Below are 71,549 nucleotides of genomic sequence, written 5' to 3'. Positions count from 1 at the left end.
GGAGGTGTCGTGTGTTTTTTCAATGGTTGTGTCTCACACACCACAGAGCAGTCACCATGTTTTTCCTGATACCATTCAATCTAAGGTCCGGGGCAGGGACAAAGGCTGCCAGAGCTGCTGCATGGCCTCCACACGGCCCCACTGGGTCTCTGGTTACCAGCACTGCATGCCTTGGGATGATCCCTGCTATTGTGCCCAGGGCTGGTAGGAGCAGAGTGTGCTGATATGCAGTGGCCAGGGTTTGGGACCAGGCCGATGGCTGGTGAGTGCCAGTGGTTTCCTGTCGCTCCCCCAGAATAACCCTACAGCACTGCAAAGCAAAGCCCTCCATGGACCAGCCAGGAGCAGGCCCAGAGGGGCTCCAGTAGCCATGGTACCTCACAAATCCTGAGTGCTGAAGTGCCATGCTTGCGTACGTGGAAGCTCAAACATGCTTCGCATCATCCTGTGTTATCCCTTTCCAAATGCTGTGCTCCAAAACAGCTTGGCATGCTTGCTCTGTCCCTCCGGGCAGCATGAGCTGCTGGCTTCACTCGCATCCTTGCTGGCACTTGCTTCTGGGCGAGGCAGTGAGCACCCAGGGCCCAAAGGCCCCATTGGGCAGGCTGAGTGAGTCAGTGAGCCACCTCACAGCACAGCCAGGGCCTTCCCCAAGAAGAAGGGGCATCCCCTGCCCTGGTGCTGGTTCTGGGGCTGGCTCTGGGGCTCTGCCACCTCTCTTCTGCCAGCCCCGTGGCCTAGGGGAGGGGAGCAGCCTCAACACCTGCGAGGCGGCTGGGCCCGTCTCAGCGTGCGGACCCCGGCTAAGGCTTCTGTCAAAGTGAGTTGCAGATTAAGAAGGAGCCTGTGTGTGGGAAAGCTCTCCTGTGAGATCAGAGAGCTGGCCATGTCCATCAGCCCTGGGTGACTGGGCACAGGCACGGGCAGGAGAGGGGCCAACAGTGCATGGGACAAAGCCACAGGCCGGCAGTCAGGTACTTCATCCTCCACTGCCCCCCAAACCTCCCAGCCCAGACACACACTTCCCCAGTCAGTGTGGATGTTGATATTTGATTTATTACCTATTCAGAAGGAACTCTTAGACCTCCCTTCAGAGCTGGAGGCAGATCTGAGCAGCTGTGTTTGGCATGGCGAGGTCTTAGCAGTCAGAGCAGGAGACGAGACGGCAGGACTCCTGAGCTCATTACTGTAATGAAGCTCAGGGAATTGGTTGTTGGTTATAGAGCTTTCCTTTTAAGGAGGCCAGACTAGATGATGGTCCCTTCTGGCCTTAAAATATATGAAGCTACAAATAACTCAGCCAATAATTAGAAATCTGAGTCTCATTCCTGTGAATATTACAGCTTGTTGGACTAGAAGCTACAAAGGCTGCACCGAGTTTTCCTCATGTTTAAAGAGAAGTCATTTCCTGATAATGGGTCCCCTGTGCAAACCCTGAGACTCTGATGTCATCGGCATGGGTATGGGAGCACATGCAGGTAAACGACATCACTGTACACTTGTATGCGTCATTCATGTGTGACAAAGAAGGATAACAAAGAGGGAAAGAGCAGGCTTCTCATGATCACGTCTCTGTAGTTTGGACTGACGTTGGTGCTCCTATCCCAACCCCTCAGGGAGACAAGAGCATGGGCAGAGCCTCCTAAAATCAAAAATGTTTTTTGGTAAAGAAAGCTTGGAGAAGGAAGTGCTACATCTTTGCTATGCAATATTCACCATCTTCACCTGCTGTTCAAGGCATATCCCTGGGGGAGTCTTGTGTCCCTAATGCATCCTGATACTGTGGCTATGCTTCCCATCCTCTTCACTTTGTTACTAGCTGTCATTTGCTGATGTCAAGTCAGTGACATAGTGTTACGGTTGTGGACAGGCCTCCACGTGGGGTGCATGGGAGGAAGGCGTGAGGAGGATGGGGGATGCCTATTGTCCTGATGCCCTAGATGGAGCTCTGAGAAGAGGTTTGATAGCAAATTTTGGGAATATCCTTTATCACCAAACACACCCCCTGTCAGGGAGCATCCTGTTCTTTATTTAGCCCCACTCAGTGTAGCCTGTATCTTCTTCCTTTTTCTCTTCACTTTCCATGTATGTGACTTGGTTTCACACAAGACACTACAGATTTTCTGTTTTGCTTTTTAACCTCTATTCTTGCATTTATCACCATTTCTTCTTTCCCTCCCTAGCTGGAGCAATAGTCCCAGCACTGCCAGGAAGATACTGTGTTCCCAATGCTCAGACCTGCTGCTGCTTTCTCTGCATTACAGAGTGGATCTGGCTGATGGGGCAAACTCATATAAACCCATGTTCAACAGAGCTTGGCTGACCATAGCTTTCTAAAATATAGTGAAAGCCTGCAGTGAACTAGAGGACTGATTCCCCAGGGCATGCATATGCAGCCTCCAAATGGGAAACAACCATGGGAGAGCATATCCTTGGGGACCAGGGTAACACAGCCAATGAGAGAAAAATGCATAAAGAAAGGACAGAAAAGGGGGTGGTTGTGTTACCTAGGGGATTTACTCTGTAACAAACAAAATGGTGTGATGAAACTCCATGTTGCACATATGCAAACAGCAGCCAGAGGTATTTCCTTGCACACAACCTGAATGCTGGAGCAGAGAGCAAAACAGCTCAGCATTGCACAAGTGAAGGTTTGAAGTCTAGTCTGTTCTTGTTTTCCTAGTTAAATGCCATTTTTGAAATGTTTTATCCTTTGTGTTGTTTAATCTCTGCCATAAACTATACAGGACATGTCATGAGTTAGTGCTACAGCAGACTTGGGGAGTTTCCATTTCTTGAGTAAAACATTGGTTTCCCTTCTGTTTTCAGTTCCAGCACACACCCCTTTTAGATCTAGGGGTAAAAGCAGGGGTAAAAACAAGGGTCACAAAACCAATGGAGTATCTTTCATTTATATCTAAAAAGACCTGAAAAAAACCTTCCTATTTATGTCAAGCAATCTTCCTGAGAAATCCTTTCTGCATTGTTTTTTGCTGACATCTGTACTGCCCCAGGTATGATTAATTCTTCTGCTCACAATAAAATGCCTCTCTTTGCCTCTGGAGCAGCCTGCAATTTCATAATTAGCTGGTAAAACACACCACACATTCACCTTAAGAAGCAATGTGAACCTGAGCAGCTTTGCTCCTGACAGCATGAGGCAGATTTACCCTTAAGGGGAGCTTCTTGGCACTTGAAGCTTTCTGACGAAGGATGTTCCTGACAGAGTTCAGAGGTGTTGGAGAAAGTGGTTTAGGTTTCTCAAAGGGCTGATTGTTCTGCACTCCTCTTCCCAGGTCTGCATGGCTCAGGGCTGGGCATGGAAGGAGGGTGCATTTGGGAAATCACTGGGGGCTCTGAGTCAGTCCAAACTGATCTGACTGTGGTCACCTCACACCTCTCCGCTTGCTGTTTTGCAGTGTATTTCACATTCCTCCCACCTCATTGCCTCAATTATTGCAGCTGATCCTTTCATACTGGGGCCCCAAGGGCACAAGGTGACACCCACTGATCCTGGGCTCCTCCAGATGCCCAGGGCCCTGTGGAAGTGAAGGGACCTCTACCAGTGCTCCCACCCATGGCAGTGGCAGTGGCATAGGTGGCCTCTCGGCTCCCACTGCGTTACCAGCTTGCCGTGCAGTGGGTGCTGAGAGGGTCCCACGTGGGGTGAACCCTGGGCATGGAGGCTTCTGCAAGGGGAAGGAGCATGTTGTGAGGCTGGGTGCCTGCTGGGTGCAACAGTGCGCTCACCAGAGTGTGCAAGACCGACAGGAAAGCAGCAAGCAAGGCTGGTGACAAGCTTTAGCCCTGCGCTGGGCTGATGTGGACAAGCTGGGCTGAGGCTGGGTTCCCTGTGAGTCTGCAACAACCTGGGTCCACAAGAGGACTGTGATGTTTGTTCTGGGGTCACGCAGTGCCTTGTGACTGGAAAGCACCCCTGTAAATGCTGCTGCAGGGAACTCTCAGTCCTCATGAGGCTTCACTTGTACATACTGATATGAGACCCTTGTGTGGGGGGTCTTGGCAAATATGGGCCCTGTCACCCATGAGAGTGGAATGTTTGAGGCAAGTCAAGGTGGTCTGTCTGTGCAGCCTGGCTGTGGGGGGAGTTAATTGGGGTTAACGTCAGAAGGTTGCAGCGTGGGGCTGTGGCAGGGCGGGTGATTGCAGCTTGGCTGATAATATATTGCTTTTGTTAACTGTCGGGTGCAGGGCCTGATTACCAAGCAAGCGTGTGAAGCCAGTAGAAAGCTGTGAGAGATGGCTGACCAGCACGGAGTGTAAATCTCCTCTTATGGAGCCCAGTGCTCTTGTTAAAACTTCTCCTCAGCCGATGTAGCCGAGTGTGCTTCTGCTCACAGGTGTGGTGTAAGGGGATGTATCAGCAGCTGCACTCCTCTGCTGAGAGCACCTGGGATGGTGCCAGCCAGGCCCTGGCATCTGAGCCTCCCATGGGAGTGTAGCAGGAGGATACATAAATGTCCTGTGTGGCTACGACGCTGGGTACCCGAGTCTGCCTTTGGTCTAGATGTATGCCAACAGTGAGCCACTGAAGTAATGCTTTCCTGAACCTGTAGACAGCCTGAAATGGTTGTTTGGGGAGATGTGAGTCACTTCAGCAAGGCCCTGCTCATGTATCAATACAATACAATAGTAAATAAAAAATATAGTAAATAAATAAAATAGTAAATAAAAAAAATAGTAAATAAAAAATAAATATCAATACACTGCTCATGTATCTGTTGTGGCAGGAGGGCAGAGAGACACAGCTCGTGGGTACCTGCCTGATAACATACCCTGTCCACTGCTGTCCTCAGGAGGATGCCAGGAAGGGTGTCTCTGAGCACTGGAAACCACAGCCCAAAGCAGCAGGACAATTCTATACCACAGCTTCCTCAAATCAGGCGAGTTCTGCAGCTGGGCAGATGCCAAAACTTTAGCAGGGCTACTTCATGGGAAAGGTGATGGGTGCTTGGGCTGCTTTAGCTCAGGCACCAGCCACTGAAGAAGTTTTATAAAATTTTTAAAGCCAGTGCAAATGCAAAAGATGGTGAGCTTAGGCTGGACTTCCTGGCATGTAAGCCTGGAAGCAGGTCTAGGGAAGTAATTGTCCCCCTGTGCTCTGGTGAGGCCGTACTTCGAGTACTGTGTTCAGTTTTGGGCCCCTCCCTACAGGAAGGACATGGAGGTGCTTGAGCGAGTCCAGAGAAGGGCAACGAAGCTGGTGAGGGGTCTGGAGAACAAGTCCTACGAGGAGCGGCTGAGGGAGCTGGGATTGTTCAGCCTGGAGAAGAGGAGGCTCAGGGGCAACCTTATCACACTCTATAGGGACCTTAAAGGAGGCTGTAGTGAGGTGGGGGTTGGTCTATTCTCCCACGTGCCTGGTGACAGGATGAAAGGGAATGGGCTAAAGTTATGCCAGGGGTGTTTTAGGTTGGATATTAGGAAGAACTTCCGTACTGAGAGGGTTGTGAGGCATTGGAATGGGCTGCCCAGGAAGTGGTGAAGTCACCATCCCTGGAGGTCTTTAAAAGCCATTTAGATGTAGAGCTTAGTGATATGGTTTAGTGGAGGACTTGTTAGTGTTAGGTCAGAGGTTGGACTTGGTGATCTTGGAGGTCTCTTCCAACCTAGACAATCCTGTGATTCTGTGATTCTGTAAACTTCCTCCACAGACCCTCAGCTGTTCCCTTCCCACAGTTTACAGCCCCAAACCTGTGGCAGAGTCACCTTGCCACTGCGTCTATCTGAGTGAAATTGGATACTGTCTCTAAGGTGAATCTCCCTCGGTGCCATTGTAACCTGCCTTTCACATCAGTCAAGCCCATGGTGGCTTGTGGCTGCCTGTAAGATTGTGTGCCCTGGTCATGCGTACCTGCTGGCCACATTTGCCTGTCCAACTCCCAAACATATTTTCTCCAAAACAGTTTCTTCCCCCTGTAGATAATGCATGCAAGTTCATATTTCAGGAGTGAAGTTAAGCTCATGTGCCTGTATGAGCCTGGCAGTGCATCTGGGTACTGGGTGAAAAGCATGGGCCCACTAGGACATGGTCTAGACATGGGAATCAGAAAGAGCTGTAACACGACAAAGTGAAGACAGGTGATTATTTTGTCATACAATCTGGTGACAGCTTAAAAGACAATGGCATGGGCACAGAGGCAGATGGAAAACTTACAGTCCCTTGTGTTGAGAAACCTTGGGAGGCATCAGCCTGAGCCAGTGTCTAGGTATCACTTTTCTCGAGAGATCCCAGCTCACTGGAGAGGCCAAGGGAGAACCCGACCTGCAGAGCCACGAGAAGGGCTTGCTGGAGACAACCTGCAAAGGGAACAAAACACAGCCTTGGCTGTCATCCCGCCCTGCTCCTTTATCAGAGGAGCAGATGGTGTGAGAGCTGCTGTTCTACTCCACTCTCTCGTTCTATTTTTTTCCCCTGACTGGATGTTTGTGTTCACATTTTGGGCCTTGTTTAGGCTGGAAGACTTGATGGTGACAAGGGAAGTAAAACACTGACACTGCTGAGCAGATGGGGATGAAATCTAAGGTATTTGTAAGGAACTGGACTTTTCCAGACTGCTTTGTCTGAGGCTTCTGTAAACTCCAGTGAACAAATTAATATTTTGACTAAATGAAGCCTTAAAGGACAGATTCTGCCTTCTTGTCACAGAGCTGTGAAGACAAAACATGCAACATCCCCTTATTCCTCTGTAAAACCTTGAGTCAGCTAGGTGGTCCTACTTCCACCTTACCAACATTTCTGCAGGGAAAATTGAGCAAAATACTCTCCTCATGAAATACAAATTCCTTCCACTTTTTTTCTCAGTATCAGAAAGAAGGGGGAGGCATAAGCCCATGGCATAAATCCCTTGCAAGTCCCTTTTGGCATAAAGCCCCTTGCAAGGGACCTGGCCCACTTTTAATTAAATGTTGCTGAACTGCCTTCTGCATCAGTGCCCCCATGGCAGAGGCCAGTGCCTGGAGCAGCCAAGTGGAGATCCTCATGCAAGGACTTAAGGTGAATACGGCCTCTTTGTAATGTAGACCTCATCTTAATTTCCGGAGTTTTCTAAATTCTTGTGCTGTTGGGTAATAAAGGCAAGTGGACAAAATAAGGGTGAAAGGATGGCTTTTTTCCTCAACCTGCATGGGGTAGGGAGTTGTGGACATCCCTCTGTGTGCCTGTGATCTCCTAAATGGATCATTGCGATGCTGTTTGCTCCGCTGTTGCACCCCAGTTTCACACACATGTTGGAAATGGCCAGAAACCAGGTTGCACAGGGACTCACAAAGGCTGGGGCAATTGGGTACCTGGCTTTCACTCCTTGCCTTCGTTCCCCTGGGCAGGAAGGGGATCTGTGACACCCTGGGCAGCTCCAGCACAGCCCAGACCATGCAGCCACGATGTTTGCTTTGGCCAGCTGAGCCCTGTGCTTCTCACTGACCCATCCCTGGCATCGTGGAATAGCTTCCTTTGCCAATGGTGGGGGAGAAAAGAGGCCTGGGGGTGACAGTCATCTCAGCTGGATCATTGAGCCTGCTCCCTGGCGGGCTGCCTTGTCCTCTCTGTGCCCAACCCTGCAGCCGCCCTGGGCAGCTGCTTCCTCCCGGTGCTATTTGGGGTGTTACCATGGGAGGCTCAGCAGATTCCCCAGGGCTGTGGCTCTCCAGGAAGCCAGATACCAAATCCTCTCCCCTTCCCAGACCCTCCCAGAGCCAGCGCCTTGCCTCAGCATCTGTTTATAACTTCTGGAGCAGGCCAGGCTGTTTGGTTTGGGATAAAGCACAGTCTGGCAGGGCAACTCCCTGTCACCACAGTGGCAAGCAGCTCCCTTACTCCCTTATCTCCCAGGACAAACTCTTTCCAAGAGCCCTGGGAGCTGGGCTGCCCACACTGGCCCCAGAAGGCGTATGCCCAGGGATGGGTGTGGGAGGAAGACAGTAACACCAGCCGGGTTTAATCATCCAGGATGTGCCGAGGAGCTGGGTGGGACGAGCTGTGGTGGCAGGCAACAGTGCTGGAAGCAGGGAGATAGTCCCAGGCTGGAAGCGCTGTGGGAATGTGTGCAGAGAGCTCTGGGGAGGAGAGCAGATGCTGGGCATAGTGGTTGTAGGGAAGAACTGATATCAAATCCCAATCCCCTGTTGCCAAGAAATCTTTGCAACAGGACAAGTTTGGGAAGGGGCACCAAGTTTGCTCCCCACCAGCCCTCCAAGCTGTGCTGTGCCTTTGGAGAATCACAGACATTTTGGACCAAGCGAGGTATCACCACCGCTGCGCGGGTGCAGATGGGGACGTGTCTGTTCCCTGGTTCTGCTCTGTGGAGAGCATGAAAGGTGAAAGGGCTTTTCCCTGGGTGAGAGCAGCACTGTCAGGAGTGCTGTACCAGGACAATCCAGGCACCTGCAGGGGATGCCAAGGGGGGACAGTGGGGCAGATGAGCATGAATCCTGAAGAGTGAAACATGGCAGACATGGGCTCTGCGCAGACGGGAGTGTTACCTAGCCCTCAGGGCAGCACCTGGGAGGCAGAGCAGGCTCTCCTACCAGCACAGAGGATTTGAACTTCATGGCCTTTTTCTGCACAGTTGCACTACATGCCCTTTGCATGGGGCTAGAGCCAGTCTGTTCTCCCTGGCAAAGCACAAGATGCTTTGCTTTGTAGGTAATCTGGAAGATTACCTACAAGCCATGGAGAGCTGGTCGGCTCAGCTTTGTCCACAGGCACCGCTGGCACAGATACCCTTGTCCACTCCCAAATACAGCCACAGCAAGAGGGTAGTGACCTTACTGTCTGCACAGAGGATGATATTGAAGCTCCAGAGCCTGGGCAGCTCCAGCCTACCCCTGCACTCTGTACCCCTGGGCACTGCACTCACAGATCTGCAGCACGGGGCATGGTTCCGAGAACAGCCTCCCACAGGCAGGATGCTTTGTGGCTCTCTTTTCCCAGGCTGGCAAAGAGGCAGTCGCTGCCTCCTGCCACATTATCAGCACAGGGTGATAAAAGCAGCTTCCTGTCACTGAAGGGACTTGCCTTCATCTTTCACATGAGTTTATGGACAATATTAGCATGAAATGGCTTTTAACCCTAGAGTTTCTGTCTGCGAAACTCCAGCCCTCATCTGGGCATGAGGCAGTGGGCCAGTACCTGCAGGATGTAACATGCTTGCGGTGAAAACAGAGCCTGAGGTCAGCCTGGACCTTCTAGAGGAAGGCGAGAATCAACCAGCATTCACTTGCAGGCAAGCCACAAAACCTGCCTACACCTTTGCTGACTCAACAAAATTGAAAAGTTTTCATGGACAGGGTTCAGTTCTCTGCATTTCTGATGGGAAGCAGGCAGAAGGCCAAAGGAGACATGCCTGAACCCTTCCCGCTGCCCACCCTGCTGAGGGCTGCCTGCCAGCAGTGCTGCCTGGCTACATCATGGGGAACTTGGAGATTTCTGTGTCTGGGCCCAAATCACAGTGAAACCAATGTTGACATGTTCCAATGGCCCTGGGAGGGGGTCTGTTGCCTCTGTGCAGCTCTTCTCACCCCCACATGGCCTCTAACCAGCAGATGGGATGGCTCCTGTGGGGTAGAAGGTGAAGTGCCCATTCTTGCTAGGCTGGACAATGTTCTTGCTGTATTGCCGTGGCTGATTTAACTGTGCTTGTGGTAGCTTTGATCTGCAAAGCCCTGAAGGCCACTCTTGCTCTTCAAAGTCACTGCCCTACTTGAACCATGAGATTCTGTGCTTCCAAACAGCCCCCAGATTACATCTTGGTGGAATCCACGTCATGTTGGAAGCAGTGTAGATAAGTGCCTCTCATTGGGTTATGTTTCTTTGCAGACCTAAGAAACTCTTTTTTTCTCATATACCACATTTCTGAGCCCTCTGCAAGCTCTTGAGATGAGTCACTGGTCTTGTTTTGCAAATCCAAGATCTGAGTTTGCTAAGACATGCAGAGGCTAGGAGGTCTGCTTGTTGGACACTGAGATTCCTGCAAGACTTGACTGAAGACATCCTTACAGGAGCTGCTAGGAGATATTTGTCTTTCAAAATCTGTCAACATCTGAAATTACAGTATTCCCACCGGGTGAGCTACTTATGTATTACATGTATTTTTATTTATTTATTTATTTTGTGTGTGTAGATTAGGGGCAAAACTTTTCTTTCATGTAAAGCACAGCACATAGAGGCCAGCGACATGTTCCCACTGTCTGCACAGCTGCTGCCAGGGGCAGGCCAAAGTCATGAGCTGTAAGGAACAGCTGGGCTATAAGTCCTAAGGCAAACTGGGACAAGTGATGCCTGGACAGACAGGGCCTGAAGGGAAGAGGTATGAAAGGTGAAGGAGAGGTTTTCTGGGGCCAGTCTCTGTGGCCCCAAAAACCTTGAATGCTATCAGTGCGAGACTGGAGCTTGTTATGGAACAGGTCATACAGCCAAGGGACTGGAAAAAATGTGATGACTGGGAAACCGGGCAGGAGGGCAAGAGGCAAAGAGCCACACAGCAAATCCCATCTGGGCAAGCTGGGCAGAGGGGAGACAAGGATCAGCCTGCAAGAGGGGCAAAACCTTCTTCCAGACACCACACACAAAGATTGTATGGCACTCTTTATGTAAAATCCCTTGGCAGGGCATACTGTCCCCTGCCTTTCTTACTTTTTCTTCTATTCTACCAGCTTTCCATGTTCTTCGTTTTCTTTCTTGAACAGGAGATCAGGGAGAGACAGCTGATATACTATTGTTTTAATGCTTTCTAGAGGTTGGGGAAGGTAGTGAGAGAGGACAAGAGTGGAACCCCTCCAAACTGCCCCTTCTCTGAAGCTCAGCAGCAAAAAAGGGACAGAAAGTGGGAAAAATGACAACATATCACCACCACACCACCACCACTTTTTTTTTTTTTTTTTTTTTTTTTTTTAATAAAATGGTGATTTTAAATTACTCGGTCTGTTGAGAGGGGGTCCTTAAACAGCTCCCCCCCCCCCATCCCCCCCCGCTCTAGAGTGTCTCCACCTGTTTGGTATCTATATTCTACTGCCTTCAGTGGTGACTCATCTGCCCAAATGTAGATCTCTCCCATGGAGGTGTTTTCCTATAGTTCCTTGCATGACAAGGCCTTGGTCTGGATAGCCTCCAGATGAAGCCATCTTTCAGATGTCAAAAAGTAGTCCTGTTGCTGAATATAAACTCCACTACAACCCCAGAGGAAGACTGAATCATAGAACAATAGAATATATATGAATCAATATGATTCAGTTGCTGCCTACCTGATTAAGGCCATGTTAGCACACCCAGCATGAATCTGTCTGATTGTGCCAGGTTAGAGCAAAATTTTTGCCCAGGGAAGTGGTGGAGTCACCATCTCTGGAAGTCTTTAAAAGACGTTTAGATGTAGAGCTTAGGGATATGGTTTAGTGGGGACTGTTAGTATTAGGTCAGAGGTTGGACTCGATCTTAAGGTCTCTTCCAACCTAGAAATTCTGTGATTCTGTGAAAATAAGCCACAGCAGAAAGATACTAGACAAACAAGCACTGAGAGTTGGCTAGCATAGGAGTTGACATGATGTTGAGAGAGGTCTGAGCTGGGCACAGGGTGTTTCTGCAGGATAACCCTTTCCTTCTTTCCCCTTCCAGACCTTTCCCAAATAAATGGGAGCCTGGTAGGAAAAGTCCAATTTGGTCTGGCAGAGAAACAGGAGCTCAGGACGTTGTGTAGGATGGGGAGAAAAATCCATATGCAAAAAAAATAAATCCCTGATTCTTGAAGGACAAACTTATTTGGTGTGAATGAAGCTGTGTACAGCAGAAAAGTAGATGACTGCTACACGATTTGATCAGCCAAGACAACACCCAGGCTCCCTGTGTGTGGCACAAGGATGGGCCCAAACTCTCTAAGCGGACCAAATGGTGGAAAAATGGATTGAGGCCTCAGGCACCTGGAAGGTCTCTGGTTGTATCAGACACGTATCTCTGAGCAGGCTGGAAGCAGGGTCCTGTGGAGACAGCAAAAAGGTGCATCTGCTCTGGAGCAGGCAAAAGAGGAACCATTCTCAGGGAGGAGGGTGTCTGAATTCGTATTTCAGAGGTGAGAAGGAAGTGGGGCCATGACAATGCTGGAAGGCCAAGGAGCTCAGGGCAACTTGGTGGTGGAGAGAAAAAGAGAGAGACTCCTGAAACTTCACAAGACCATGTCCTGAGCCACCTGCACTCCTGGCCAGAGGACAAGAGGGATGAGCACCCTAAGATGAAAAATCAAATGTGAAGTTGAATAGCTCCATCCCCAGACTCTCAGCTGACTGCAGGATAAGGGTCCGGGTTCACAGGGCACAAGTACACTATGACAATACCAAGCAGCTATTGCATTGCTTTTGGCTGTCAGATTAAGGCATCTCCTATCTCTGGCTATAAACTGGTTAATCATGAGCCATGCTGTGCTGCAGTCCTGCTGGAACAACACCAGGGATGCATTTAGGCTCAGTGAAGAAGCAGAATGGGACTAGACAAGGCAGCCAAGGCCAGCTGTTCTGGGAGATGCACCTTCTGCCAGGGTTTTGCAGCTGTGTGGTGACCCCCTATTTTCCACTCACGTTGCACTGAGGACCCTTTCCTTCTCCCTGCATCTGCAGTTGAATGGCATGTTTATCATCTTCTGGCACCCGTGCACTCTGAGAAAATCAGCATCTCAGGAACACTGTGAAATACTCACAAGGTTTTTCTCAAAGGGACAGTCAGAAGTGCACCTGCCTTCAGACTGGGATCCCCAGTGGGCTCCTTTCAGCTGTGCCACGCATGCTCTACTGTCGTGCCATAGCAGGCTGGGATCCACAGAGTTCATGTACGAAAGGTCAGTGCTCTGTTTTGGGCCTTGACCAAGAGGTTCAGATGACACTCAAATGCTCTTTCTCATACATCTCTGTCCAGGCATGAATCAAGAGGTAGAAGATGAACGAGGGGTTGGGTTAATAAGTCTGATGAAGGTCTGGTAGTATTATTTCAACAGCCCCAAAAAGCACGAGGCCAGAAGTACCTTGTGGTGATGGGACCAGACCTCTGCTTTCAAGCCAGACCTTCTCCAGGTCTTCTAACTAATGCACAAGGTATTTTTAGGACAGAAATTGGAACAGGTAAGGAAGGAAAATGCAGAACATTAACTTGAGGAAAGATTAGAACTGAAAACCAGTCTACAGACCCATCTCTCCTTGCCTTTTCTGTACTTCCTGGCCAGTCTTTAGTGACTCGGTGGCTTTGTGGCAATTGTTCTCTGTGTCCCTAAGAGGTCTCATTCCATTGTCATTTCTGAGGCCAGGCTGCCAGGCTGCTCCATGATCCAGTTTCCCAGTCTCTTCTGGGCTACTGCCTCCTTTTCTGGAGATATAATTCTAATCATGTCTTTGTCTACCCTGCAACTCTCTTTCATTCCACTGAGCTTAGTGTCCCATGTGCTTCTATGGGAGGACCAATCTTTCCTCCCTTAGAGGGTCTTCTCTGCTCTTGCCCTTCTATTTTTTAAGGAACACGAGGACAAAGACGCAAGAGATCCCTTCCATCACAGACAGACACTTGCAAGTAAGCTCCAGCTGCTTTGGAGATGATTGAGGCTGGGACTGGAGAAGGGTGCCAGCAAAACTACCTGCCTTAGCTGAGTGCTTTATTTCAAGTCCATACCTTAAACTCCAGCACTGGCTGATACCAGCCTTTGTGACTGATGCTTTTGGGCTGGGCACATGATTCAAAGAGATGCAAGTGCAATAGGAGCCACCACCATCTAGAAGCGATGACCCCACAGCAGGCTGGGAGAAGATAGGGCTTAAAGCTTCCTTGAGTTTGGATGGGGATCTGCTGTCTGGTTTCAGACTGCTTGCAGATACATGACAGCTGGTGCAGGGCCCTGCGGGGAGCAAGCAGGTGATACCAGCAGCCAGGGTGTCCCCACTCTGTCTTTGTGAGTGGATGCTGGAGTGCCGTGGGAGACAGCTCTGACCATGAAGCTGTCCCCACACCTGCATGGAGCACAAGCCTCTGAGTACCCCTGTAGTGGAGTACACCCTATTGAAGTCTGGGGGAGCTGGCTGGAGAAGACAGCCCTGACCACCATGACTCCTTTTTCTTTCTTGGCTTTCTGCATCCTGAGCTTCCAGCATTCACACATTGGGGCATTAATTCAAACACAAACATTTCTGCCTTCTCCAGCTTTCTGCAGCCCGTTCAGCACCTTCCACCACTCCTATACCATGTGTTCATTCATCAACTTTCACCCCATTCCTCACCGCTGAGCTGAAGGGACATCAGGACACCAAGCTCTGCTAGAAGCCTTATGAACTTCCTACTTCATAAACCTCTCTGAGTCAGTCTGCTCCTGCCCGACACTTCCAGAGTGTTACCTTATTTCAGAGCTGTGATGGCAGCTGCAGTGAGCCTGCATGCATGGGCAGAGGTTCTGCTCATTGCCAGCAGATGCAAATCACTGCTGCTCCTTTTTTTTTTTTTTTTTTTTTTTTTTTTTTTTTTCCCTAGGGGGGCTTTTTCTAATTTTCAGTATTTATTTTGATACTGCTCACGGCAGTTTCATATTTAAAACATTTGGAGCTCTGCATTTGAAATACCTGCTGGGACTCTCAGGAGCTGCCAGTGCAGCACATGAGAGACTCAGGCTCACAAGCTTTTAACTCACCGTGGGACTATTTGTCCTTTTGAGCTCAGTGCTGGAATGCTTCAAGGTGTTTAGGCAAGGCCAAGGCCAGGGCATGGGAACACAGGGCTTTACCAGGCTGTGCCTGTAATTGCCTCCATGCCTGCACTCCTCTGTCCCCCACAAAGCAGAAAGGAGGGAGCTGTGCAGACAGCCAAGGAAAAAGGTGGCCTCAGCAGCACGTGAGCTATGAAGGAGAGGAACTAAGCTCTAGCCCTGGGAAAAGCTGGGCACAGGGTAGAGGGCTTGCAAACACTTGGTGTGTGATAAGATGCAGCATGGAGGCATGAAAGCAGTCCCTGGTTAACCTCACAAGCAAAACCCAGCAGAGAAGAGCTGGAAGAGGGGCTAGAAGAGCCCAGGGAGGCCCAGGGACTGCTTGACTGAGCTGCTGAGCACCAGTCAGTGGCACTCCGCTCTCCAGAGCTGCTGCCTCCCCAAGCTGAGGTCATTAAAGATGTCAAAGAGATGTTTTTAACAGGAGGGGGTGTTCAGCTTGATGCCTGGCTCCACTCCAAAGGGAATAAAATCACAAACTCCCTGCCTGCGCCACATGCAGCTGCAGTGCCCAGCCCTGGAGCCTGCAGGGCTGGTGCTGCCAGCAGAGGTGTTTTGGAGGTCCAGGGGCAGCCCCTGAATTCTGGCAGCCCCCACGGGATCTCAGTGGGGCCGGCGTGGCCTTGGGGGAGATGCCGCAGCACGGGAGGTGTTTGGAGGGCACCTGGGTTTGGAGCTAGGAGGGCAAGGGAGAGGCAGGGATGGATGTGGAGGTGGGTGTAAGGCAGTGCCTGCATGCGGTGTGGGGGTCCTGGGAGGGCTGAGAGAAGCGGGGAGGAGGCTTCTGGAGAAGGCAGAGTGGCAAAGACATGGGGAGGTGGCAGGAGGGGAGGAAAGCAGGGGGAGAGGCAAGGGGAGCAGGTGCCATGGGGACCTGCCCTGCAGATCTGGGCACCAGGATGCGGGCCAGCAGGATGGGTCGCTGGGCACCGTGGGGACACCTCCTTGGGGGGATGGCTGGTGTGGGGGGCAGCTGGGGGGAAAGGCACAGGGAAGGGACAGGGACAGGCCAGTGGGAGGGCGGCACTGCACCTGCAATAACAAGCTCTGGGCTCAGGGCCTGACAGCGGGACCAGGGCCGAACTGGAGTTACAGCCCTCGGGGGAGGCCCTGGTGGCTTGGTGCCTGGGAAACACCTCCAGGCTGACGCCCCTCCACCAAGGGCAACACGGGCTCTGCCAGCCCCATGCCTCCGCAGCCGGGAGCTTTGTCCCTGCCATGGCTGCCCCCATGCACTCGCTCTGCCATGCAGCCCATGCTGATCCCCTGGCCTACAGGACCCCCTCTCCTGCCCCCCTGCTGGATGCTGCTCCACAAACCCCTCTGCTCCCCCTGTGCCTGAGGCATATCTGCCTTTTGTCCCTGGACCCCCTCGTGCCCTACATATCCACCTAAATCACGTCCCCACAGGTGTTGTCCTCTGCACGCAGCCTTTCCCTGCCTGGCTGCCCCAAACCTTTCCCTACCAGCCCACCCCACCAGGAGCTTTGCTCCACTCCAGCATGCTTGCAGGGCTTAACCCCTCCTGCTGTTCTTCCAGCCTTGTATCCTAATGCTACTTGTGCCTATTCCAATTCAACAGAGCATTGCTTCCTCCATGGCCCTTCGAAGTCATCTAGTCCTGCCTCTTTCTCCCAACACCTCCTTATTCTCTGTGTCTGTCCATGATCCGCAGTTTATCTCGCCATAACTGGCACTGCCTGCCAAACCAGAGAAGAACCACAGCAATGCCCTTTGCTCCTTCCCATTCTTACAGACATTCTGATACCATGGAAGATATTGAGGTGTGCCGATGAGAGCATCTAACAGCAGGAAATCCTGTCTTGGGCACTTGTTCCCCTTAACAGGGCATGTTCCCAGTAGGGTCCAGAGCTGGTCCCCACCCCTGGGGCTTGGCAGTCACCCCACTCCTGCAGCAAGGGCTCCCTTTCTGTTACTCATTTCCCACTGATGGGCCATCACCAAGAATAGGGTTGGATGGGGATGCCCACTGTCCTAAACCCTCCCAGTTTCAGGAGTGGGAGGACCCTGGTGTGGGACCCTCAGGAAAGATGGGTCACCTGGCTACCTGCAAGCTCCCAAGCAGTTTTTTTTTTTTTTTTTTTTTTTTTTTTTTTTTTTTTTTTTTGTGGGAGGCTGTAGGAGCAGTGTGATAGTCTGAGGATTTGGCATGCAAGGCTGCTCCAGAGCTAAGCGGCTTGGTCTGAACAGCCCCTGGACTCTCCAAAACAAATGAGCTAACGCAGACACAGTCTTTGCACCTGCTGCAACCTTCCCCAAGCTGAGTGTACATGGGTGCCTGCTGCTAGGGTTCAATCCAGCATCAGTGCTACCTTCCTTCTGTGTGGGGGCCATCCCAGACTCACACCATTCCCAAGGAGCTGTCTCTAGTGGTGGAGGAGTTGCACGGTGTCTCCTGGCTCTTCCCATGCAGTGCAGCTTTGGCTGTTAACAGTAGCACGGTTGAGCAAAGGAAGAAATGTGAATCCCTCCTACCCACCACAAACCTGTGCAGAGGCACTGATAGCCCCATATGACACACTGAAACAATTGCAGAGTTAGCAGAAAGACCTGCCTCCCAACCTCTTTTAGCCAATCTTTCTTGTCATTTACCTTATCAGTGAAGAACCCAGCTTTGGGACGGGATGCTGGGAAAGTAAGGGTTCATGTTCAGTTCTCCTGACACTGTGCTCCAGCCAAGTTCCAGGGACTGTTTGTTAGGTATCATCTGCGGGTATTTCTTCAAACTGGTTTCCACTCACATACCCAAACAGTCTGGTTATTTCTTCTCCTGTGATTAACTGCAGGTGGTCAAAGAAGTAGGCAGTTACAGGGACTTAGGAGCCAAATTTCCCCAGTGGGACTCGGGAGCCAGGTCCCTAAATAAAGCCTATGCGATTAAGTATGATGGTAATGAAGTCCAGATCCTACCCAAGCAGCTGACATGTTCCTCTAAGAGTCAGAAAGTCAAGAGGCTCTAAGTTAGGAGCCAACCTACCTGGAAGTGGGGAGATGGAGCATGACAAATCTGCTTTCCTATGGATGAAAGCAAGCAAGGAGGAGTGCCTGGCAAATCTGAGAGCTGAGGCAAATATCAAAAATGAGAGTCATCCTGTCCCTTTCTGTGATAGCTTGCCTTTGCCACAGGGAATTCTGGATAGATGATGGAACTGGGCATGGTCAGTCTGCTCAGATCAGGGGTACCCCAGGCATGGCACTCACCAGGGGGTGCTACTCAGTGCCCCTCCCAGCATCTCTCTTTTTCTTACTTTTTGTCTTTGGACTCCTGTTCTGCCTTAAGGCCATACTAGAGCTTGATGCACAGATGGGGGCTGCCGGCACCTCTGCTTCTGACCCACAGCCCTGTGGGCATTAGATCTTGGCCAGAAAGGCTGAACATAGTTTGTCTGCCTGGTAACCTGGCAACTGCACTAATGCATGCGTGCTCATAAAACATCTTCCCTGAACCAGAGCCAGCACCCACCAAGGTCCGTATCCCCTTACACTGGAGACATGCTGTGTTCCCTGAGTAGCTGCTTTACTGTGGGCCCTCTTGAAGGGTAAATCCTGTCCTGTACTTAATTTTTTTCCTCTTCCTCCCTTTCTCTCCCATCTCTCCTCAGGCAGACCACCCATTTGCTGTACCTCGCATTGCAGCAGTGTGCTCAGAGGTGGAGGAGACTCGGGGTATGGAGGGGAAGGGGCCCAGCCTGGTGTCAACAACACTAAGAGGCTCAGCCAACATCATAAACACCTTCTGTGACTCTGAAGACCTGAGAAACGAATCTGGGTGTTAAAACCATGGGATTGCAGGGCTGGTTCACCCCTGCCTGCCTGCTCATCAGGAGAGGTGGCTGCCTTGCACCAGAGATCAGTTTCTGATGAGCTGTTGGGTAAATGCCCCTCTGAGACACGTGCCAGGGGCCCAGTTCTGATGTGTGCCCATTGGTCATGCTAACCAGCATGACCAATACTGCTCCTTCTGCCTTGTGCCTGTGCATACAGTGCTGAGCCCTGCTGGAGCTGAGGCCTTCTAGCCAGGAAGGGCCTTCTATTAATCCTCTCAGATTTATAGAAAAACACTTCCAAAGTTAGAGGATGAGTCTGAGGGTCTTGAGGCTGATTTGGCTTTTGTGCAAGTGGCTAAATATGGCAAGTCAGATAAAATCAGCTGCAGCCCCAGAGACAGTGTCTTGTACTTCCCATCCAGCATCCCTGTGAACATTTGGAGGAAGGCCTGGGTGCTGTGCTGTGGTGAGTCCCTCATGGAGCACACCAGAGGAATCATTTGCCTGTTTGAATTTGTGTCTGCAGCTCCACGGGTTTCCTGAGCCTGGAGGGCAGAGGGAGGGAAGTGAAAAGAGAGAGGTGGCTGATTTATAGCTTACCATCTTCTCTGATCTTGATTGCCCTTTGTCTTGGGAGTCTCTCTTATCCAGACATGGAGATGGGAGGAGGGGATCTGTTTCAGAGATTGCTGAACTCTGGGTGTTTGCCATTTCCTGGAGATCTTTTGATGTTCCCTTTGCTTTAAAACATTTCCAATGTTAAGTTTCTCAGTCTCCTCCTGCACCTCGACTCTCGACATCAGAGCACGATCCATCACAACTTACCCAAACAATCTCCAGCAAGGCGAGACCTCCCCATGTCTGGGGCCATAGAGGCAATCTGTCCCCAAAGGGCCAGGCTGCAGGGCGTCCAAGGCACTGCTCTGCTCCTTGTTCCATGCCCATGCACAGCTCTAGGACATCTGGATCTGAAATGAACCTCATCCTTCATCCCAGGTGACAAATTCCTGACATCTCTGTCACTCAGCTGGGACAGGGATGCCTAGCAAACAAAAGCCACCACTAAGCAAAAGACTTATGTTGAAGGTCTTGGTTTTCTCATAACCCATGGAGCAAGTGATGGACTCTTGATTGGGTCCCCCATTGAAGGATGATGAGTTGTGCCTTCAGCAAGCATAACACCTTGCAGGGGCTGTCTTTCCTGGAACAGAAAGCATGAGAGTGAAATAACAACTGGACTGTGTTTTCAGGTGTTTTTGGCTCCCTTTGCTGGGTGTCCTCAGGGTGCTGGTCTCTGCAGAGACACCTGAGCAGAAGATGCAAGATGCTGGGGAGTATTGATGCTGCAGCAGCACTGCAAGGTGTTAGGAAGGCAGGTGTGTTTGGACTGAGGTCTGTGTCTTGCCTTTCTCCAAGCCAACCCAGCACAATGATTTCTACAGGAAGAAAACCAGCTCTCTGAGTGAGGTATCACCAGGCCTATGCACTCAAGTGACTCCTATAGATACTGCTAAAAGTCAAGAGCTCAGCTCACTAGGGGAAGAAGTGCTCTGCCTCAGGCACACCAGACCTTTCTGATCTGAATCTCTACCAGTCTGTGAAAGGTCTTTAGCTCAGAGACTATCCTCATTCAGTCTGGTATGTCCAGCTTGTCAGCTCTGGTAGTGGACATGAGGTCTAATAAAAGACCATCAAACAGTCCTTTTCTGTAAATCCTTTCATAGCACTGACAGTTAATAAAATTGATTTCATGTAACTGCTGCCATTTTCCAGAAGAGACAGGGCAAAGAACAACAGTGCCTGTAAAACAATCTTTTTTGTTCTGTGAAAGTAATTAGTTTTGCTTGGACTTTGTGCTTGGTGGTTAATTATCCTAAAACTGCCCCTGAACTCCCATGAGGTGGGGATATTTCTGCTGGGCTGTCAGAGGTGCCAAATCTTGCAGCAAGGCTCTTTATGATTCTTGGTGATGCTCACTATTTTCCTTGAATTTTCAGCTTAGTGGCATTGTGTGCTTGCATAAAAATTTGCTTTCTTAGCCTGTCCCCCAAGAAATTTCAAGTCTTCATGGTTCAAAACCACAACCTGAGAGCACCCGGGAACAAAAGGAGAGTAAGACTTGTTTATTGCTGATTTAATTCAGATTTTTATGCCAAAGTCATAATTTTGCAGAGCCTTGAGTTATGCTTTTTCATGACTGGGGTTGCTAATGCCAGCCTGTCCTTACAATAGTCCTAGGCTTTTGTTTTGTTTTGTTTTGTTTTGGAGGGGGGGGAAGGGATGAAAGAGGAGGCCACAGAGGGAGATAGGACCAAGCTTTCTTTGTGGTAATGTGCTTTCCAAGTGCACAGACTGTGAAAGTGAGATCATGTCAAAGGTACTGGAGGTTGAGCTTTTGGGTGGAAGGGGTTTTTGGGTGGAAGGGGTTTTTGGGTGGAAAAAGGTGAGAATTCCTGAACTTTCACCGCATGTTAGGGTAGAAAAAAAACATACAACCAAAATATCTCATAAACCATTTTTCTTTCTATTCTTTTTTTTTTTTTTTTTTTTTTTTTTCCTACTTGTAACCATGCCAAGAATAATTTGTGACAGGAAAGTTTGAGCATTTATAAAAAATAAAATAATAAAAAAAAATTGAAAGCATGTTGGAGTATTTTAGCATGAACCCAAACAGAGCGGCGAGTATTCAGCGGGCAAAAGATCCCTGATAGCATGACACTCTACATTTTTGGCTATGTGTTGAAACAGAGATTTTTTTCGTATGTTTGTTTTATTAATGACACTACAGAGCTCAGTGCAGCACTTGCTGATTTTTGTGCTGTTAACATTTATCTGTCCTGCTGCCATTTGGTCTCCATTTGAGCTCTACACCTGCTTCCCGTGTGATAAATAGGAGCCTCACACATAGCTGGAGCAGAAAGCCACCTTTTACCCCAACTCTGGCACATTTTAGAAACCATTTACCTTTTGCTGTTCTACAGGGTGGGTGTATTTGACCTCAGTGCTGGACTGCCCACAAGGGGCTTGGTGTGCAGTGCTTGTTCATGTGGGATGGGACTTCTCCATGTATGCATTTCCTGTGGACAGGGACGGACTCTGTCATGAGCAGATGCATGGCAAACAGCCCAGCCACCTTTCTGGGGTGGACTGGGGAGGGACCCACCATCTCCACTCTGCTTTCCCTATTCCTGTCTCCAGCCCACTGAAAAACACTGACTTTTGCAATATGGCCAAAATTTCATGGTATCAAATACGGAGTGGTGCAAGGGAGGGCACCAGGGATGGTCTGCTCTGTAGATAACGATGGCATGCAGGGATGAACAGATGGTGCCCAGGGGCTGGCAAACAGGAGTGTCTCTGCACAGGGTTCAGCAGGCAAACAATTTGCCACAGGATGTGGCTGAGAACAAAAAGTTAGCCACCCCAGTGGCTGTACATTTGCATGGCTAACAAGAATATCCAGAGTTATAATAGTTAATACTGACACCATGCTCGGATGAGATATCAGATCCATGGCCTCAGGGCAAACGCTGACTGTAACAGATTACAGGGAGGCCTCCGGGTGGGGAATGGATTAGCCAGCACCTGCCTGGCTGGGGACTCGCACCTTTCCCGAGCCCTGGGCATTAACCCCTCCAGCAGGCAGCCCATCTCCCACCAGAGACTGCTGACTCATCAGGATAGCAATATTCCCTGGAGTGTTGCTGCTGTGGATGAAATCCCAATGGAAACCTGCCTGGTTTCCTGCCAGCATACCCTTGGCAGCCCGCCTGACCAGCTGGCAACAAGAGAAGGACATGGGAGCCCAACTCCTGAGCTGTTAAACTCCCCGACTCCTGTACAGCCCGCTGGTGGGGAGTGGTGGGCTCCCAGCTGGCCCTGGCACTCCCAGGCTGGTGGCTTTGGAGCAAGGGAGTTCAGGAGGACTCTGCTCTGCTGTGGTGCAGCCTTCTGCTTTAAGCCCACCAGCTGGGAGAAAAGGGGAGCGAGGGGACAGACTGTTTTGCAAAGCCTGCTCTTTGGATTGCAGATAATCCTTCTTATCTCAGGTTGGCAAAACAAATCTCAAGTCACCAAAGTGGCAAACCTGCATGGTCCCATCTGCTGCCTGCCCATCTACTCCTCTGGTCATATCTAATGCTCTTTCCTTTTTTTTTTTTTTTTTTTTTTTCTTCTCTGCTCTTTGCTTGGGTGAGAAAACTTCCTACCAGGGCTGCAGAAGATCATGGTCATTATTTCAGTGGGATCTGTGTAGGCTCTCCTCCAGACAAAGCATGTGTGTGTCTGGCTTTGCTACTAGACTAGATGAGATGGGTTTCTCAGTGTTTGGCAGCCCAAATTCAGGTCCCCATCTCCCACACTGTGTGGGGTTGTGTAGATAAAAAGGACATGAACACAGGTATAATGGTATGAGCCCAGTCTTAGTCTGACTCCCCAGGTCCTGCCTCTGCTGCTTGTGGGTGGGTGGAAATTGTATTTTCTCATTTCTAATGCATACTAACTTTTGCCAAGATGTCCTGAAACAGAAAATTCTACCAGCGTTTTCCTCCCCAGGAAGGTCACCTGCGTCCTGGCCATCACAAAACTCCCAACAGCCCACAGATAAGCTGCTTCTCGGAGGAGAGGTTCGACGGGGTCTAAAAACTGCTCAGGGTATCAAGATTTCAGGCATGGAAGATGAGTTTGGACGTCTAACTCCTGGAAGTGTACACAGTGCCATCTAGCCGCGCCGGGCCGCGGTGCAGAGCCGTCTGCTGGTACCTGCCCGACCCCATGCACCCAGCCCTCAGCACCTCTCACCAGGAGAAGACTTGCCACCCCTTTTCCATTTCTGTCCAACCACCAGAACAGGCCACCGGCAGGTCAATGATGCTGGCACCTATCCCCACGTCTCTCTGCAGCCAGCACTATCTGAGAGGTATGTTTATTTGAGAGATCTGCATTACTTTTAAGTTAGGGTGAAGTTTGTACCTGAGCAAGTTGGCCTCGATGAAACTGTGATGTTTTTGCTAAAAGCAAGGGCTTAAACTGACCAGATCCATTTCTTCTGGGTCTTCTCATTGGTGGTGGATGTGTCTCCTTTCCTTTCACTGCTGGTGTGCTGGGAGTAGGGGTCTCCTGTCCCTCTTGTTAATCTTCTCTTTTCTGCATCTGATGGTTGGGAGAAGTACAAATAGGTACAGTTGTGTATTCAAACAATTTCCCAAGTCATTTCGCCTGGTCCTGGCAATCATTTCCCTTGTTCTCCACCTGGCAGATCTCAGTGCCAGCATGCAAATCTGGAGAAAGGTCAGAGATGCTCAGGCAGCTGGAGGGCTTGGGATAGTTTTGGACTCCATCTAGCAATATGCCAAGTTCCTTTCTTTCAGCACAACCATGCTTACAGACATCTAGCTCAAGTGTAAGAGTCTGTGCCCTGTGGTTGGTTCAAATCAGGAATTTCCTTTGATTGTGTGGCTTTTCACCTGTGATGAAACTGTGGGTCTTACTGTAACTGAGTGCTGGTTCTCAGTGCCCACGGAGGGCAGGTCCTGTCTCTTGCAAATTTCACAGCTGGAATTGGCTGTGTAGTTTATCATCTGTCTCTCTTCTCTTCCCTTCTACCATTTCTCCTTCCTCCCTCACCAGGTGATGGGATGAAGAGGAAAATGTGCCACACACCAACATTTTCATCTGGCACAGAGGGAGAATTAAGGTCTGATATAGCTGGACTAAGATTTCTTGAGGAGTACAGTCCTCTGTCAAGCCCAGGCACAGCCACCAGGCACCTGGCAACCATAATATCAGCTGACCCTCATTCTAGTTACTGCCATGGGCTTAGGCCGATGGGATGAGGCTCAACATGGTCAAGTGCTGGGTCCTGCACTTTGGCCACAAGAACCCCATGCAGTGTTACAGGCCTGGGGCAGAGTGGCTGGAAAGCTGTGCAGAGGAAAAGGACCTGGGGGTGTTGGTCGATGCTCGCCTGGTTGTATCAGGAACAGTGCAGCCAGCAGGGCCAGGGGTGTGATTGTCCCCCTGTACTCTGCTCTGGTGAGGCCGCACCTCGAGTGCTGTGTTCAGCTTTGCACCCCTCACTACCAGAAGGACATCGAGGCCCTGAAACGTGTCCAGAGAAGGGCTGCGGAGCTGGTGAAGGGCCTGGAGCACAAGTCCTGTGAGGAGCGGCTGAGGGAGCTGGGGTTCTTTGGTCTGGAGAAGAGGAGGCTCAGGGGGGACCTTATTGTTCTCTGCAATTGCCTGAAGGGAAGGTGTGGGGAGCTGGGGGTCGGCCTCTTCTTGCAGATGACTAGTGATAGGACTAGAGGGAATGGCCTCAAGTTGTGCCAGGTGAGGTTCAGGTTGGAAATGAGGAGGCATTTCTTCTCAGAAAGAGTGGTCAGGCATTGGGACAGGTTGCCCAGGGAGGTGGTGGAGTCACCATCCCTGGGGATGCTTAAGGAAAGGTTGGATGTGGTGCTTAGGGACATGGTTTAAATGGGCAATATTGTGGGTAAGGGGGTGGTTGGACCAAATGATCTCTTTTCCAGCCTTAATGATTCTATGATCATCTGCCAGGAACATTTGCAGGCCGTGCTGCTGGACACCTCATTTTTTTGTGCCTCCCTCTCCAATCCTACTTAACCTGCTTTTTGTGCTGAGAGGATTTTTTTTTTTTCCTATGCTATGTCAACAATTTTATTTTAAAATCTCACCTCATATTGCTTTCTTCTTCTGGTCCATTTCTATCAGCTTTTTTTCCCACCTACTTCTCCTTTGCTGGACTATGTGGAGCAAGCAAAAAAGTCTTGCAAAAATCTAGAGAGGGTTTGTCTTGAGTCTGATGTCTATTACCCTCAAATGTATAATGCCTGTGGTTGATAATGCAATAGGATGCCATTCATTCATTGACATTGCATCACCACAAAATGTAGAACAGGCAGGAGCAGAAAACCAGCTCCTTGGGTCTGCTTTATGTATGTGTGTGTGTCAACTGAAATCTTCATAATGCTTACAACATAGACAAACTTGTGACAGCTTTGCCATATAGGCACACACATGCACACAGACAAAATTTTTAAGGAAATGCCAAAAACTCTTTCCCCTTGGCCCAAACTTTCTGGCTTAGATTTACCCTTCAGACAGTGCAGCCCTAAAGAGCAACTTAGGGAGGGTTCATTAAGTCTTCTATCGGCACCAGGCAGCTATGGGAGAGCCCATCATGCAGGCACCTTACAGAGTGAATGCCAAGAAACTTTGTCTTACCTGCAATGCTTGTCTCAGGATGATGTGATTGTATTTATTTATTGATTATTATTATTATTCACTGAATCTCCTATTTCTCTCCGGTGACTACAAAGGCAGTCAGCACTGTAGCTGGCTGAGAAGGGAGATAGCCCAACAGTTAAAGTCTGGCAAAAATGTAAGTAACTGAAAACAGTGTCTCATAATAGGCCTTAATAACAGGCCTTGCTCTGAGACCCACCTGTGGCAGGCCTTGAACAGAAGAGCCAGGGTCAGATCTCACTTCCAGGCCTAGGTATTTAGGTGCAGGGCTTGCTGTTCAGCTGCAGTTTTACATTGTTTTCTCCACCTGCCCTGATCGTACCAGTGCTGTTTCAGAGAATATAAGAGCAGAAGGTGCCCTTCCCTTGCATCTCTTCCCATGAGATATCCTTGAGATATTTTTCCATGAGATATCCTTTTTCTGAGATATCCTTGGGCCAAGGGCTTGTGTCCACCATAGGTGGCTTGGTGGATGTGGAGCTGGGTTGGGCAACTGCATCACACTACTTGTTTTTAACAATAAAATGAGGGAAATATGAGAAAATAAGTTTTTTTTTTTTTGTTTGTTTGTTTTGCATTAATATTGTGGAGACATATCAGCAACAGTAGCTAGAAATATTAAAAAAATGGGACATTTTTATTCAAAAGGTGAAATTTTCTGAAGGTTCTGAAAAGTGTTAAAACCCAAGAATGAATCCATGGCTGCAGTCCTAGCTCTACCAGGCATAACGTTGCCAACTTGGGTGATATTATTGCAAGTGTCTCTATAATTAACATTTTCCTTAAAGTCATAGTTGCTGGAGACAAACAATAATAATAATAATAAATCTATTAAAGAATCATGATTTTTAAGAGAGTCTCATGATTTTTGGAGCCTGATGTTTTAAAGACTGTTGAACTGTTTCACATGTGTGACTGGCAATCCTATAGGTGCTGTAATACTGCTGGGAACTCACAAACCCCTGCATGAGCCCACATGGGTGCTAGTGTATGCTAAGGTGCCACCAATATGTTGTTTTCCTAATAACCTGAGATGCTGGAGTCTTGTGAAATCCTAGAAATCCTCCTAGTTGCAGAGGAAAAATGTTGACAGACTGTTTTGAAAGCAACTTAAACACCCTGAAAGCAGAAGGCCTATAAACCAAATTAACAAATGTAATATTTAAACAAGATTGCAAGTGGCTTAAGCCAATTTCATGCTATTTTGGAGTTTAACGGTGCCCTGTGAGCAGCTTGACTATGGTTTGGATGGGAGGTGATGTGAGTAAAGGAAAAGCTATAACCTGCTCTGTAGCTTAACTCTGTTTCTGAATCTGTCTTAAAAAGCTACCTCTGGGGCATCTTCCTAAAGGGCTCTACAGGAGCAAGGGCCAAATGCGTGCTTGGGGAGGGCGGGAAAAATTTAATTTGGGTAAAACGTGAAATGCCCAGGGAGACGGGCTAGATGGACTGATTCCCTGGTGCTTTGCAAAACAGAAAGGAACCAAATGGGACCAAGCAGGTCCTCTGGGTTCTCTGGGGATCTGCATTCATAGCCTGCTCCTTGTGCCCTGTGTCTTGGCCTGCCACCAGGGCAGGGGTGATAACTGGCTCTGAACTGATGGTGGGTGTTATGATAGTTGTTTGTAAACAATTAGGAGCATCTTACTGGATCCCCATCACTGATTGAGAGGCTTTTGGCTCTAAGGCTCCACTTGTAGCTGCAGACATCAAGGTCAAGAGGAGGTTGGGTTAAAAATACAGGATACAAGCTCACAGCCCAGACGAGCTCAATCTGACACTCTTGGCAATTTGGCTGCATGGCTGCACACAGACCCTTGACCTTGAGTGAATACACTGTGAGTGCACTGGAGTGCCATCATTGCTGGTGTTTCCATGCTCTAGGGTAAAGGCAAGTCAAATCTGTAGAAAGAAGCCATCTCAGCTGTTAGGCCAATTGCTATAGGGTTGCAAGTCCATAGACTTATATGTTCATAGGATCAAAGGACAGTTCAGGTATGAAAAGACCTCAGGAAGTCTTCTTGTAAAAGAAGAGCTGAAAAATGTTTCAAGGCAAATAGGATCAACATACAAAATAACCAGATAGGGAAAATGAATAAGAGGTCTGGAGCATGTGCAAGAGAAGACCTTTACCAGACTCTAACACAAGCACAACCACATGTGAATGGGTGTTTGCAGGCAACGGGTGCCCCATGGGGAGCAACACATGGCGGCTGTGATAGATGTTCATGGACACTTGCAGTTCAGCTGTAATGAAACTTTGCAGAAATACACAAAGGACTTGGAATGAGGCCATAGTAGTGCCACAGGCTCCTTTGGAAATCCCAGCCTTTCTGAACTGGCCAATGTCATGCCCAGTACTGCAGGGTACAGAGGAAAGGGTTAATGCTTCAGAAAACCCTGATGTGTTGGGAATGCAACAAAAAATTTGAAAGCAGGTCAGTACCTCAGCTGCTTCTGAATTCTCATTAATTTGTGTTCCTCTCTCATTTATTAATGGGCTGACTCACACTATATTTGCTTTCCCTTTGCTGCAATTTGCAAAATTCCTTCTTATTCCCAATAGCCCTCTTGGCAGTGTTATTTCTCACTGTTTTTCCCTGGCCTTTATCATTTCCTTGCAGCTCATAGCTGAGTTTGCATATTCTTGCTCAGTTCCCCTGGCTATTTCTGTTCAGCTTTTTACTTTTCATTGTCAGCCCTTGTAAAACATCCCCTTGGGTATGTTCAGCATCTCTAGGGGCAGCTGGGGATGTCCTGCCACCCAGCGTGCCCACAGAGATTTTAATTGGTCATTTGGCCTTCCACTCCCTGGATTTCCCTTTTTCCTTTCATTCCCATGTTGTTGTCTTCAGTGGGGACCCAGATAACCTTTCAAAGCCTTGGAGGCTCCCAGGCTTGCAGCAACCTGGGTTTCCAACAAGGGAACCTCAGATCCCAGTGGTCCAGCAGGTCCAGCTGCTGCTCTGACCTTCACCGTTGCATCACTCCCAAGTATGTGGGTCAGTTATTGCAAAGGACAGCCTGGTTTCTTCCTCTGTCCCCCAATTAGCCCCAACCATCCTTCTCTGCCTGTGGTGGAGCCCAGCCTTCTCCAACCAAAGGGCCAAGAGGCCTGCTATAGATAGCCCAAAGAACTGCAGTCCACACACTGTTGTGTATCCTTTGCTCCCCTCATTCATCTCAGACCCAGTATCAGCACCCACAGAGAGCACGACCTGAATGTATGAGACCACTGGGGGGGGACACTGTTCAGGTATAGGAGACCACCAAGAGGGGCTGTGCATGAGCCTTTTGGGGCCCTACACGTTTGTTTTCTAGATGCTGGAGAGCACAGCATGCCTGGTGGGGGCTCCCTGTTTGGTGTGGCCAGGTGCTGGGGGTGTTGTTGTGGATGCTGGTCTTGCCAGGGCTCTCTGGGTGCTCGCCGTCCTTCCCTGAATTTGCCCACAAGAGGGAGGCAGCGGCTTGCGGTGTCTGCTCCCATGCTGAGTGGGTGTTGCAGGGTCCCAGCCACGACGCCTGGGCTGCACAGGGCCATACCCGTGCCACATCGCACATGTACACCTCCAGAGTCCAGACACAGGGTCCAAGGCAGTTGCTTGGATGAGAAAGCCAAAGGTGGGTGGCTGGGGCTTGTTCATGGCCCATCACTCCATGTGGGAAGAGCTGAGGGACATCATCAGCATGGGCTATGGCTGGGTCACACTGCCAGCTCAGCGTGCTTCCTGCCATGCACTCCATGATGCCATGAATGCTGTGATGCCATGCACGCCGTGATGCTGTACACGCCATGATGCCATGCATGCCATGATGCCATGCATGCCTTGATGCCATGCAACCAATCCAAGAGTCTGAGGCCTTGGCTACCTGGCTGAATCAGAGAAGCCCTACGGCCGCCTGACAGCCCTTTCCCCTGCCACTGTCTGTACAGCTCGGTAGGAACTGGTCAAGAAGAATAATGGGGGCTTGACTGGGCTATATGCTGCTAGGGAGAGAAGTGTGCATGTAGAGCCTTGCTGTGTTCCTTTCCCACCAGCAGTCAGTATTGGCTTACTTATCTGGCTTTTTTTTTTTTTTTTTGTGTGTGTGTGTATGTGTGTGTGCGTGTGTGTGCGTGTGTGTCAAAAACTGAAAGGGTTGGTGTTCAGTTTTTGACCTAAGTGAGATTTATGTCCTCTGCTAAGGCTGGGTGAGATTTGTCACAGTAATGTTCCCATTAGCAGAAGATGGCTCCTTCCCCTACTCCTTGCCTGGAGAAGACAGTGGAGTGTGTTGGCCTGCACAGCTCTTTTCCAAACCATCAGTCCTTGCCTGTTACACATCAAACAATCACAACTTGGTCCTGGAAAGGCTGAGGGACTTCATGGGATTTATACCAAGAGGATCCTAGGAAATGGATGCCTTTCGTGGATTTGGGAGATACAGAAAAAAACCTGTAGGTGCAGAGACAGACAATTCTGCTCAGTGATCCTGAATCCCAGGCTACATTCCTGTTTCCAAAACAGCCTTCTAAGGGTACTGCCTGCCTTAGAGAAAGCCCAGGGACCCAGCACTAGGCAGAGAGCACCAGCTCTGGGGTAGCCTGGGTAGCACTGGTCAGCCCAGGTAGATGGGAGGTCACCTGTTACATCAAAAGAACTCATGATAGCAAAAAGATGTCTTTTGGTATCACACGTGATGTTTGCTGAAATGCTGCCTGGGCAGACTCAATCAGAAATGTGCCCTTTTGGGAAGTTAAAGGAAAGCTGATGTCAACTGGGCATTTCTGGCCCAGATCACAGCTCTTTCCATTGCTTAGGAGACCCCCTGCTTCTTGGGCTGGACACATGCAGTTTTCATGCCCTCCTGGCTATTAGGGACAGAGCTGAGGCTTGAAGTTAGTGTAAAACGGACCACCCCAGATCCTGCTTCCTGGTGGGCAGCGGGCTCTGGACTCATTTCACCTCAATAAGCAGTTCATTCTTCCATGCAAAGTGGCCTTACTCCTGCAAGGGCATAGAGTTTACTTGCCATGGAGAGCTGTAACTTTAACAAAGGCTTTCTTTGTCTGAGGTGTGACAATCATTGGAGTTAAATAAATCTGTCATGCACAAAGCAAACTGCATTCAAAAGTGTCCTCTCCCACCCTAGCAGTATAAAAACCGTGCACTTTGGAAAGTGTTTAAAAATAATTTTTCATTCCCTTGTGTTCACTCTTCACTCCTTGTTGCATCCTCATTTCACTTGCTCATTCAGGAGCCTGCATAAGGACCTGAATTTCTAATAGGAACAAAAAAGCAGAAGGAGAATAAACCCCATGTTAAAAACCATTCAAAGCTTCTATTATTTGGGACCAAAAGGGGAAGGTCCCTCACAGGTCACTTTTAAATCTGTCTGTCTAGAGGCAAAGAGCTTCAAAGTGCATTTATCATCCTTCTTATTCACTGTCTCTGTTGTCCACAGCAACCCATAGACATTTTCCTGCTTCGAGATTGCTGCAAAGCCAGCTCAGCTCAGCCACCACCCTATTGTGTCTCAGCTGCATGCTCTCCTCTGCCTTGCACATGATCAGCAGGGCAGTTAGCCACATTCTGCTCCTGCAGACAGTGCTGGTGGTGACACACATGGTGGAAGGAGCCCAGGATGACTTGTCCCTGCCCTCAGCTGGGCTGCAGGGCAGCAAAACCTGGGCTGTGGTGGGAGTAGCCAGCTGGAACTCCAAAACGGCATTTCAGCCGGACTAGAAGGAGCTGTGAGTTCAGGTTTCAGTCATTTGGATGTGTGTGAAAGTGTCAGCATGGTCCTGTGAGATATTTCCAAGGTAAAATGTCTAATATCAGAAGTGCTGGAGTATTTCACTAGACAGCCTTGAAACAAAACTCTTTTCCTATTTTCTCAGGGTATTTTTATTTGAAGACTGGCTTGAAGCAGAAGAATATGAGGCTAAGCAAAAACATTGGGTATCCCAAAGGAAAAGATTCCTTTTGGGTCAAGAGGAGAAACGACTCAGGAGAATGCTCTTGTGATATTTCTGATCCCCAGGCTTTGTCCTCAGATCCAAGGACCCAGGGTTCTCCCAGACATAGGCTGAGCACAGGGGAGAAACCCTCTGGTCAGCAGAGTCATGGTAAATGTCAAGACTGGAGGGACAGTGAGGAACAGGAAAAAACGGAATGGTGGGACGTAGCATGGGTGGGGAAGAGTAAAAGATAAGGACAACATGCAAGTGTTAGCAAAGGAGGTAGGAGAAGTGGGGAGGCAGATCTTTCTGCTTGGCTTTGGGAGATATGGTGGTGCAAAGGAGGACATGGTGGGAGAGGAAGAGGTAAAACCCAGAGTAGGGCAAACTGAGGCAAGGGTTGGAAAAAAAAAAAAAAAGTGGGAGCTTTGGGGTTCCCTCCCTCGTAGGCTGGGGAGGGGGAGAGGAGTTGCTGGGAAAAGGATGCCATGTGCCATCCAGGGGTCATGTCCATGAGGCTGGATGAGTTTTCATGATGTTCAGGAAAGGAGTTCAGTGACGGGCAGGTCTAGTATAGGACCCAGAACCTGGGAAGCTCAGTGGCCATGTCCTAGCTGGGCTTTGGGGACAGACAGGATCCACGTGTACCAGGGAGACACAGAGAGAGGTGTGGGGTGTTTTCTTTCTATGGCTCAACATCTCCAAGTCTGCCTGTCCTCCAGGATGCTGATGTGGGACTGGGTCTCTCTCCTCTTTGGCACATCTGGCTGGTGGCAGCTTGGCCACCTTCCTGTCACCCTACTAGGAACAGTCTGACTGAACTTGTCTTCTACCTATGTGGCATCCCTTGCAACCTCACATCTCTTCATGTACTGTGTGAGGCTGCCATTGTCACCGAGGCCACCATTGTCACCATCAGCCAGCACAGCATTATCCCAGCTTCCATACCAGCCTAATGCCTATAAGGTCCCCCATATCTTTCCAAGCAGGTGGCTATGAATTAATGAGGACTAGAGAGAGTTATAAATATCTTCCGAGATGATGAATTTTAATCAGGAGACTCTAATGAGCACAAGATGAAATCAAGAATGAGAATGACAGTCCCCAAATGTCTCTTCATTAACAATTTAAATGACTGAGGTCTTAATTAAAGGGCTGAGGACTTAGCTGAGGGATTACAGATTGCCCAGAGGGAGAATTCAAAGGATTCAAGACCCCTTTTTAATACAAGGTAGCAAGCTTTTAAATGAGATTTTTTTATTATTTTAAATGAACAAGGACTTGCTGTTTTATCTGGCTTCTACAGTCATTTAAATGATGCTTAGATCTTGAAAGATCTTATCCTGTCAGTCCCCTGACACATACATGTCCCCATACTACTCCTGTCATTGCCTCACCTCTATGTCCCACTAAAAAATGACTCTTGGGCTCTCTGCAGCACAGGCAGAATGAGGGTTCCTTGTTCCCCTTAGCACAAAGGCAGTGGGACAGGGCAGCCTGCCCTGGGCCAACCCAGCCTGCCACAGGCTCATACCTGGCCCTGAGGACTCCTAGTCTCAAGGAACATAGCTATAGGGACACTTTGTGACAGACACAATCTCCTGTCCGCTTTACTACTCTTCCCCCTTGCTTAGCTGCTCCAAAACATTTATTTATTTATTTATTTATTTATAGAGAAAAATACTGTTTATGTTCAGCTTGTGTTTGTAAAAATGAATTTTCTTGACAATTGCACTCTTTAACAGGAAAAAAAATAGCTGAAGAAAGCATGTGGATTAGGGCATGTTATATATGCAAGAGGATATATATGTATTCATAGCACACATACAGCTTGTAGGCACATGTTCAGGCTGTGTACAATGTTCACATCCCTTTGTGCAGTCTATGACACGTGTCTATGTGCTACCCCCAGCCTGCATGGAGCACAGCCTGTTGGCACAGAGCATCCTGCTGGGCTGGGTGCAACAATGCTGCAGCTCCCCTGCGTCCTGCCCATCCTCATTTAGCTCAAGCCTGAGCCTGTTGCATACAGCACATATGCCCTCAGACAGCAGTCTTCTTTTCTAGACAAGCACTGATCTTCTCCACAACACCCAACCCAGCAATTGTCCTCTTCCTTGGGACGGAGTGACTCTTGTCTGCATTTCTGCCTGGCATTATCACAGCTCCGCACTCTCTGGGCAGCACACTGGAGAAGAATGCAGGTGGCTCTCCTGAGGCTGAATCACCTGGTGTGGCGGTTCCGCTCAAGTGGGCAGCTGAGCTCCACCACAACAGCTCTCTCACTCCCCCTCCTCAAAGAGGAATGGGGAGAAAATACGATGAAAAGGGCTCAAAGGTTGAGATAAGAACAAGAAGATCACGCAGTAATTATTGTAACGGGCAAAACAGACTCGGCATAGGGAGATAGTAAGATTTATTGCATATTACTAACAAGCTAGAGAAGTGAGAAACAAAGGAAAGAAACCAAAAGCACCTACCTCCCCCCCATCCACTCTCTTCCACCTCCTCCCTCCGAGCGGCGCAGGGGAACGGGGGAATGGGGGTTATGGTCAGTCTACAGCGCTTCTTCTCTGCCGCTCCTTCTCGGTCACTCTCGTCCCCTGTGCTGTGGTCCCACCCACGGGATGCAGTCCTTGATGAACTGATCCGGCGTGGGCTTCCCACAGGCAGCAGCTCTTCCAGAACTGCTCCAGATATGGGTCCATACCACAGGGTCCATTCCTCAGGAGAAAACTGCTCCAACCTGGGTCCCCAACGGGCAGCAGCTCCTGCTGGTTCACCTGCTCCTGTGTGGTCTCCTCTCCATGGGCTACAGGTCCGGCCTGGAATCTGCTCTGGCAGGGGTCTTCCACTGGCAGCAGCCTCCGTCGGTGCAGGCCCACCTGCTTCACCGTGGTCTCCTCCACGGGCTGCAGCGTGGAACCCTGCTCCACCGTGGTACTCCATGGGCTGCAGGGGGACATCCTGCTTCACCACGGTTCTCACCACAGGCTGCAGGGGACTTCTGCTCTGGCTCCTGGAGCACCTCTCCCCCTCCTTCTTCACTGACCTTGGCGCCTGCAAGGCCGTTCCTCACTCCTCTCACTCTCCCAGCTGCTGTGTGGCGCAGCATTTTTTCTCCTGTCTTAAATATGCTCTCACAGAGGCACAAAACAACATCGCTTATTGGCTCGGCTCTGGTCAGTACCAAGCATGGGGCAGCTTCTAGATCCTTCTCACAGAAACCACCCCTATGGCCCCCTGCTACCAAAACCTTGCCACGTAAACCCACTACACCTGGGTGTTAGGGTGGTGGCTGAAATATGGTCATGCTAATCCACCCTGTTGACCTCTGTTAATTCCAGGGTCTGCCTGTGTCTGATGTTGACATGGGAATGCAGGGGATGCTCAGAGGTAGGTGCGAGAGAGCTTCAGGGCAGAGGAAGAATTTCAGGCTGTGGGGTGAAGAAGATTATTCAGACCTCCTGATCTGGTGCTTCTTCCCAAGGCAGCAAAAGAGGGAGATGGGCAGGCTGGTGGAGTCAAAGAGGTGGATGCATGTAAAGAGATGGCCAGGGTGGAGAGTCAAGGCAGAACTGGCTCCAAAACCTATGGCTGGGGCTGACTCCTGGCTCTGATGAGAGAAGCCAGGAGCAGATCTTGCACAGCTCCACACTGTGCCATGCTTCCCAGGAGCTGTTCCTCACAAGCATCTCAAATCCTCATGGATCTCAAATCTCTGCCTCTCCCATGTGCAGGAGCTCCAGGAGCTGTCTGAGGAGTCTTCACACAGACTCTTGATGAGTCTGTGTGAAAAAGAAGCCATTTGGGAAAAGCAGAGATGTTGGAGCTGGATTTCCTGGTTGTTTGTGCCTAGAGAGCAGCCTCTGTGGGGATTATGTGATAGTTAATAAGGTCTGAATTTTGCCATGTAGCCTACAGGCCTCTGTGAAGTATTACCCCCTCCACCCTCCTTCCAAAATTCTCCAAGGAACATCATATCGCTCAGAACTGTACTGGATGCTTAGAGATGAAGCCGGGCAGGTTTTCAGAGGACTGAGAGACATACACAGATGCACAGAGTGCTATCCCATGACCCCTGTTTCACTAGGAAACTTGGCTAAAATGGACAGATGCACTTGGAAAGTGAAACATGAGACCTTTCCAAAGGAGCTGACCTGGCTGAGCACAGTCTGCTTTGGAGCTAAGGTAAAGGGCACTAAAGAAACTTGCAAAAAAAGCCTGAACTGGTGTCCTGAGTCTCACCCTGGACTGCTGGTTGGCGCAGCATACCTCCATGGATGTGGTTCCTCCAAGCTCTGCTGCCACAGCTGCTGCAGGGACCAGGGATGCATACAGGTGAATATGGGGTCCCACAGGGCGCCAGGTATGAGTGTGGAAGGAGTGGATGCAGCAGAACTGAATGTTGGCTGTGGCAGGTCTGTGTGAGGGAGTGGGGCTGGGTACCAGCCTGGGGAGTTGCACAGCAGGATTGGCCCTGAGTGAAAGGCACAGGGATGCAGAGAAACTCCTGTGAAGTTCTCCGTCTTATTCACACTTATAACAGAGCTCAGCAGGTGAGGCATGATCCTAAAAACTGTTCTCTTGTACTTCTGTGCTTGCTTCCCGTCCCCCCAAAGTTGCATGGCCCCTGCATATTGGCTTTCCCAGCTTCAGGGATGATGGAGGGATCCTCTGACCTCTAGCCAAAGGATCATAACAGACCTTCAAACTGTGTCCTCTGGGAAGGGGAACTGAGCTGTGTGAACAATGTGCAAAACCTTGGTGTCTCAGCAGAATGAGCAAGACAAAGCAAACTGATCCAGGACGTGAAGGCACTGATCAAAAGGGCTTCACCTCCTGTGCCTGCTCCTTCTTCTGTGTCTTTAGCCTCCAGGCATTTCAGCACATGAAGCCTTGCCCCAGTGCCATGCTGCCCTGGGTACTGGGATGTGGGGCTAAGTTCTCCCCATCAAGACCCCCTAAACCCTGCACCAGATGACCCGTGGCACCTTCTGTGTCACATTGTCCCTCTCCCAGCAAGCCCTGAACAACAAACGACTGCCCTGGGCTCCCCACCCACCCTATAAATCTCCACCATGGCAGACATGGGTGCAGGGTTGGCTGATTTATCTTCCCCTCGCTTTGTGCACTGAGCGCTCCTCTCCACTGAGCTGTGTCTCCAGACAGGCGCTCAGGTTTCTGGGGAGATGGGGGAGGCAACTGGGCTGTTATCTGTCTCAGACAGAGAAGATCTGCCAGGAGGCTCCCTCCTCTCATCCTCTTTTTGGAGGCTGCCTAAAGGCAGATCCTAGCTGAGGATCTGGGGGGTTGCAGACACCTCCTCTGCTGTGGGACGTGTGGGAAGGGCACACAGCAGACGCCAGTTTTGGGTCTATGTAAGGGCAGAGGCTTGTCTCCCATCCGTCATTCCCCCATAAGATGCTGGGACAAAAGTATTATTACCTTGGGATAAGGGCTGTTTTTTTTTTTTTTTTTTTTTTTGGTGCAAAATAGGCATGGAGATGGCAGAGGGCAGGGTTTGCTCCAGGGGTGTTGCGGTGGGGCATGAATGGGGCTGGGAATGGATGGGGTGTGAGGGTCCCAATGGGGTGTGAGGGTCCCTCCCAGCCCCTGACAACTGGTAGCACCCTCAGCTTGGCAGATCGTTCCCAAACTCAAGGAGCATGTCCTTGTCCCAGAGAGTCTGCAGTCTGCGTGAAATGACAAGTGGGGTAGTGGAGGCAGAGGCCTAGCACTGGGCAGTACAAATGGATATGTTAGTGACTTTAAAGGGAATTTCTACTATTTTTTCCTTCCTCTTGCTCATTTGTTCAACACTCAGTGACCATTTGCCCATGTGAGCTCCCAGTGTTCCTTTGGAAGGGGGAGCACTCTCCTGCCTGAAGGAGCAGACTCTCTATGCAAGCCAAGGGGTTCTGCATGATGTTCCTCATGAGCACCCCTGGTGGGCAGTACATGGGTGCAAAGAGGCAGTGACCCCTGGCAGTCTGGCAGACCCCACCAGAGAGTGTGGCCCAGCTGAGATGGGATTAGATGGGACCTAGAAGGGGATACTGGGATCAGCCTGGACCCATCTCCATCATTTTCTGTAAGTAAGCCCTATGCACCTCATGGCTGAGGTCATGCCCCCTAAAAGGCGCCCCATCTGCTCATTACGGAACCTACCCCCTCTGTGCACTTCCAGATGCCGAGGACACCTTGCACCCCTCCCCCCCCACGTGCTACCCAAGCTTTTCCCGTTGCAGAGGTGCCCGTGCTGCACCCCACTGCAACCTGCTGCAACCCGGGCCACAATTCCCACAGCCCCGAGGTGTGACGGTGACTTCACCGGCTGCTCGGAGCCGGCACAGGGAGGGGTGGCAGCTGTGGGTCTGGCGGGGGCTTACACCTATCACTCTGTAACTTCTGACAGAGGCTGGATTTGCTGAAATGTTCACTGGATTTTTTCCGGCCTGCTGGGACCCATAAATCTGGCTGTGCGGAGGCCACTCCTGCTCCTTCCCCTCGGTGAGCGGGGTTGATATTTTTCTTGGAGGGCGAGAGTGGTGTAACCCTCCTTCCAGCACCTGCTGCTACACTTGGAGCCACATTCCTGAGCAGCAGCAGAGGACGGGTCCGTCTCCACCAGCTGCAGCCACTAAGCTGGCTCTGCTTCTCCCAGCTCCTGCGCAGCAAGCTGCCAGCACCCAGGAGCTCGTCATCTCCCTGTTCCCAGAGCAGCCCCTTTTCTTTTTCAATCAGCTTCAGAGCTGGTGACCAAGTGCATATGAGGCTTCAGTCTCTGGAGAAGCAAGAAAGTCACCAGCAGTGTCTCCGGTGTCTTCTTCTTGGGCAGAGGGACCAGCAGTGTCCTGTGGATGCTGAACATCCCAGGCCCCCTCTCTCAGCTGGAGGTTTTCTGTGGAGCATGGCACCAGGACATTTAGTGGGGCTCACCTCCATCTTTTGGCACGGATCTATCTCTCCTAGCCTTGCATCTGGTGTTCAAAAGAGCTTGCTGCTGGCATGAGGAGCTCCCAGATCCTATTGCGTGGCAGGAAATGATCTGAGACACCCCACCTTCCTTGTCAGCTGGGGACATAGCCCCGCTGGGCTGGGGCAGGCTGGTTCCAGCTGAGCTGGAGGAGAGCAGTCTGTGCCTCTCACTTAGCATTTCTCTCACAGATGAGGCTCCACAACATCCCAGCTGATTGTTTTTTTTCCATTTATCCTTTACCAGTTCCTCATGCCAGACTCCAGAGATCACCTTTGAGTGAGGAGCTCTGCTTTGGCTCTTGTGCTGCACCAGAGAGGATCGTGGTGCTACTGGGAGATGCTTCAATACCACTCGAGTGAGCGGTTCCTCTTCACTCACCTCCTGTCACAGCCCTCCTGACCCATCACTGGTTCAAAGCTAGACACTTCTTGCCTGCCACCTCTCAAGGTTTTCTGGCTCCTGCAGGGTCTCGGGGATTGCTGGCCGTGGGCTGCTGAACGAGTGGCAAGGCTCTTCCTGATGACAGCCACAAGGGACATGTGGCTGACGTACATGTGTGAAGGGAAGCATATGCTTGTAAAAGAGGACACTGATATGCATACCAAGGCAGTGTGTGCAAAGTTAACACAGGGAGCTCTTCTGTATGCTGAGACTGAGTAACATACCTCACTGCAATGAGCCTCTGTTTTTCCTTGCAGAATGAGCAATGGTTTCAGTAATCTGTCAGAGCAGAGTTATTGGCATGTCTGGCTGGTACATGGGGGCTGTAAAACCAGACCCTCCTGACCCACAACCATTATTTGTCAAAAGGAAACTACCCAAACAGAGAAAAAAGGACTTATTTGCTTCTCCCTTCATCCCATTCTTGCAGGCAGAATGTCAGTTCTGTGGGGAGTCCAGACCTAGCCACTGCAACAAGCAGTCATTTGTGGCTTGTTTGGCTGTCCCCTGACACTTCTAACCTGGTGTTGCATGCCTCACAGGTATCCTAAAAAACTGCACTTTCTGGTCCCAGAAATGTTCTGCACTTGTCCATGATAGCACAGTGACAAAAAAGGAGGTTTTTGCACTGCGCTTTAAATGGCTCTGTTCTCCAGATCTGCTCTGCATGGAGATACAGTGCCTCTATGGCTTTGTGCAGGAATACTCACCGCAATTACCCCAAATCTTTTTTTTTCTGTTTGTTTCCAGGACTGTTTAATAGGAGGTGTCTGAAAACCAGCTTCAGCCAAAAATCATCTCCAGCAGCATTGCTTTTCTACTGACCATCTCCCATTGAAGATCACACACCACTGAAGATCGCACACCATTGATGATCATGCATCTTGAGCAACATAAGGAAACACTTTGTACTCTAACCAGGTATCTTGTAAGCAGATGTCAGGTATCTCACAAATAGATCAAGGACTTGGAATGCAGCTTTATTCCCATGTAAAAACACATTCCCTTGAGCTGCCAAATTTGCTCTGAAGGATCCAGATGAATTCCTGGTTCCCTGGGTGCACTGCATACTAACTTAAGAAGATATTCCAGCTTCTGCCACTCTCTGCCCATGTCTGTTCCCCCTTGCAGATCTCTGTAACTAACCCTGTCAGCACGAGCAGCAGTGGGTCACCTCTGCTGCATGCCAGTTTGGATGCCCACTGTGTGACAGCCTCTTGTCTTATTGTGAATGACTTATTTGGAATGTGCCCCACTGTTATATTTCCACTCCAGACATGTTACTAGCTCTGAACCTTGCTGGATAGGCTCTTTAGTCTTAGGTTACACATAAAGCATTTTTCTTATAAAGTTTCTGATTGAAAATATCTTTCTGTTCTGTTTCATCTGCATGGGAAGTACAGCACTTAAATTGCTGGGGTGTAGATACATTTAACCTCTGTGGCCTGAATTAGCCAAAAATAATTAAACACAGCAGGTTTTCAAAAATATAGCTACCTCCCAACTATCTATTTGGGTGCAGAGCACTCAGGTATTCTTTGCCTCTGAGAATCTTTTGTGGTTTGGTGTTCATGAAGATTGGATTCAGCTAAAGGCTGGTTTGTGTTTGGGGTGTCCCCATCTGATTTGATCAGGTGAGCCAGCACCTCAATGCGAGCAGCTGCCCAAAGACTGTCTCACCTGAGGTCAGTTTGGGCAAAGGCCACAAAAACTCAGTATAATCCCACCACTGAGCAACGGTGACACTAGCCAGCTTGTGCATGGGAGCCTACTGGTTAGAGCCAGAAGACTGCTTTCCTAAGCTGCTGGCACCAGAGCAAACTCTTATGAAAGGCCTTTCTTACAGCTTACAAAGCTCCCTGTGGAACAATTCTTACTTCCTTGTCAGAGAGAAGTAAAATCAAGGATATCAGACCCTTGCCTGGATGGTCAAGCAACTCTTCTGACCGCTAAGTGGGAATCTATGTCCTGCAGAGGTGCTCTGAAGAAACGCAGCACTTCTTGATCTAAAGAGAAAGCTCTAGCACCTGTTCCAAGTGCGGAAAGCTGTCTCCAACTTCAAGCAACCTCCTCAGGGACTGGCAGACAGTGCAGAGACTAGACCAGTGTTAGCTCCAGTGCTGTCCTGTCTTGGTATTCCCTACCACCTATGTGCCAGTACAGCATGCTGCCCAACCTTAGGCAAGCCCCCCATTTCATGGACAGGACACACAGGTGCCTGAATCCATGTCTTGAGCTCACACATCCCATTGACTTTTGCGTGGTGCATCAGTTCAAGGTGTAAGGTCTGCATGAGAAGAGCTTCATCCCGTGATCAGTGGGATGCAATGCCAACCACCAGGCATTCCCATGATGGCTGAAGGCTGGGCAGCTGAGCCCTGAAAGACACAGACCAAGGTAGGAAACCTCAGGTGAGTGTTTTGTGTGGGATACCCGGGTGGGAAGAGCAGGGTTTGAGGGGGTTGAATTGCAATATGCACCCAGGTTGTTGTTTCAAAGAGACTGGAAGTGCTGTCTGGTGTTTGCTTTCTTTGTTTCACCACTTCCAGATTAAAAAAAAAAAAAAAAAAAAAAAAGGAAAAGAAAAATCAAAACAAAAATCAATCAAACAACAACAAAAAAATGACAATCCTGAAATCTCTGAAAAGAAGGTGAAGTTAGAAGAAAAAAAAAAAGAAGAGAAAACAAAAAGAAGACTAAGGGAACTTGGAGGTCTTTATCCTCTAAGAATTGGGGATTATTTTTGGGAAGGCAGTTGGAGCAGAGTAGTGAAAGGCAGCAGATAACCCCTGCTTCTGATCCCACTGAGCTGCAGGTACTGTAAAGCCAGCCCATCTCTTGGATTTTGTTGGGCACATCCCAGGATGTGGAGAGCCAAGACTCAGATTTGTTTCTGCAGTTTTTCGTATTATCTGAATGTCCTGCTGGAATGGCACCAAAACAAAGTGCTGTGAGTTTTGTAACATTATTAAAACACCCAGATTGGTGGAACTGTTGACTCCCTCAAGGGAATCTTGCAGAGAGATCTAGACAGGTTGGAGAGCCAGGCAATCACCAGAAATATGAAGTTTAACAAGAACAAATGCCATATTCTGCACCTGAGAAGGGGCAACCCTGGCTATATGTATGGACTGCAGGATGAGATGCTGGAGATCAGCCCTGCATAAAGGGATCTGTGGGTTTTGTTTGACAGCAAGCTGAACATGAACCAGCAGTGTGCCTCGGTGGCCAGGTGGGTGCATCAAGCACGACACTACTAGGTGGTCGAGGGAAGGGATCACCCTGCTCTGCTCTGTGCTGGTGCGGCCTCACCTCGAGTACTGTGTGCAGCTTTGGGCACCGCTACATAAGAAAGATATAAAACTGTTAGAGAACATCCAAGGAGGGCTGCAAAGATGGTGAAGGGTCTGGAGGGCAAGACATGAGGAGCAGCTGGGTTCCTTTGGTTTGTTCAGCCCAGAGCAGAGCAGGCTGAGGGGAGGCCTCATGCCAGCCTGCAGCTCCCTCATGAGCGGAGGGGCAGACGCTGAGCTCTGCTCTCTGGGGACAGTGACAGGACCTGAGGGAATGGCATGGAGCTGTGACAGGGAAGGTTCAGGCTGGATATGAGGGAAGAGTTCTTCACCGAGAGGTGGTAGGGCACTGGAACAGGCTCCCCAGGGTAGTGGTCACGGCACCGAGCCTGCTGGAGTTCAAGAAGTGTTCAGACAATGCTCTCAGACACATGGTCTGATTTTTTGGGTGGTCCTTTTGGGACCCAGGAATTGGACTTGATGATCCTTGGGGTCACTTACAACTTGGGATATTCTACAGTTCTATGATTATTTTCTACTGCCTCACATGGTGCTTTCACATGTGGTTAGATGGGGTCGAATGGATACTGTTTCGCCTACAGCATCCAGAAATGGAGAAACACTGCCCTGCTCACATGCTTGGTGCGTGTATCCTGGATGCACAGGTAGTTGTACTGTATATGTATATTATGTATAGTATACATATGTGTATATATATAAATGTATATGTATATATACATATATATACATATATACATATAGTATACATAGTATAGATGTATAGTATGCATCGATAGTGTGTACTGCGTTAATTTGCTTTAGCAGAATTATTTACCGTTTTGCATTATTACTTACAGACACTGTAATGTGTATTGCCTGTTATCTGTGACTAAGTTTGCTGTGATATTTCTCCTTTAGATAATTATATACCAGTTTTTCTAGTGGTGTCCATGCCATCTTATGCTATTGCAATACTGATTTTTATTTTTTTGAAATGGATTGGCCTGTCCATGCTGACAGACAGATTTTTAGGTTTGATAATACACACCTGAGTGGCCAAAAGGAGTGACTAAATTCTTGCCACTTGGACCGAGCCTCATGGGTGGCTTTCTGCCCTCCAGATCCTGCACCAGGTCAGCTGAAGTTACTGGGGTTGGCTGTGCCAGGGTGCGAGAGAAAGTAGTTCCCCTTCTTCCAGGCTTCCCCAGGAAACCCATCTGGGGTGCAGGGGCAGCTTGGACTGGCTGGCTCTCATAAGCTCTTTGCAGGCAAGAAAGTGATGTACCTCTACACGCACTTATCTGCACACAGGCCTTGAATTCTCTGTACCCCTCCATTCCCTCTGTACATGGCATAGCAAGGAGTCAAACTCCCAGCAGTCAGTTGCTCATGGGTCAGGGGAGGTTATTCAGATCCGAGGTAAACATGAGACAAGGTTCCTACATGGCATCACCGGGAGGTGAGAGAGGAGACAATATAAGAGGATGCCAGCCCTGGAGGAGGAGGAAGCTGTGACCCCCCTTAACTCAGAGAATTGAGGGAAAGGGCTGCAGGGTGACAGGGAAACATGATGGATGGTTACTGTCTCATGAAGAAGGGTGGTCTTCTCCCAGGAGGTACAGGCCACAAGTCTCGCTTAGGAAGAGGGAAAAGGTCAGAGGGTTTTGGCTGCAAGGGAATATGTCCCAGCTTCATTGCTCTTTCCAAGGGTATATGCTTTGATCATATTTTGTGCCTCTGTCCTGACCCTGGCTGCAATTTTCATTTTCAGCTCTGAAATCTCTTCCTTCCCTCTCCAGAAGTACTTCTCCAGCAGGGAGCCAGGATCTTTGCACATCATACAGCAACCCGAGGGAGGCAAGGAGAGGAGACCTATTCAGATATGCAAGCTGCAAAGAAACAAGACATCCTGTATCACAGTGGGGAAGTCTTAGGAAGGCTCCGAAAGGGACATTTCACACAGCTTCTGCGCCAGGCTGGGAGCGCAGTGGACAACAGCAGGCAGAGGGAAGCAGAGGGGACATCTCTGCTCACCTATGGCTGCCTGTGGCTGAGCTGTGCTTGCTCTTTCCAGGAGCCAGCAGATCCTTCTCTGGCTAGGCACAGTGCCCAGCTCTCACAGCTCCTTCAGGCAGAGGAGATAATGGGAAGATTTCTAGAGCTTGCTCTAAGAACAGTCAAGGCATGGCTGAATATCGCCACTGCATGCCAATCCCACACAGAACAGCCCCTCAGCATGGATTGCACCTGCAGCGAGCCCCTGCCCTGAATGCACAGGACCAGCCAGGTCTGTACAGCTCCACACACAGTATTTTCTGCAAATTATGAAATGAGGCAATTTACCCACCATTGTGTCCACATATTAAAGATTCTGCATTGGAGATGCCAGAAACATTTCATTTTGGGACAAATCTAGTCACAATGGCCAGCAAAGGGTTAGCTCCCACCAGCATATGAGGCAAAGTCAGAAACATGATCTGCTCCCCTAATGCTGTTTTTCCTGCATCACTACTGCATCACTTAATTCATGGGCCCTTTTCCACTGGATGAACATACTGCTACTCTGAAAAGCACTGCTGGCCTGGCTGCAACTGCTGGGCAGGTGGGAAAAATCACGTTGCTGGCCAGGAGAAGCCCACATATAGCTGCAGTGTTTGCTGGTAGAAGAACTGGGTAGTAGTTGCCCTCTAAGGAGATTTTAACACAGCCACAAAACAAACCTGTCTGCAGCCAAGGAGTGTCTCTGGAAAGAGTTTCTGAAGTGGCCACTTTGTGGGTTTCTGCTTGTAGGACCTCACTCTTTAAGAACACGACACTGCTTTAGAAAAACAGCTGGTTAGAAGCAATCACCCTCTCATCCCCAAATATAAAGCATTTCAGTAAATCAGCATCCTTGCAAAGTGAAGGCATCACAAGTTTGACTGGTGCAAGCAAGGTGGGTGATTCACTCTTATCCTGAAGGAGCCTGCCATTTGCTGCCTTTGCCTGGGAAGTTGCTCTGACTTGAGACAGACAGACAGACACTGTCTTACACACGGATTGCACAATCCTGCTTGGAAGTTCAGGCTACAGAGTTGCAAAACATGAAGCTGTCCATGGCAGTAACATCTGAAAATGAGCCATTGAGCATATCTGTCAGGATGCCAGATTTTTCAGAAGCACAGACAAAGATGTTGATAAGCATGGTTTTAAAAAGCAGTGAATTAGGAAAGTCTGCATTTCCTACTGAAATAGGCAAGAAAAAACAACTACTGCAATGACCCAAATGGATGCAATGCCCCAGAAGGATGTCAAGGCATGTGCAAGGTGCTGTATCCCCAGAGTGATGCTGACACGGAGATGGAAGAATTGGTGGTGAGAAGGGATTAGTTTTCATTTTTTAATACATTTACATTAATAAAGAACCTGGCTCTGAGACATCAGCATGCAGCTGAGCCTCTTGTGAGCGTGGGTGCACATCAGACCTTCACCTGCACAGGGGAATGGGGACAGCATTGTGCTTGGTCTTATCCCTATTACCATGCAGGGCCATTCTGATCTCATGTGCTCAGAAGTAATCCTATGCAATTATTCAGAAAAGTACTGTTTTACTTGGAAATAAGGGAATTTCTTTCAAAATATACAACTTTGATGAAATATTGCTTTTCTGCTGCCAAGTTTGGCTGGGATTTTTTCCAAAAATTATGATTTTTTAATTTCTATTTTTTTTTTTTTCTGAAACTCTCCCAAAAACACTCCATTAGAGAGAATGGAAAGTGCAGTCCCAGAGCTGTGCACTTACTATTACTGTGCACAGACAGCTTGCTGCAGACTATGGCTGTAAAGCTGATGCAAGCTCAAAAATTGTGAGACTCAAACCTGAAACTGTTCAAACCTCTTCTGATTACAGATAAGAACCTAAGTAGGTTGGCCTGAGAAAGTATTTGAAAGGACAACATTTAAGTTGTGTGTGGTGGGTCAGGCAGTTTGAGAATCTGTAAACAGCACTCCCCGTGGCTGGGCTGGCAGACCCTTTCATGAGGCTTACAGCTCAGTAATTTTTTCAGTGGCACTGATTTCTACAGGGTTCCTGAAGTCCCCAGGAAACATTTTTCTTTTCATCATCTCTGATGACTGGCTACATATCTGCTACCTAATCTTTCCCAGAAGTGTTCTCCCAGCTTTTGTTGGGTCACAGACCTAATCACTGATTTCTTCATCCTGCATCTACCTCTGCCATGCAATCATCTTCTCCTCCAAGGAGTTGCATCTGAACCTATGTGTACGTGCATTATTACATTGTCCACTAAAACCAAAATAGATTGGTCCTGCTAATAAACAGCACACAGAAAACTAAAGAGGTGGAAGTCACAAATTGCTGGTGCAGAGGACTGGGAGTAGACTGAACGTTGTGGAGACAAAGGGCCCTTCCCTGGGTATTTCCTCACTGCAGAGAGATGGTGAAAGAGGGGAAATCACCTAGCTCCAGCTCCCAGCAGAGGAGAGAATGAATACAGGATTGCAGGTTCATGTTCAATGCAGTTGATTGCACTGCACTCTGGAGGGCATGCCGTAATAGAGCCAGTAATGCAGTAATAGAAAGGTAGAAAACTACATGGAAGAAACAAAATCCAGTGGAGTTAAATCATCAACACCTACAATAATGTGTTGAGTGCTCTGAAATAACATGCAAAAATTGGATCAGAATGTGTCCCAGAAAAGAAAATTATGCAATATTTTATTTATTTAGTTATTTAGTTAGTTATTTTCTGCAGAGCTAGTTTTTCCCACACAGAAATGGGATTTTTAAACAGGTATAGGACAGGTCTTCTAACCAAATGACAACATCCAGGGTCACTGTGTCATTATAACTGCCAGCCTATATTTTAAATGGTGTAGTTTGCAGACTGAACTTTAAAGCTCCTTGTCTAGTCACTACTGAGTTTCCTCAAAAATTTTATCTGAGTTTGCAGCTGAGGGCAATACCTAAGAGCAACTGGATCTTTCACAACAGGATGCTGAGTTCGATCTGCAGGAACCAGCTGGGCACCACATCTGGCTGCTGCCCCTCCCTGCCCAGGCTTCCAAGCAGTGTGTGATGCGCCAATAAGCAAGCCATGATGCTTGTGTTCTCCTTCCCCAGTTCTGCACATGAGAACATCAGAGGCTTCTCTTTCCTGTAAAAAGCCCATAAGCCAGTCAGGTAATGAACTTCCTGTTTTCAAGAAGAATTTAATGTGCTGAGGAGTTCAAAGCAGGTGCAACTCAGCTCCCGCTGAGGCAAAATAGGCTTCCTAAGAAGAATCATATCCTGAGTCATTATTTTCAGGTACTTGAGTGTCTGCCAAGGACAAGTATGTCCAAGTGTCAGCCCCGTTGCTGATTTCACAATCCTGGCATTCTACTGCACAATGGTCATTGGTCCTAGGTTTTGTGCAGTCGGCCCAGCTCCACAGGATTGCCTGACTTGCCACCAGACCTTGGCCAGGCACTCTAGCAACAAGCAGTTCCTGGTACACGCCTGTCACATCTCTGATAACTGACATAACAAGGAGGTGTTGTCACGTCCCTGAGTACCACTGCTTTGTCTTCTCCCTGTCTGGAGGCAATATGTGGAGGTCTCGTGGTTGAGCTGCAGCATTTCCATGCAGGACGTGTCATTTCCACTGCTTTGGGGCAGTGGCAGCTCTGGTTACGCAGGGACCCAAGAGTCTTTTCTGAGTGCTCTTGCAAACCAGACCTGCAATTGCACAACAGATTGTAGAAGATGGTTGCACCTTTTCCTTTCCAGGACTGCTCTAGAGGTGCAGAGGGGAAGCTGGGCTGTTGCTTTCCCACCTTTTATCATTGCAGTAGCTGTCCTGAGGAAGCAGGGTAACAGCCTTCTCCACGCGCCGGGAGCACTGACCTATGCAGTTCCATGTAAGTTGATTTAAAGGAAGAAAAAATACATTTTGCCAAATATTTTTGTGCTCTTTGCACCCCACTGACAACTATGCTGATTTTCACCCTTATTGGAGAGTGAGAGCTCTGGGCAGAGTATCTGGGCAGGTGGTTGTAGCCCCCGTGCAAATCCATATACTGCTCCCAGGTCAGCTGGGCTAAATGACCACACACCAAGGACATGGTTCTTCTCAAGCGCCCAGTCTCAGCATGTTGGCAGGTCTTCACCCTGAGTGGTGCAAGCACCAGCCACCCTGCAGATGTCATGTCCTGAGCTGGGTGCTGAGACAATCACAGAATCATAGAATATCCTGAGTTGGAAGGGACCCACAAGGGTCATCAAGTCCAACACCCTGCTCCACACAGGTCTGCCCAAAAATTCAGACCATATGACTGAGGGCACAGTCCAAACACTTCTTAAAATCTAACAGGCTTGGTGCTGTGATTGTGTCCCTGGGGAGCCTGTTCCAGTGTGTGACCAGCCTCTTTGTGAAGAACCTCTTCCTGATATCCAACCTGAACCTCCCCTGTTGCAGCTTGACTCCATTCCCTCGGGTCCTATGGAACGTCCATGTCTTTCCTTGTCACTCTGTGCAGCAGGCTGTGTGGGCTAACAGCATTTCCGGCACCCTTGGCCTTTCTTTCCTCCATCAAGCCTCTTCCAGCCCCAGCTGCTCCTGGTGGCATGGCTGACTGCAGTGCTAAGACCACAGGAGCCGTCACTGACCTTGTGACCATCACAAGGTGGTCACATAGGGAACAGAGGCCTGTCTACAAAGGGTGACACATCTTCCTTCCCTGATGCTTCTCCTTTCTGTCCCTTCCTTTGCTCTATCCTGCTGAGTGCGAAGAACAGAAAATGACTCTGCAGCAGCTTGCAGCGTTTTTGCAGTCTGACAAGTTGGGGTTGGGGAACCCCCTCCCCCTCAGCCACTGCTATGTGTAAGTGTTTTATTGTTTGCCTGTTGAGGTGTGAATGAAGTAATGGGCTTTCTCCATCACTTCATCCGTCTCTGGCTGACAGCTTTGCTTAGACACATTGTGCTGTTCTGTATAAACCCTGTCACCTTGCCATCTCCAAACAGACAGCTTCCTCTGGGAAACTGTAATCAAGCCCTCCTGAGCACTCAGCTAGCACTGTCCACGGCTCGTAAATCAACATGGCTTTCCTGGAAAATCATGAGAGAAGATAGACAGACTGACACACATGCACCTGGCTGCAGAACCGTGGGGAGTGTGGCAGCCCCATGGCTGCTGTGCAGGCAGGCAGGAGCCATGGGCTAGCCACCAGTCCCAGCCAAGAGCTCCTGGGCAGCAGGGCTCTCCGGGAAGGAGGAAACCTTGGCTGCAATGTGTGTGCCTGGCTGGGGTGAGGGGACCTTGACAAGGTGAGGAAATGTCTCTGTTGACACCAGCTCTGCACCAGCTGGTGAGTTAGCTAGCACTGCCTCTGTGAGAGTGCCAAGGTATCTTTAGGGTGCCTAAGGCTGGAGGCACCCATTTTGGGAGGCTGGGCTGACTGACCCCTGCTTATCCTCTAACCCTAACCCTGTCCTCCTCACATCACGCTCACCAGTGGTGGGGCTGCTCCCTCAGCATCGTTGGTGGGCTCCACACTCAGCAGTTAGATGGAAAATCCCCATGGTGGTGTGCGGTGCCCTCAGCCAGGCTCACTGCTTGAGGGACCTGTGGATGAGCCTGCTGTGGGGACAGGACAAGTGTCCCCTGTGAAGCACTGTGGGACACGAACTGGCCTGCAAGGACTGGCTGTCTCAGGGTCACAGCTCCACTCCTCTGTGCTGTACAGCTCTTATCCACAGATCAAGCTCCAGCTTCAAGATGTTCTGGCTGTGCATGTCACTGGGCCTGCTGGCAAGCTGTCTCTGCCCGAGACCCGCCAGTCCCCCCAGGAGCCCAGCCTCCAGCGTGTCAGCAGCAGGGCTGCCCTGCCGCATAAACCTCTCAGCGCAGGCAGAACAATGCATGGGGCTTTTCAACATCCACTTGGGTTTAAACAACATGTCAAGAAGTGAGCTGGCTGCTCCTGTTAGCAACCCATAACGTCAGGATACACTCAGTGCCCGGCAGGGCACTGAGGGGACAGCCAGTGCTCGATTGTTTTGGGGAAGATGCTGGGCCTGCTTCAGGCGGGGGGTGACAGGAGGTGGCCTGGCCATGCATATGTCTCTGGTGGGCTGCAGCCATGGGGCCACTGTGTGCCATGGAACCAAGGGGGCTGGGAGACACGGCCGAGTGTTTTGCCTTTCTCAGGCTCTCTCGTGTCTGTCAGAGCTGGACCCTTCAGTTGGAAAAAGTTGTGTGCTGTTTTTTGCTGTTTTTATCCACAGGCTTGGGAAATGTCACACAGGTGAGATCAGAAATGCTGCTGTTCCTGTTACGGGTGGAAATGACCAGTGGAGCCACTGACTGGAGATCAGTCCTCTGTCCAAGGGACCAAACAGCTTTGGGGATGCCCAATGAGGCTTTATGGATCCAAATCCTCATTTACCAAGCCTTTCTCCTTGGATGTCCATCACCAGGCTATCAAGGCTCCCCTTTCCTGATCCTTGAACCTGTAGTGAAGGTGCTGAGATCCAGAAAACTGGCCAGGAGCTGCTTGGGAAATGCAAATTTCAGGATGCAAAAGCAGATGAAGGAGAATGACTGGTCCAGAAGAGTGTGCTGGGAGACATCCATCTGGCCTGTGATGAAGGAGCTTTAGCTACCAGTGAAGCAGGAGAGGAGACAAGGGCCAAGCGGGAGTCAGGGCTCTCTGTGAAATACAAGAGGGCTTTACATCTCTTTCAGGATCCTGCAGCAGTAGGCTGATGCTGAGCTGGAGCATGGTGCATTAACCTGGGATTAGGAGAAGAGGAATGACCGCCTGCCTGGTGCTGTCACCCCTCAGTGTGACAGATGCTTAAAGGCTTCTCTGGCGCGATGCTGGCAGCTGGGTCAGGAGGCTGGGGGCTTCCCTCACACACACCGCTGAGTGTGCTGCCAGCAGGGAAGCTGCTGGTGGGGGGAGGAAGTAAAACCGGGGCACCGAATCCCCAGCCCGATTCAGGAAACCATCATCATGATATGCAGCCCTAATTAGAGGGGAATAAACTTAGCAAAGAATTCAAACATAAATTTGCTCTTGCTGATTTTAGGCTTTGCACATGTTCACTGAGCAGACGGGTTCCCCCAGGACCCTGTACTGAGCTCTGCACTGTCTCTGATTTATAAGGTCCTCTTGGACATGTTAAATATAGTATTAAGTATAATAAATGTAGATCACTTTCCTAAATATTGTGTGATTTATGCCCAGACTCCTTCCCCTGAGAGCTGGGCTCATAAATCCTCTGTGCAGAGCTGTCGCAGGGGGCACATTTCCTCAGGCGGGTTGCAGAGTTAATAAATGGGAAGGGAGCACCAAGTATGAAAGGGAGCTGGAGAGAAAAGCCAAGTCTGGTAGAGTCACAAAGAAAGCAGAGCAAGCTGATGGGATGGAGGGAGAGCTCCCCTTGCTGTTTTCTTGTCACTTGTGGCATCCCCATGTTGGGCAGTGGGATCTGCTGAAGCTCCTGCTGGGAAAGGGCTCCGGATGTCTCTCTGCATCAGGCAATACAATCCCAAAAGAATATGCAGAAAAGGGTCCTGAAGCTCTGGGCACCACTGCAGAGCCAGAGCCAGCATGTTTGTACCCCCTTCTGTGTTTTGCAGCTAGTGGTTTGGAGAGCAGCACAGCTGGCCCTCCTTCTATGTCTGCTTAAAACCTGTTGGATCCTACAGGCATTGCTCGTTGCTTCCCCCCTTCATGCAGGATCATTAAAGAGAAATGTGTTGACGAAGAGGCTGAAGGGTGTGCAGGGAAACTCCAGAGTTTTGCCTGGGTTTTGCCCACACCTCGCAGGATATGGCCTGAGGCATTGATGTCCCTTGGGAGGCCCAGCTCTCTTCCCCTTTCCTGGGGACCACACTGAGACCTGCATGCTGCGATGCCCTCTGTGAGATGGGCCAGATCTGAGTGCCTTGCAGGGGGGTTAACCCCTCCACAGCCCAGAGGCAGGGTTGTTGCAGAGAGGGCATGCTGGGGTGTGAGACAATGGAGGAAGCCACACTTTGCACATCCCCCTGCAGCTGTGGCAAGGGCTTTCCACCCCTGAGCTGCTGCCTTCTTTCTCATTGCTTCCTTTGCCACTCAGGGCTGTGGCTGAAGCCCTTCTTCCCTGACCTCCTTCCTCTTCCCACCCCTGGACAGCTCTTATTCCTCCTCTTAGGTGCGATTCCCTCCCTTTTGTTTCTCCATCCCCCTCTGTCAAGGACCAGGGCCCTGTCTAGCAGCCCATCCCTCAGACACCCTCACTGTCCTCCCCGATGACTGTGCCTTCCCACTGCTTTCTCAGGAGCCCATTCCCCATCCCCAGCATGAATGATATGGGCTCATCTCCCTGGCCTCACCCTCCCTTAAGACCATCATCTCCTAAACTGCTTCTGCCACTCAAGCATCATCTGGGGCATGCTGGGCAGCAAAGGGACTAGTGGCTAATATTGTGTGTCCCCTGAAGAAGCCGGACCATACCTGCAGCTACTGTCCACCCCACCTGATAAGACAGTGACCTCGTGCATATGGACGAGTGGTGCTAACCTAAGGGAAAGCATCATTGCAGGCTGGGAGGGGTGGCAAGTTCATAGGAGGAACCTCTGAGCCAAAAGGAAAGTAGAACTGTTAGAAAAAAAGCCTTCAAAAGGGAGGAGAAGGGAAAAATATAGAAGTGAAAAAAGCAGCAGATTGGCATCACTGTGCCCTTTGGAGACAGGCTCATTTGTGATCACAGACCGTGCTTCCCAAGGAGGACAAGAGGGTGATTTATCTGCAGGAACAAGAGATGGATCAGGCAGGGAGAAATGTGAAACAAGAAATCAGAGAAAAGATCCTGTCAGCCCTCAGCACAACAAGGGAGGCTGTTGTGGGAGAGAGGCCCTGCTGCAAGACGCAGCAGTCCCTTTTTCTGGGATGATCACACCAGTTTTCCTTCTGGTACATGCAAGGATAATCTCAGCATGCAGCTTCATAGCTACTCAACCACAGGCAAAGCAGGAGGCTGGAGCAGGGCACAAGGCCAACTCTTTAATGACCGTACTCTGCATTATGGATTTCCAGTAAAAATCCATCATGATTAACGCATTGCATTTGCCACAGCCTAGACTTTCATGACAAAAAACATGACTTTTTGGGTTTTCTCACAACAAGTCATGTTCTTTGTAATCTAATAAGCACTGCTCCCCCACAGTCCTTTACAAACTTGTCTCTGTTTGGTTCCTGGGTCGTCACAGATGGGAAAATGACCAGAGCTGTGAAACACTTTCATGCCATTTGTCAAGTTTTATTAAATGACTTGGAATATTTTTATTACCAAACAAGGGCTTCTCAGTGGGACTGAGGACCCCACATGGGCCCTCCTCAGTCTCTAGGGTTTTTGAGTGTTTCATGTGACTCTTCTTCCCTGTTCTGCTCCTACAGACAGGCAGCATTAACAAGAATCTGAGATTTCTCTGCAGCCTTGTGTCAAGCGGGGGAAACCTAGAGGAGCATTGTATTTAGTTGTTTGAAACATTTCAGAAGCCTACATGCAAAAATGACAACAAACAGTCTATGAGGTACAAAACCCCATTAAACCACATTTCCCCTATTGGGAAGAGAGAACAACCACACAGCGCAGACTTGTTCCTGTTGGTATCAGGAGTGTAAGAAGCTCCCACAGACAAGGATGAGAGGAGCAGGTCATGTCATGAGAGTAACATAGCTTCTGCCTTCAAACCCTAGCCATTTCCTCCCTGTGCCATGCCATAGAATCCTACCCTATCTTATCTCATGCTATCCCACCAAATGTTTCTCAGTGCTGCCCTTTGTGCTCCTTCCTTGCACATAGATTATAAGGTCAGCACAAGGAGGCTTGCATGGAAATGCATCCTGTACAGTCAGGGAATCTCCTGGTCAAAATTGTAACACTTCTGAAAATTGAGCAAGGATGTGAAATGCTGGCAGTTGATATAAGCTATAAAGTAACATGCTGGTCTCACAGTACTATATATATGTGACCAGAGGGTTTTTCTGACCCACACCACAGAAAGCCCATAAACCGTTTAGCTATTTATTGAAGAAATTGCAGGGATTCAGCAAAGAATGAGAAGAATGGCGAGGGCTTGGAAAACCCTTCTGTGAGGAGGATTTGAAAGGCTTTCCCCTACCTGAGGAGATGAATGAGAGCTAACAAGGCTGTTAATGAATGCAGTGTTTGGAGAGGAGGGATGAGACGTGCCAACCTCTGTCTCCCACAGCAGCCCTTGGGATCACAGGGGGTGCAACTGCAGGCTGTCCAAAAGGGTTGCCAGCATCCAGCTTCGTGATCATAGCACCACAGTATCTCAGAATCACAGAACCAGAGTGGTTTGGGTTGGAGGGGACCTTAAAGATCATCTGAAGTTCCAACACCCTGCTGTGGGCAGAGACACCTCCCATTAGACCAGGTTGTTATCAGACATGGGAAGTCCCCATTGTAGGAAACTGCTGGGATCATGGACTGAGAAGGGTTCAGACAGAACCAGGCATCATCTGGGAAACAAATATATCTTGATCTCTTTGGCCACCCTTTAATTACTAGGCAGGAGGGAGGACCCTGCCAGGGCAGACTATCCATGGGCAGCAGGTCAAGCCTAGCCCTGCCAGGACCCAGGATGAGCTGGGTGTCTGGGGCACTCTGTGGCACCTCCTGTGCCTCTGTGTCCTGGCCAGTTCCAAGCTGGGGCAGAATTTAGTGCCGAAAGTTATTTTTTCTGCATCCATTAGAGGCACAGGGAGGTTTCCCAGCCACAAAGGAAAGGTAGGACAGTTCTGAAGAGATCCCACCTGCCCATGTGGTATCACACACAGGTAGCTCAGTGAAATGCTTCTGGGCACTGAATGGCGCTGATTTACCCCATAAATTTTGGCAGGGCAAGTTCTGCAGAACCTTGAAGGCTGGGGACTCTGCCTTCTTTATGAAACATAAGATTAACTATTAAATCAATAGCTAATAACCCTGGTCAATAAAGCCAGCTCTCTAATGTAATGTCCCCTAAGTCTCAAGGGCCAGAAGTTTGATTTGGGTGATACAAGTTCATTACCAGAGCCAATGGAAACGAGCAGGTTGTAGGGGATTCTGCTTGAGGGGTGCTGCATCATGTGCTGTGTGAGATATGTGATAGGGCTACTTATCTAGAAACAACATTTTCCTCTTTGTAAGCCTCAAACCAGTCATCACCATAAAGCATGCATTCCCCTGTTCTGCAAAGAGCAATATGCCCTCCAGACTAATCTGTGAATATGGAAGAAATTATTAATTTTATGAAAATCTGTGTAAATTGGAAGATAATTTGCAGGACCTGGAGCCTGCAGACTGGTTTGGTTACAAGAAACCAGTAAGGAAAGTCAGGTTGATCTCACATTCCAATGTATTTTTTTTTCATATTACAGTTGTCAATCTCTGATCATATGTACATGAAGATGATCCAGGCAAACTCAGGGAATGGTTTGGCTCTGGGAATGGTTGTGGGAAAAGGGATGGGAAAAGAAAGGACCAAGTGCTTTGTTAAGGTTTTTGGTCCAGAGACTTTGGCTGCTTACTGAGTTGAGGCTGATGCTGGTAACATTGTCCAACTGTCAGTGTTCATGGAGCCACAGACCTGAGACACTAAATGCCCCTGAAACCATGTCCAGGCTCCCTTCCTGCAGGCTGCAGTGGCAATGTATCACCAAAGTCAGTGACTTGTACTATATCCAAGCCCCTTACATTTAGCCTTCCACTGCTTTTTCACTAAACTGCAAATTATCTGATTCTGCCCCTAACAAATGTTTCCTTGCTTGCTTGTATAAACATCTTCAGATGCTGTGTGTTTTCATTTTGAATTAATTTTAATTATTTCTGTCCATAATCCTAAGCACACTTGACTCTTTGCATGTTTCCTGCTCTATTCGGCGTTTGCAGTGTGTTGGGATTTCTCCAATTTATCTTGTCAGGATAATGAACACATCAAACTTCCTGTTCCCCTTCTCATCACTTGCATTTGCTCCTCATCTTACAGAGAGTTTCAGGGCTGTTGCTCAAGTCACTTTGGCACTCTGTTGTCTTTTACAGTGAGATGGAGCAATGTATGACCAGGCTTCACTTACAGAAGTCTGGGGATACTCAGCCTGCTTCACTATCCGCACCTGCTAATTTGATAGAAAAAAAAGTAAAGCAAGCAAGCTAGCAAATGTGGTTGTTACAGATCTGTGCCAATCATTTCTTTATTTCCATTTACCAATTTGCAAGCACCTCTTTTATGATCTGCCCTCTTGTTAACCTTGGCTTGGAAGGTGATCCTAGAAATGAACAATTACAGTAAGTGGTCTTTGCCTTATTCAATGCAGATCCTGACAGCCACTGAGTTCCTCATAAGTTCAATGTCCTGATTTGGTGCATCACATCACAGCTCCCCTGCTGCCACAGAACATACTGCAGCATATCCTGTTGCCATGTAAGGTTTCATTTTGTTAGTGTTTTTTCTTGTTTTTTAACCCCTACTTCATTTTCAGCAGTAGCACTGGAAAACAGTCACGTTTGTAAGATATGAGCTCTTCCATCTGGTCCGGGGATGGTGGGCATTTTCTTGGAAAAAATGCATCTGAAAGCTGTTTGAAGGGGCTGCATACAAGAAAAAAAAAAAAAAACAAAAAATTCCTGGACTGGGACAATGATGCCCAGGGGAAACATACTGCTGGAAACACAGGGTCAGAGCAGGGCTGGTGGAAGAGGCCTCAAAGGCCTTCAGTCTTACAGCCCACCAGCAGCAAGACTATGTTCAACACTAGATCTGTGACTTTGTCTAGCTGTGTCCTGGAAACCCCCATGGATGGGGATCCTGCACCTCTGTGGGGACCGGTCCCAAAGCTGGGGAAGAAGAGCTTCTCAATGTCCTGCCCAAACCCATAAAGTCCCAATATGTGGCTGTTGCCCCTTGCACTAGCAGTCACTAAGGAAATTTTGGCTTTGTGCTCCTGGAAGCTGTCCCCTGGGTGCTGCAGCTGCACTTTGTGGCTGGCTGATCACAGGCAAGGTGGCTTATGGAGGGCTGTACCAATGGCATGTTGTAAGCATGTGACCCTGTGTTTGTCTGGGCTTTAGAAGGCAAACTCTTTGTGCTGGCAGATCCCTTCTGCTGAGGGCTGTATCCGCACAGCTTATAGCTGGGACACCCCGGCTTCACACCTCTGCTGAAGGGAAAGATGTGCCTCAGAGGCACAGACTGCTCAGAGAAGGGGAAAACCCATGCAGGGCCTGGGCTTGGTCAAAGCTGGAGTCAAGATGCCTGAGCACTGGCTCTTGTATATCCTTGCAGAAAGCTCCCAGGGACCCTACAGCTGCCACTTGTGTCAGCAGAGGTGATTTATGCTGACTTTTCATTTTGTTGTTTAGTAACTTGGAAATCAGCAAGGTTTCTTTGTGAGCCTCACTAACGGCCGAGGTTATCACAACAGCTATAAATCCCCCACAATTCTGGATGGGAAATCTCATTATTTCTCCTCTCTCCTCCCCTCCCTGGGCCATGAGACCTGGCAGAGCCACAGAAGAGAGGAATTGATTCAATCCAGCTCCAGCTAAAGTGATCAACCATGAGTCATCATCTCCTGGAGACCCTCTCCTTCACTGAGCCTTGACTCCCAGAAAAGCTGGCTGGTCCACGAGCTCAGGCACTGGCTCTGCGGCTGAAGCAGAGAATGAGCTGGGACATCTCCTGCCCTGACTCGGAAGATTGCTGTGCCAGAGAGGTGGAAACCGTCCTATTTTTGTCCACTACAGCCATCAAGGGGATGGATTCCTGTTCCCTGAGGCCTTAGAACACTGTCACAGCCCACTCCCAGATGTTTCTTGGGGCCTGAAGGTTCTGCTGTCAGGACTCTACCCACAGAAAGGCTGGATGATGGATAAACTCTGCATCCACAGGGCAGTTTTCCATTTTGTCCTCAAGTGTAAAGATTTCAGCTGGGATAGAGTTAATTTTCTTCAGAGTGGCTGATATGGTGCTTTGTTTTGGATTTAGGAGAAAAATTGTGTTTATAACACACTGATGTTTTAGTTGTTGCTGAGCAGTGCTTACACCGAGTCAAGGACTTCTCAGCTGCTCCCACTGCCCTGCAGGGAGGCTGGGGGTGCACAAGGAGTGGGCAGGGGACAGGACCAGGACAGCTGACCTCAGCTGGCCAAAGGGATGTTCCATACCATGCAGTGTCATGTGGAACAATAAAACTGGAGGGAGTTGGCTGGGGGGGCCTGCTGCTGCTTGGGGACAGGCTGAACAGTGGGTGGTGGGTGCTGAGAATTGTGTTGTTTGTTACTTGCTTTGTTCATTCCATAATAATAATGTTATTATTATTGTCATTGTTGTTATTATTATTATTTTCCTTTCTTTTTCTGCCCCATTAAAATGTTTTTATTTCAACTGATTTTTTTTTTCTTTTTTTTTTTTTTTCTTTCTGATTCTCTCTTCTGATTTATCAACAGTCCTGGCTATCAGGGGAGGTCCCAATCGACTGGCGGCTAGCAAACGTGACGCCCATCTACAAGAAGGGCCGGACGGCAGACCCGGGAAACTACAGGCCTGTCAGTTTGACCTCAGTGCCAGGAAAGCTCATGGAGCAGATCCTCCTGAGAGCCATCATGCAGCACTTGCAGGGGAAGCAGGCGATCAGGCCCAGTCAGCATGGCGTTATGAAAGGCAGGTCATGCCTGACGAACCTGATCTCCTTCTATGACAGAGTGACGCGCTGGGTGGATGAGGGAAAGGCTGTGAGTGTGGTCTACCTTGACTTCAGCAAGGCTTTTGACACCGTCTCCCACAGCATTCTCCTCAAGAAACTGGCTGCTCTTGGCTTGGACTGGCGCACGCTTCGTTGGGTTAGAAACTGGATGGATAGCCGGGCCCAAAGAGTCGTGGTGAATGGAGCCAAGTCCAGTTGGAGGCCAGTCACTAGTGGCGTCCCCCAGGGCTCGGTGCTGGGGCCGGTCCTCTTTAATATCTTGATTGATGATCTGGACGAGGGCATTGAGTGCACCCTCAGTAAGTTTGCAGATGACACCAAGTTAGGTGCGTGTGTCGATCTGCTTGAGGGTAGGAAAGCTCTGCAGGAGGATCTGGATAGGCTGCACTGATGGGCTGAGGTCAACTGCATGAAGTTCAACAAGGCCAAGTGCCGGGTCCTGCACCTGGGGCGCAATAACCCCAAGCAGAGCTACAGGCTGGGAGAGGAATGGTTGGAAAGCTGCCAGGCAGAGAAGGACCTGGGAGTGATGGTGGATAGTCGGCTGAATATGAGCCAGCAGTGTGCTCAGGTGGCCAAGAAGGCCAACGGCATCCTGGCTTGTATCAGGAACAGCGTGACCAGCAGGGCTAGGGAAGTGATCGTCCCCCTGTACTCAGCTCTGGTGAGGCTGCACCTCGAGTACTGTGTTCAGTTTTGGGCCCCTCGCTACAAGAAGGACATCGAGGTGCTTGAGCGGGTGCAGAGAAGGGCGACGAAGCTGGTGAGGGGCCTGGAGAACAAGTCCTACGAGGAGCGGCTGAGGGAACTGGGCTTGTTCAGCCTGGAGAAGAGGAGGCTCAGGGGTGACCTTATCGCTCTTTTTAGGTACCTCAAGGGAGGCTGTAGCGAGGTGGGGGTTGGCCTGTTCTCCCACGTGCCTGGTCACAGGACGAGGGGGAATGGGCTTAAGTTGAGCCAGGGGAGTTTTAGGTTAGTTGTTAGGAAGAACTTCTTCACTGAAAGGGTTGTGAGGCACTGGAACAGGCTGCCCAGGGAAGTGGTGGAGTCACCATCCCTGGAAGTCTTCAAAAGACGTTTAGATGTAGAGCTTAGGGATATGGTTTAGTGGAGGGCTGTTAGCGTTAGGTTGGAGGTTGGACTCGATGACCTTGAGGTCTCTTCCAACCTAGAAAATTCTGTGATTCTGTGATTCTGTGATTCTCCCCCTCCTGCTGTGGGGAGCAAGCACATGGCTGTGTGGTGCTGAGCTGCTTGCCATGTTAAACCACTGCATCAAGTTCAGGCCCTAAGGATAGGCTGTGGGGGCTCCCTGTGGGGACATACAATGGCCAGGAGAGAACCTGGACAATGATGCTGGACAAACACCAAAAGCAGGCCTTCTAGAATGGGGTAAGGCTGTGAAAGCTCTTCAGCCACCAAAGACAAGGAAAAACACAAAGCTCCAAAGGAAATTTCTTTCCTGTCTCTTGCTGCCTTCCCATTTATCTCTGTTCCCCAGGGGAAATGTGTTCCCACACCACCCTGCCCCACAGGCCCTGCTTTCCCAATGGCTATAGCCTTCCTCCTGCATTTCCTGGCTCTTGGTACCACCTCAGACAAATGCTAGGGAGACTTGCAGTAGGCATGTGGAGAGGGTATATTTCCCCTTGGCAGCACCCCAGGGCAATCATACGTTTTATGTTTCCCTGCACTTGGCAACTTCCTGGAGAAGCTGTGGATGTCCAAGTAAGTCCTCCTTAGCTGGTAGATCTTGTACTAATTGCTGCTAAAACTGCACCATGGCACATCACTAAGTCCCACAGCAAAACATCTCCTTTTCAGCCACAGTGATTCACTCCCTACCACCCCATTTTTGAACTGCAACAGAAGGGTACAAGCTACCTTCACTGCCAGGTCACGCAGGTATCTCCATCACAACACCTCCTCCTCCTTGCTCACAATGTCAAACTGTCCTCCTGCCAAGTCTTGCTGGTGGACTCCACCGCTGTGCCCCCAGCCCTTCTGCCCCTCTGCTGTCCTGTACTCCATGGGGCATGAGATGACCACAGCTCCAGGGAACAGCTCCAGATGAGGACACCCCACTGGCTTATGTGATGACTTTATAATATATTCCATATTCCCCTCATTCCCATCCCTGCTGTGCCCTACCATTTCTCTGGCTTTTTTGATTGCTGCTGAATGCTGAGCACAGACCTTCATGTGGATATTTTTGTTAATATCTCAGTCACTTCATTCTTACATTCCTACTCAAGTCTTGGATGTATTGTTGGGTTCCAGTGACTTACTGCTCTTCAGTGTGTCAATTTATTCCACCACCTTCTTCTGACTCCACTATTCCTCATTTTATAACCTGAAATGAGCAGATTTCTCTTTTTTTTTTTTCGGTAGTTTTCTCCCGAGGATCCTCTGTAGTCCCAAGCTATATGTAGAAAGCACTCAGCTTCACACTGATAGTTGCCATCACCCCCTGTTTCTCTCCCAGGCTTCCAGTTACTCGCAATCATCAGATTTTATTTCATTTTATGTCTTTATATATATATATATATTTCTTTTTGTCTTTCATAACTTTTTTTTTTTTCCGTTTGCACTGATGAAATCCTACCTAATTCCCTTGTTATGTAATCCCTGGCATTCTTTATGCTTGCTTCTATTGCCCATGTGCTAAAGCTGGATTTCCTTTTTTTCTAAAGGATCCCATTCAGTTCAAATACATGATGAAACTTTGTCATTTAATCAAATTATGTTGATTTTCATTCCCACATGGGCCTTTCTGCTTTTCCTCTTAGGATATGCAATCTTTAAATCCTCTTTGATGGGCACATACATGGCTTCCATATCAAAGCTATAGCTTTAAATGAATTTGCCTTTAGGGGCCTTTAAATGAACTCTCCTCATTTATTTATTTTGAAGTCCCACTTTCAAACATTGAGCAGCCTCCAGCAATTTTGGAGACAGCACTTCCCCCAGCGACTCTGGCTAATTGTGTTGTGATCACTGGGAGTTAATAGCTCACCACTGGCAGCTTCTTGAACTAAATTCTCCATACGACTTTGGAGTAAGGGCAGAAATGACAAGATATCTATTAAAACCAAACCCCAAAATAATTATACAACTCATGCAGTAGTCATAACTCCATGTATTACTGTCTGGCTTAGATCAGTCACCCCTGCCTGAACTGAAACCCAAATACCTCTTACAGTAGTTGCAATTATTTATGGGAGAAATGTCAATTTTCACAGCAGTCATTACAATCAGTTTTGAGGGAGACAGGTTTAATTATGAATACTAAGTAGTTCTGTCAGTTTTATAGTTCTGGATTCCTTGACTTATAGGTCCAAAACAAAGATATGATAATGAGGCTTGAACAAGCAGATATCCCCCCAAATACTGCAAATTCCCAGACTCTTCAAATCAGAGTAAATGTGCAAGCACAATTATATGCATGCCTGAGCTGAAATGTGTTTCTCAGAAGTATCCCTTTTAAAAATATCCTCCATGTTTCATGGTGAGAAATTATTCTTTTAAAGCATGCCTCACTGGGCTGTCCCCCCACATTCACCTCTCATCCTGCTGCCCAGACATGCTATGGCATGTGTTGAGGGTTTGCTGCACTTTGCATCTCTGATTACTCCCTGACTCCTGGGTGATGTGGGACGGCAGGACCTGCACGCAGCATCCCACCCAAGATGCTCTGCTGCTTTCACAGTCCCGGGCACTTTGTTTCTCTTGCTGGCTTTCTTGTATTCAGGACAAGCCTCCTGAAACAGCATGGCAATTTCTCCCCCTTGAGGGCTGTCTGCATGCCTGGCCATTCCCCTGGCTTCAACAATAGCAACGTCTTCCCTGCACAGCAGACCCCACTGCTGCTGCCCTGAGCCCTCTGATAGCTCCTTGTTAAGAGCAGGCTGCGGGCTGTGTGGCAGAGCTGCCTAGCACAGCTTGTGCAGAGCCCTGCCAGCTGCAGACGGAGCCAGCATTCCTCAACCAGCAGCCCCTCGGCCTGATGAAAAGCCCTGATTCAGCTGCTGAGTACCTGACACCTTTCCCAGCACAAAGAGGGCTTTCTACATCCCGCACACGGCAGCTGCCGGGGAAGTGGTGGGCACAGTGAGCCTCCTCTCCCCAGGAGAGGTCACAAAACCCACATCCTGCACACACCCTGAACAAAACTTGCTTGTATGGGGGGCAGCTGAGAACATGGCCCAAGGCAGGTGGCTGCCAGCAGGGCGTGTGGTTCCAGGTCTGCCAGCTGCTGGCTCCTATGGGCCTTGCTCACGTCACCAGGACAGCAAGGCCCGGACTGCAATGGTTGTTGTAGGGCCAGCACTGCCTGTGGGGCTTGTAGGGCCGGCAATGCCTATGGAGGTTGTAGGCCCAGAAGTGCCTGTGGCTGGGCCCAGATGAAGCTGGGTCAGCGGGTGGTCACACGCAGACTGCCATGCCGGTGGGTCTGGCAGGGCCTGATGATGATACACAGGCTTGGCTGGAAGGTGCATGGTGATCCCAGCACTGAAACAGGGGTCATGATGGATGGAGGGTAGTTCATTTAGGGAGGTACTCACTGTGGAAGCACTGGCAAGGCTGTTACTCTTCATATTATCTTCTTTGCTCTTCACTTTCCCCAGGAGAGTCGAAGTTGGAAGTGGTCCACAAAAGCTGCCTAACCCACCAGTGCCTAAATGCAGGCCACAGTGTGTGACACAAACCCTGCAGTACATAAATTACTCTGCTTAGAGATCCTGCATCGTTTATGCTTTTCATCCAGAGTCTGTCAAATGCAACGTACATAAACCATCTAGGAGGAGAGGACCAGATCTCAGGGCTCCCTTGTGTGGCTGAGAGCCAAAACCTCTAGACTTCAGCCAGGGCCTCCCATGCCTGCTCTCTGCCTGTGCCTCTGAGTTTCTCCCTGGCTTGTCAGTGGTCTCCTGGTCTAATGTTCCCACTGCTGGAAGCTGCCTGGGACCCCTTCCCAGCTTCTCTGCTCCTTACAGAGGGAACGTAGCCTTGCAAATCCCCATCTCCAGCAAAACACCTAAAACTCAGTCTGTGCAATGCAGAATATCACAGCTTACCTCCTTGGATCTGGCTTTGTGAAACACACAGCTGGGGAGCATGTTGGCTTCAGCTGGCTTTGGTTCAGGCCCTGTGATCAGCTGTCTGCAGAAGCACAAGGGCAAATCCTCCCTGCCAAGTCTGGTGTCCAACAAGCCTCAGGCACTGCCCAAATAAGCTCTACCCATTAGGAGATATTGGCGAGTTGCTGGGAGCCTCTGCATTCCTTCTGAATACAAGTTGGATGTGACGTAACACTCACAGTTCAGGGACATTGGCCAAGAAACCAAAATCAAGATTGCTCTCAGCAAGATGTGCAAAAATCTTTCCTGTCTTCGCTAATTATCATTCTGCCTTTTATTGCTCTAATGAATGCTCTTGCAGAAAGCACGTGGCTTAAAACACACACACACATTTCTATTCTGGGTTATTATGCATAGTTCCAAAGTAACAACAGAGCACTTAGAAAAGGAAGCAAGAAATTGCTTTGAGGCTCTAATCAAGGGAAAAAAAAAAAGCCGGAGTCCCAGGTGGGTATCACAGGATAATGTGTGCAAATTTTGCACAAGCGTATATAAGCACATACCCCAGCACGGCTTGCATGTCCCATGGCAACATCTCTCTCTGACAGCAATGCTGTGTGCAGACTGCTGGATAAGTGCAAAGCTTTCTAGCCTTACAGAAAGTAGCACAGGAGCCCTGCTCCATCTGTAAGTAACATCTTGGAAGAGCAAAACAAGTCAGGGTTCCAAAGCCTGCTCTGTGTGTCTTCTTATTGCACTGATGGCTTTGGGCTCTAAGGTGTCAAGCAAGGGTTGCATCAGTGGTTTCATGGGGGCTGCAGAATCTTCTAGTTCCAAGAGAAGGATAGTGAGTAGTGCACAAATGCCTGGTGAATGGAGAGCATTGCAGTGTAACGGCATAGGGACAGGTCCCTCCATCACTAATGCAGGTGCCAAAAAGAGCCCAGTCACTCTGGAGCTTGTAAAGATGTTCCCATGTGGGCTGAGAGCACCTCTCCCTTGGAGAGGTTGTTGTTGGGACCCCTGGGGGAGATGCTTAGCTATGCTGCTGTTGCTCTTAGTAGGATCTGCTTGGAGATGCCAGGCAGACAACTCTCCAACTCCTATCTTTCCTTCCACATGTCAGCATCCCTTCCTTGTCTCCTTCACTTTTTCTTTTCTGCTTGGAGCTCCCCCATGGAGGTAGCCAAGACAGAGATGCTATAAACAGGATATGGGCTCTCTGGAAATCTGCAGCAAGCAGGAGCGGCTGAAGGTATTTAATAGTATCCCTGCAGTAAACAAGGATAAAGGGGGATCAGCTGTATGGAGCAGGGAGTCAGTATCAGATGGATTTGCTTTGCCATGCCATTTACTGAAACAGGAAACAAATATTTTTTTGGCTTTTGCCAAAGAAAGAATTCCTTAAAAATGTGTTAATATTAGAAGTGAAAATGTAGCTTTTAAACATGTTAAGTAGCCACATTCACTGGAGTTTTATTTACTATATAAAGGTTAACATTGGTCTGTTTATCCTACGGACAAGATTTCCAGCAAATTACAAGAAGGGTCATATAACAGTCAGCTCCTGCTTCCCTGAGCTTATTTGCCAGAACCAAATCCCTGGAGCCTGTGAAGCTGGGGCAGAGGGAAGGGATAGTCAAAAGGACACTGAGAACTGGAGAAAAGAAATAACACAGCATTAAGTTGCTTGGAGTTCACTCACTAGGAAGGTAGAGGCTGGGTTCATCCAGGTTCTGGGATGGGGTGGTGAGGCAAAAACGGTGTCACTCCTCCCCCCCCCCCCCCCCCGGTCACCCCCCCCTCCAAGCTGTGAGAGTGGTCAGTGAGAGGAAAGCTAAAGAAAACATGTCACCACTGCAAGCAAGCTAACCCCAGAGAGCCAGTTTAAACTCTGGATCTGGATATTTTATCCCTTGGCCAACATTTCTTACTTGGTTTCAATGTCATCACTCTGCTCAAGATATGGTGGTTCTGCAGAGGAACATCCAGACCCTCTGAAATTTAATTCAAGAACATGGTTGCATTAGGGCTGCCACCGAAGGACATTGCCCTTCACACTGTTTGACAATCCCTGGTCCCACTCCAGTATTTAAGAGACCCATCTTTGAAAGAATTGTTTCTGTTTTCTCTTCTCTACAGGGAAGTGTTTTCACTTGCTCCTTGTCAGTAGAGACAATGATGGAAGTGGGGCTGCAGATCAATTATTTCTCTGATTGCCATTGAGTTTTGGGCTAGGCAGTTTTGTGTAGTGGACTGCGCATACCAGCTGTGCCCTTTGTGGGGATGAGTTCCCTCTTTGCTGCCTTTCAGAGGCACCAAGGTCACTTTTGTCTTTGTAACAGAAGAAAGGATAAACAGCAATGCCTGCCACCCTGGTCTGCATGCCTCTCTGTTTCCCCCCATCTCCCAAATACTGCCCTGTCTCCACACCACGCAACCTCCAGCTTGCCCAGTGTCCTGCAAGCAATGATCTCAGGTTGCTCTGAAACACCATCATTCCTGCCCTGGAGTGATGAGATGGATCAGGAAGGATATCCCTGAACTCTGGCCGAGGGAACATGATTGTTTCAATTTCTCTCACAGGCATACTGCTCCTTTCTGGAGGTGTCAGGATGCCATGCATTTCACCCTGTCTCTCACAATCTGGCAGTGCCCTGCTTTGGATGGGCTTGCTCAGGTCATCCCATCTCCTCCTGTCAATTTTGGCACTTCCTTCTGCCTGCAGGTTCCCACACTGCCCCATGGGAAGCTGATTCTCAAGACAGTCACAGAAATTATTCTGTGTTAAAAAATACATTAGCAAATGTGTAGGATATTAATATCCTTGTTGGCAGCATCATAAAATCCCAACCAAACAGAGAAGTGAATATTTTCTTTAACAAAGCAGTGCTGATTCAATCAAGTGATTCAACTGCTATCTAGAAGAAATGCTTTATCCAAATTATTAGCCTTAACATAGAAAAATCAGGGCAAACTTCAAAGGCTTGAGATACCTAGGAGGTTGAATTAGGTGACTTACTATTTTTTGGTCTTTAATCCAGTGATGTGCATTGCCTTGCTAGCTGGAATTAACATGACGTTGCAATGGTCCCAGTAGAGGACAGGCAGAATGGCTTCCATGTGTAGTCCCATCTGGCTTCATGAGATAGGGAACCAACTTTTCCAGTTATGAAGGGTTTTCATGGAGCGGGAAGTTCATTTCACCCTGCCACATTTCACTATCTACCCAGACTAGTGAGACGTAGGAGCTGTTAGAAATTAAAATATCATAAGCTTTTATTAACAATGGGACTTCTTTGATTTCCAAAAAAATTCACTCCTAGCCCAAACCCCTAAAATGTCAGCTCCAAAACTGAAGGCTGAAGGGAGCCATGAGCCATTCCACAGGACTGTATAATGGAAAATCTTAGGCAGTGTTAGCTATAGCTGCTGCTATATGCATTGATTATAACAAGAGAGAAAATCTGAATCAGATGTCATGAACCATATAGAGAGACCTATGAATGGCAAGCATGGAGGCAATCGTTCCCTGAACATCAGGAGCCATAGCCTTTTTTTGACGTACACGGTTAGATCCCAAAACATTAATTTAACCAGTGTTTGCAGCTTCTGTGAGGAATCAGACCAATCAGCTATGAAAAGGGGTGGGCTTCTGCTCTTGTTTGGAATAACAAGCTGGAACTTTCCTCAACTACATGCAAATGTATCTCCAGATGTCCCCAGGTGTGTGGGTGTCTCTGCAGACCTCTCTACATATACAGAAAAATCCAGAAACTAGCTTACTCTATAGAAACAGACCTTTTGCACTCTATTATTATTCTTTATTAACATTTGCAGATGGAGACACCTGGCCTAGTAAGCCTGTGGTTTTTCTGAATCTGGCCAGAAATTGCTTTGTGCTGGTATGACCAAAGACAGAGATACAACTTCAGTTGAACTGTGTGTGAAGCTGTGAGAGACAGTTTAGGAGACAAACGTGATTTTATTAAAACAAACAAGCAAACAAACCTGAATTATCTGCTGAACTGAGTACCATTGATGTGTTATCTGTTTTGACATTTATTCTGGATCTTTGAAACCCATAGATGTTCGTTCAGACTTAATGTTTCTACTACATGTTTCCGTAGATGCCCACAGCCAGGTCTTTCTAAGGAAGCCTGGTGTACTCCAGTTCTTTGCTCCAATCACGTTAGCTTGTGTCAACAAAACATGACTTTTGAGAGCTTTTCTCCTTCCTATACACCCTGCTGCTGGGCAGTCTTGTGAGGATTGTGGCTGGCACATACTCAGCCATGAGGAACATAAAACCTTGTCTTTTTGCATGCCATTTAGTGTGGTGTCTGCTATTGGTGATGGGCAATCCCGGCATTATTCCTCCTTTCCAACCAAGCTCTGAGGCAGCAGCCCTGTCAGGATGACAGGCACAAAATACTGGGTACCAGAATGGGTTCAGCAATTTTATTGTGCACATGTAGAGCTGAAATGGCCTTCCATAAGTCTCTGTCTTCCCAAGAACAGCTGGCACAGTCTCCTCTTTCTTCTTCCCCATGCTTCTGTATTTGTTTGACTGCTGAGCAAGGTGATGAAGCCGTGAGGAATCATTTAGCTTCCAAACACTTGCCCATCTCCTGTTTATCTGATAGTTCTCTAATGGCATGTCTCCTCTTTCTGGCCATTGCCATCTCCACACGATTGCTGGAAATGGTGGATTAATAAACTGCAGATCAAAAATGTCGAAGAACATGTGGCTTAGCTGTGTTGGACAGAAAAAGGGTACTGAGAGAACTGGCGGAAGAACTGGCCAAGCCACTTTCCATCATTTATCAGCAGTCCTGGCTATCAAGGGAGATCCCAGTTGACAGGCAGCTAGCAAATGTGATGCCCATCTACAAGAAGGGCCGGAAGGTAGACCCAGGAAACTATAGGCCTGTTAGTTTGACCTCAGTGCCAGGGAAGCTCAGGGGAGCAGATTATCTTGAGTGTCACCATGTGGCATTTGCAGGGCAACCAGGTGATCAGGCCCAGTCAGCATGGGTTTATGAAGGGCAGGTCCTGCTTAACAAACCTGATCACATTCTATGACAGTTACACGCTTGATGGATGAGGGAAAAGCTGTGGATGTGGTTGACCTTGACTTCAGTAAGGCTTTTGACACCATTTCCCATGGCATTCTCCTCAAGAAACTGTCTGCTCATGGCTTGGACAGGCGTATGCTTCGTTGGGTTAGAAACTGGATGGCTAGCAGGGTCCAAAGAGTCGTGGTGAATGGAGTTAAATCCAGTTGGAGGCTGGTCACTAGAGGAGTCCCACAGGGCTCAGTACTAGGGCCAGTCCTCTTTAATATCTTTATCGATGATCTGGATGAGGGGATCGAGTGCACCCTCAGTAAGTTTGCAGATGACACCAAGTTAGCTGTGTGTGTCGATCTGCTCAAGGGTAGGAAGGCTTTGCCGGAGGATCTGGATAGGCTGCACCGATGGGCTGAGGCCAACTGTATGAAGTTCAACAAGGCCAAGTGCTGGGTCCTGCACCTGGGGCACAACAACCACAAGCAGAGCTACAGGCTGGGAGCTGAGTGGTTGGAAAGCTGCCAGGCAGAGAAGGACCTGGGAGTATTGGTGGATAGTTGGCTGAATATGAGCCAGCAGTGTGCTCAGGTGGCCAAGAAGGCCAATAGCATCCTGGCTTGTATAAGAAGCAGTAAGGCCAGCAGGGCTAGGGAAGTGATTGTCCCCCTGTGCTCTGGCTCTGGTGAGGCCGCACCTCGAGTACTGTGTTCAGTTTTGGGCCCCTCCCTACAGAAAGGACATGGAGGTGCTTGAGCGAGTCCAGAGAAGGGCAACAAAGCTGGTGAGGGGTCTGGAGAAAAAGTCCTACGAGGAGTGGCTGAGGGAGCTGGGGTTGTTCAGCCTGGAGAAGAGGAGGCTCAGGGGCAACCTTATCACACTCTATAGGGACCTTAAAGGAGGCTGTAGGGAGGTGGGGGTTGGTCTATTCTCCCACATGCCTGGTGACAGGACGAGGGGGAATGGGCTAAAGTTGCGCCAGGGGTGTTTTAGGTTGGATATTAGGAAGAACTTCCGTACTGAGAGGGTTGTGAGGCATTGGAACGGGCTGCCCAGGGAAGTGGTGGAGTCACCATCCCTGGAGGTCTTTAAAAGATGTTTAGAGGTAGAGCTTAGTGATATGGTTTAGTGGAGGACTTGTTAGTGTTACGTCAGAGGTTGGACTAGGTGATCTTAGAGGTCTCTTCCAACCTAGATGATTCTGTGATTTTGTGATAATTTGTGGTGAAATCCACAAAATGTCTGGGTTTTGTAAATGTTTTCATGATTACTTAGCTCCTCCAAACACTCCCACCTACTGACAAACACAAATCATGAATCCATTTTCAAAGGAAAATCTTCTAACTCCTTGACTTACTCCTCACCCAGTTCCACTAAACTGCCAGCTTTGACAACACTTGCTGCCTGTTGAGGAAAAAAAAGGTTTCAGAGTCATAGTGAAGAAGATGCTTGGCAGCCTCACAGATGCCCTGCATAGGTTCCTGGGAAAAAGAGTTGAAGACATGGCATGCTGCTGGCTTTTTTTTTTTTTTTTTTTTTTTTTTTTTTTTTTTTTGTGGGAGTGGGTAGCTACCTGCAGGTTAGAGCAGCACTGGGACTATCCTAGCTTATGTCAAGGCTAGGATTGTTGACATAGCCCAGAGATTACCTCCTTTCCTAGAGATGGGGTTCACTTCCCACTACAGAAGACGGGGCCAGGAGTCTTTTCTGCCTGCTGTCAGCTGAGATTAGTGATGCCTTTCTGCAGACTGAAAGGTTGGGGTCTTGTATAGCTCCTTGCTGGCTGCTTGCAGTGTTTCCCTTCGATTCGTATTTTTGTACTAAGGAGTAAGCCTCGATCCAGCTGGCTAACATTAAAAGCTCTCAAGAGCCATTACTGCAGAGCATCTTTGTCATTTGTCACCCTGCAGAGCAGGCCCCTAGGGCAGAAAGGTGACTCACCCTAGCCAGGCAGCCTGACTCCTGGGGATAGCTCACAAAAACTCAAGTCACAAAATGCTCCACTGTTGATTCATGTACCCTGCAGCTGGCTGTTCAGCCCTTGTGCGAGGGACAGGCACACGAGAATAGCTGGTGATTCAGGATACTTTGTCACTCTGTCCAGGAGCCCACATGTTCCTGTGCTTAGCTTGCTTTACCTATTTCTGCTTCCATACCCTGATCAGCCCAGGAGCAGACAGAAAAGTGATTTCCAAACAAC

At 49.1% G+C, this 71,549-nt stretch overlaps 1 long non-coding RNA gene across 1 annotated transcript; it reads left to right on the top strand.

Annotated features, from left to right (window-relative positions):
- Positions 1–23,090: 23,090 nt before the first annotated feature.
- On the top strand, positions 23,091–41,343 carry LOC311422363. The gene is made up of 3 exons (XR_014685299.1): positions 23,091–23,447; positions 39,910–40,080; positions 41,006–41,343. It is a non-coding gene; the product is annotated as an uncharacterized lncRNA (long non-coding RNA).
- The last annotated feature ends 30,206 nt before the right edge of the window (positions 41,344–71,549 follow it).

The sequence above is a fragment of the Aythya ferina genome (genome assembly GCF_964211825.1).
Source record: "Aythya ferina genome assembly, chromosome: 21".
NCBI classification, from domain to species: Eukaryota; Metazoa; Chordata; class Aves; order Anseriformes; family Anatidae; genus Aythya; species Aythya ferina.
The sequence above is the reverse complement of the archived record's forward strand: the minus strand, read 5'-3'. Positions and strand labels throughout refer to the sequence as shown.